The sequence below is a fragment of the Panthera tigris genome, chromosome C2 (genome assembly GCF_018350195.1).
Source record: "Panthera tigris isolate Pti1 chromosome C2, P.tigris_Pti1_mat1.1, whole genome shotgun sequence".
Lineage (NCBI taxonomy): Eukaryota > Metazoa > Chordata > Mammalia > Carnivora > Felidae > Panthera > Panthera tigris.
The window spans coordinates 45812166-45884254 of NC_056668.1; the positions used below are offsets into that span (position 1 = coordinate 45812166).

Consider the following 72089-nt stretch of genomic DNA (forward strand, 5'->3'; position numbering starts at 1 on the left):
GCAGAATTTTTTTCTCTTTTATTTGAATATGGTAGTTTCATTCTTGTAAGATATATCATAGGTATTGATGCTGTGTAACAACTGTAACTAGCATGTGGTCCAGAATACACATTTTTTAAAATATCTAAACTGCTATTTTATATTTATAATTTAAAACTTCCAAAAAGTTTACAAAGAATTTCACAAATTAGCTTTCAGTGAACTGCTCTTTTTACTATGGTAGGTTCTTAAAAACAGTATTTACTCTTATAAATGAAAATTTCTGATCATCTGAAACACTGACAATTATATCAATTTGAGATGTCTCTCTCTCTCTCTCTCTCTCCTTTTTGACTGACTATTAACATTCCTCTGAAGGGTATTGATTAATGGTTCAGAAAAGAAATTTAATGAAGTAAAAGAGTAATACTTATTCATGGTGATCAATTAAATTATTTGCCTAACTTAAGCAAACTACTGTCTGTAACTATCAATTTCACATGAGGTGACAGAAAAGAGTCTGAGAATACCTGTGAAATATGTTTGTTTCCTTTTATTTCTTGAAGATATATTTAAAGATAACTGGTTTAGGAAGATGCTAAATAATAAGTTTTAAGTTAACTGCATTCTATAAGTGTGTTTTATGTTTAAACAAAAAGGAACAATTTTTTGAAATGTTAAAAAAAGTCAACACATTTGGGAGTTATGTAAAAACAAACACCAATCAAATATAGAACAATATTTCCTACTCTGGGTTATAGACTACATAGGGTAGAATATTAGTAAATATATTAGGTAGGTGTGAACACCTCTCTAGTCTAGGATTTCTTTTTGTTGCTGTTGTTTTTCTTTTAAAATCATGGTTCTCAGACTTCAGTGAGCCTCAGATCACTTGGAGGGTTTGTGGAACAAAGACTGATGGGCTTCATCACCAGTTTCGACTTCAGCAAGTTTATGCTGTTGGATTGGGACCACATTAGATAGCTAACTACTCTTTTAAATAATCAGTGAAGTAAAAATTTTAAAAGTGGGTGGTGGCCATCGAGGAGGGCAGCACTGGGTGTTGTATGGAAACCAATTTGACACTAAATTATATATATATATATATATATATATATATATATATATATATATATAAATTTTAAATCAAGATATGTCAAAATGCAGTTTTTTTACATCCCCCATTTCCTGCTTAAACAGCACTATGCAAGTATTCTAAAAATCTTCATATTTTTAGCACTGTCAGTTTTGTACTTTCCTTCCTGTCTCGGCAGATGGATGCAGATTTCAATGGAGCATCTGCTCCAAAAGATGAAGTATTGTGGGTGTTTTTATTTCTTTTTTTTGAAAACACGCTTACCAATAATGATAGCCAATCAGCATCAGAAACAGTAAGATGTATTTATCTATACTGATATCATATATCTGAAGATATTTATTATAAGACATTGGCTCACATAATTATGGAGGATAACACATCCCACGATTTGTAGTCTGCAAGGTAGAGACCCAGGAAAGACAATGGTATATTTCTAAGTTAATGGAATTCTCTACCTGAGACAAGGAGAGCTGATGGAAGGTTATAAATTCAATCCATCAAGTCTGAAGGTCTCAGAACCAAAAGCACCAAGTGCATCAATTTCACAAATCAACTAGTCAGGCACAGTGAATTCAACCTTATTCTGCTGTTTTCTTTTATTCAGCCCCACCAGCATCAGGGAGGGACATCTACTTTATTCAGTTCACTGATGTAATCTCTACTGGACACACCCTCACAGATACAACCAGAAATAATATTTAACCAGACATCCGGACATCCTATGGACGAGTCAAGGTGACACATACAATGAACCATCATACATCCACCCACTGTCAACTTAACACTCATCCACAATTCCTTAACCATACTTAACTCCAAGTAAAGATGATATCAAGGTCACAATTCCACCTAGCATGATACAACTGTGCTGTATAAAACTGAAAATGCACTAACCCTTTCCCCAGAAAAGAGGGTGAAGTCTCTGCATGATGTTTACTCTTCTCCTTGATATCTGGTAACTTAAACACTATGATGTCCAATTAATTATAATTAATTACTATTCAATAAATTGAATACATTTTATATTACATAATAAGAGAATATGAGCAGAAAGAAAATGAAGATATTTGCTATTTATATACACATACGTATATACATACAGAAATATATGGGTCTGTATAAATAAACACACACAAATATATTCTTACCAAACTGAGGAGTAAATACTTATGGCAATTACAGTCCTCATTTCTGTAAAAAGTCATGTGGGAATAGCTGGTATTTATAATTACTTCCTCCACTACCTATTCTATAATCCCTTTTTCTATAGCAAGCACCTCAGCTGGTCAGTTTTTTTTTTTACCTGGTCATCCTTCTTTACCTTCATTCCTTAAGTGTCTGGCCAACAGAAATCCTGTTTGGATTGGTTTGTTGGCAGTTTTCCATTGACCTTAATTATAAGGAATAGCACTACTAAGAGATGCCCTAAGTAATGTGAATTTCAGATATACTTGTCCTCATTTCCATTGTGGAGAAGTAGTCCAATTTCTCCTTGGTAGTCTCATCACCTAGCAGAGTAACTCCCTTCATTGCATGATGGTTTAACGGAAGGAAGAGCATAAAGTAGCCTAATTCCAGTCTTAACTTCCTGCTCAGCAGAATCATTGTGTGCTGGTGAAAGCATTCCTTCCTTTGGCTGTAAGGCAATTAGAACAGACGAGAAAAAAAGCATGGGTACAAGAAGTAAAAAGCATGCTAGTTTATCATTAGAGGTAATAGTGAGTGGTGCCACTTCCATTTCTACTACCTGATTTGTAGATTCATGACTTCTAGCTAGAGGAGAAACAGTACTGAATATTGGACACTGATTCAGAAAATATACAGCCTTCTGGAGAACAACGCCAAGCCCCGCTGGTCATGCCGTCTAGGTGGTGCAGTAACTGAGTTTCAAAAGATAATTCCATTGTTCTAGCAAACTACCTGTATCAGGTTGGCTGGGAAATGGCAAGAAAAGTGAATACTATTATCAAGGGGCCACACTTTATTTACAGTGAAATGAAGTGCTCGATTAGAAGCAGTGTTGGTGAATTACCATGACAGTAGATTAGGAATTCTATAAATTCACAGAGTGTTGGTAGAAGCATCGCATGCAAGACAGAAAATCTGCATCCAGAATAAGTATCTATTCTACTAAAAACAAACACTTCCCAATCCATTATTGTAATTAGGCCAATGTAATCAACCTGCCATGAGGTAGGTGCCTGATTACCCCAATAAAGAGACTCAGTGTTAATCTATGCTGCTGGCAGACTGAGCACTCAACAATGTCCATAGCTGGGTCAGCCATGATAAATAAAATTACCTATTGTGGAGCCCACATATAACCTCCATTTGTGCCACCATAGCCCCATTTTTCATGAGCTCATTTGGTAATTACAGAGTTGGCAGGAGAAATATGTTGACTGGTATCTATTGAATGGGTCATCCTACCCACCTGATTAAAATCTTCCACTGTAGAGCTCTCTCTTTGTTGAGCATTTTTACGGAACACAAATATATTCATGTGTTTTGTTCATTTAGAGGGATCTATCCAAATACCCTTTCCACAAATTTCCTTGTCATTTTCCAGTCATAATCGTTCAATGTCCCTGACCATTCACCCAAACCATTTCTCAAAGCCCTTGCATCATTACATAGCCAAATACATGGCTAAGATTCCTAGCAGGTAAATGAACAATCAGGTAAATGCTCAAACTTCTGCCCATTGAGAGGATTTTCCTTAATTACTGTCCTTCAGGGATGTCCCAGAGACTATCAGTAGTGCTACAATTGTCTACTTTCAAATGGTGTCTGTATATCCTGCAGAACTAGCAGTAAACCAGATCCAGGTCATCCCTCTGTCTACTGTGAGAACCCTCTGTAAGGCCAAAAGTATGGCTAGAATAGAGAAGCTAGCCTGTAAGGTGTGGGAAACATGGGCATTTGGACCACCTCTTCATGTAACTTACTGGGAGGCCTGGGAAGGCTACATCATGTATATACCATGTCATGTGTGGCATGTACTCTCATATTAATGGCTTGGTGTGTCAGACAACACCCAATTCAGGAAGGGCAGCTCTGGTCTCATGGGAATTTGGTGGCCCATGGTTAAGCGTTCAATCTCTACTAAGGCCTAGTAGCAGACCAATAGCTGTTTCTCAAATGGGGAAGAGTTGTCTGTAGTGATGGCATGGCTTAGCTCCAAACCTAAAGGCCTGTGCTGCAATTTACATATACAGACCTGCCTAAGGCTCCAAAGAGCATCCTTATCTGCCACTGGAACTTCAACCACCATTGGTTTTGCTGGATCATATGACCCAAGTGGCAGAGGAGCTTGCATAGCCTCTCACACCTTTGCAAATTCTTCTATTCAGAGTCACACTTAAAAGTAACAGCTTTTTGGGGGCACCAAAAAGCCAGTTAAGTGTCTGACTTCGGCTCAGGTCATGATCTCGCAGTTTGTGAGTTTAAGCCCTGTGTCGGGCTCTGTGCTAACGGCTAAGAGCCTAGAGCCTGCTTAAGATTCTGTGTCTTCCCCTCTCTCTGACCCTCCCATGCTCATGCTGTCTCTCTCTGTCTCTCATTAATAAATAAAAGTTAAAAAAAAAAAAAACAACTAACAGCTTTTCTAGACACTTGGTAAATGGGTTGAAATAATATACCCAAATGAAGAAGACATTGCCTCCAAAATACACAGGGTCCCACTAGCTCTTGTACTTTATTTTTGGTTGCAGGAGGGAGAGATGCAACAATTTATCTTTTACCTTAGAAGATATATCCCCACATGACCCACCAATTGGACCTCTAGAAATTTCACTCAGATAAATGAGCCCTGAATTTTGTTGAATTTATTTCTGAACTCCTGGTATGCAAATGCCTACCAATAAGTCTACAGTAGTTGCTGACTTTGCTCACTAGGTCCAATCAGTATAAGAAACATGTGTGATATCTTATGGAAGGGAAAGAAGATCAAGATCCTTGAGTGAATATTTGCAAATCGTACATCTGATAAGAGCTATGTATCCAGAATATACAAAGAATCTCAGAACTGAATAAGAAATATACACCTCAATTTAAAAAAAGAGAAAATACTTGGACACTTCAATAAATGTCATATAGAGACACAAAAATACATTTAATATAATTCATCACTGGGGAAATGAAAATGACCATAGTGAGGTATCATGACCCACCATTGAAAATAACTAAAATCGAGACTACTCATAATGGAAAAACAGCCATGCAGACTTTTGTACTCATAGATCTGGCACAAAATGAGGTGAGAGATAAATATACAGAGTTGAAGGGGGAATTAAATTTAACTCAAGTTTGGGTTGTGTGAAGTGTAACATGTTCCTATTGCTTACCCACCCTCCTGGTGAGGCTCTTCTTTTCATCTATGTAGTTTATTTCTCCTCTTTGTTGGCTTTCACAAATTCTAAGGACAAAGGATAACTGATTAATGACTCTACCAAAATATAGACCCTTTGCTTTCCCCCTAGCTGCCAATCAAGTCCCATGTGGAGGTTAAGCATTTTTTTCTACTCTTCACACATCAAATCAAAATATTGTTATTTCTTCATTGTCATATTTTGACATGTATAATGTCATTATTTTCTGAATGAACATTCATTTTCATTTCCCTCCTAATGCTGAAAGGCAAACATGAACATCTTATCACCTTGCTCAAAATATCTAACTAGATGTCCTTAAAAGTGAGATAAAGAACAGGGGCGCCTGGGTGGCTCAGTTGGTTAAGCGTCCGACTCTGGCTCAGGTCATGATCTCACAGTCCGTGAGTTCGAGCCCCGTGTCGGGCTCTGTGCTGACAGATTGGAGCCTGGAGCCTGCTTCAGACTCTGTGTCTCCCTCTCTCTCTGACCCTCCCCCCATTCATGCTCTGTCTCTCTCTGTCTCAAAAATAAATAAATGTTAAAAAAATAAAAAAAATAAAAGTGAGTTAAAGAACAATTGCCTGACTAACCTCCAGACCCTGTGTGAGCCAAACCATGCTGGCCTTTTTTGTCCCATCTGGCTCCATCCAGCTACATTTGCCACTTTTGGTTTTTTTGTTCATCCAAAGATCTAGCTCTGAGGTCATCTAGACCCTCTAATGAAGGAAGACCATAAAAATGCAAATGTCCAGGTCATCAGCTTGTTAGACATGAAGACTCTCAGGCATCTTTCCTGACCTATTGAAGGAGAATCTGCAATTTAATAAAATCTCCAGGAGCTTCACAGACATTAATGTTTGAGAAACACTGATATATACCACCTCCCAATGTAGTCCTTTGTTTTGTTTTCCCTTTGTTATTCCCTTGCCCTTTGCCAAGTAGCGTTTCTCATCTGCTTACAAATTACAGTGGGAAGTTAGGTGCAGGTCTAGAATGTCAGTTGTGGTTGGCATGGGAAAGACAACTGTATTTGGGGTTGGCTCCTGAAGGGACTCCAGAACTTTGGCCTCATTAAAATCATGTATGATCAGCTAAGATCAGATGAATAAAAGCACTCAGAACATCAAAATTTGTAGAAAAACTGAAGTTTCAATAATTATGTCAGAGTGTCATTAATGGTGGAAAATAGGGCCATAAACTGCAATATCTGTGATGACTTGATGTATGATGTCAAAGTGTGAATCCCCTACAGGGCAGCAGGACTTCATACTACATGTTCAAAACTACAATACCCAGAAGAACAGCTTAGTTTTGTCCTAAAGGGAATCCTTGGGTGTTATTAGGGGAATTCATGTTCTTCACTCCTTCTTCTGGCAAAAGCACATAGTCATACCATTGGTTGACTCTTGTATTTGAAACAACTTCATATAAGCTTGCTAAATGATGTCTTCAAAGTGAATCAATGTTGCTACTTATGTTTTGTCATTCCAGTGCTAGTGTATTTTTTTTTCTATTTTAGAAAGCCTAACACTTTGAAGAGATTTCCTCAATTTCTTACAAGATATGGGTAAGAAATAATTTATGTCATATTCATTATTATTTGTATATAAAATTGAAATACTGTTAGATTTATAACAATTGTACATTGGGTTTATAAGAGGTCATAAAGTCAATAAGAAAGAGAAAACAAATAGTGAATAAGTTATATATTTTATGTTGGTGGTAATAATCTAGATAAGCAAAATAGCTATGTGACTGAATTGCTCCCTTTAACAACGCTTTACTACCTCTTAACACACCTATGATGACTTTGTAAGTATTGGTGAACTAAAATTTTAAACAGCTTAAAATGATTTCATAATGATTCCTACCCACATAAGCAATCTTTCTGGTTATTCTGATTTAAAACTCTATCATGTTTAACTGACTACATGTTCTGATTAAAACTTTTAGGTAAATCTTTTGCATATTATCTCCATCCTTTCTCCCACTTCTGACAAGAATTTCATTGACTATTTATATACATGTAGCAGGAAATAGGCAATAAGTGTTCCATCACCGCTCTTTAAAGCATTTATATATAGCTTAGTAAGTACCCACAGACAAAGAGAATTTGAGAATTTTCAATTATTTAGTATTTGGAATTGTCTGGAAGTATTTTCTGAATAAAACACATTTAACAGGTGCAATTATTGCCTTTGGTTATTTCTATCACCTGCATTCCACTCCACTCTTTGGGTCAATTTCATTCTGCTAAAAAAACTGGTAGAGAAAAGCTGCTCTCAAGTAAAACCAGCGGGATCTCTAAAGAGTCATCTCAAATCACTTTAATAACAAATCTAAAGCAACTTTTAAATATTTAAAAAAATTCATGCAGTGCTAATATATTTATGAACAGCACAAAGTGTGTGAAGTAAAATTTTAAATGAAAAATTCTGGCCCACACACATTCTACAGAAAAGTAAATTGTGGAAATTTGAACAAAAAAAGAAAGAAAAGATTCCCAATGCTGACATTACATGAAAACCAGGTTTAACATAAACATTTACCTCCAAACTCTAAGCCTTTCCCTTTGTGTTGTCCATAAACTTTCTCTGATATATTCTTAATCTTTCTTTGCTTGTCTTTCCCACACTTTTCCATTGTTGTGTCTGTTATTCTCAGCCAATTGCTCTTTGTGCATCTTGTGATCCACCCACCCAAATTTCTCCTTCTGCTTCTGCTTTTTTCTCTTCTTAATGCCTCCCTCTCTGTTTCTCTCTTCTGAACACTTTTATTAAATGATATATAGGAAACATATTTTGTATTTGTCTACCACAGCAGACAAACAATAACTGTCCTCCACATTCCTGGAGGGCTCAACTTTGTTTTCCGGTTCACTGTTGTGTAACTTGTTTCCCATTCATTTCTCATTATTCTCTGGCCTCTACTGCATCACATAACAGAAATGGCTCTCACTAAAGCCACTGAAAATCTCTTAGCTTCCATGCTGCATCACATGTGTTCACTCCTTGTCCTACTAGAGCATTTATTTTAGTGACTGGCACCATAACTTTCTTTGTCCTTCTTGAATATCTTCCTTTCCTTATGTTCATGACACTCATCTGCCCTGTTTCCCTTCTCTTCTTCATCATTCTGCTCAGTATCGTTTCCCAGTTTCTGCCCATCTTTCATTGCTGTCAGTCAGAACTATTAGCTTCAACAAGAAATGGTGTTTTTGAATGGATTTTCTCTAACATAGAAATGTGAGGGAGATTGAAGGAACCAGCTTGAAAAAAATAGATAGCAAAGAAGGAAGGAAGGCAATCTGTGAACAGCCAAAATCATGTCCCAACACTGTATCCACGAGGGTTGTTTTCACACCGGCTGTATGGGAATGCCACTGTTCACACTGACAGGGTGGGTCATTGTTGTGGGTGCAGGATGCATTTGCTGGAACCTTCATATTATAGCTTGGTTGCCTTAGCAACCCAAATTCTCTTTTGTCCATGTCCTTTTTTTTTTTTTTTTTTGTCCTTGTCCCTTTTAATGCCTCACTTCAAATTCCAAATCCAGTGTGGGGAAGTTAGATTTGCCACACTTGCATCAGGTGCCCTCACTCTAGTTGTTAGAGGGATAGGAAAGTCAGTTTGCAGCTCTTTTGGCTCCTAGAGTGGGTGATAGACTTTGCAGGCCACCAATATCTAGTGGGAGAAAAGAGGATCAGATTGGCTATCTGAAAATGGCATACATCTTCACTGCCACTTTAATATACTCTGTCAGTTTAGTTTCTCACCATCTCTTCATACTTGACGTTTTCTCCAAGGGATAGATCATAGATAAGTATGCCTTCAACTACCCCAAGGACTTCCAAGTCATTATTTGTAGTAGATTCATACTACAAAGAATATATCAATGGGATGTCCACAGATGGGCCACCGCCTCTGAGTTCTCAATCAATTTTTGATGGGAATCTACACAGTCATCAAGTGACTCCTCTATTCTTCATTGACTACCCATTCACCTTCAATGTATCAGAGAAGTACTGCATCTACATTCTGAACTCTTTTCTATCTGTCTCTTCATCTTCCCATCAATCTCAATGTCACTGCACACATGTACTAGGCATGCCACATGTATTTGAATCACTCATGGAGTAAACAGAATACAGATTATTAGCTTTAATTATTGACCCACTAAATCAATGTCTACAGTAATATCTCAGATCTATATTTTGAACAAAACATTCCTCTGACAATTCCAATGTGTAATCTGGTTTAAGAACACTAAATAGTAGTAACCTCTACTGACTAGTACTCCTGACCCCAATTACCCCACTCTGCAGTCTATTTTCTACACTACCATATATTCAATTAAAAAATAATATTTCAGTGCCACTCCCTCCTCTTAAGTTTTAGTGTATTCTTATTCCGTGATGGATAACATTCAAGATCCTTCATATGCAATTCAATTCATTTCATTACCAAGGCTCTTCAATCTTCTTTTCCCTTCACCATACATCCACATCCCAAACATAGAATTTCCATATCATACCCTTTCTATCCCATAAATTTAGGACATATTACAATTCTTTCATTTTTCAAATCTGTTCTTTGCTGCACATTTAAAAATATGAAATAATTCCATTTATTTCCATGCCCCTGAAATAGATCCTATCTATTACCTAGGTAACACATAAAATTGAGAGGACATTCTGATGTGCATAACTGTATCTCAAATCTCCTTCCTATATTTTCACATATAAATTCTTATTGACATTTAAAAAACTTATTCCATTTCATTTCAGGTAACACCCAGTGAGGACATGGAAAAAGATAATGCAACACTACTGACAGAGTTAATTCTCACAGGACTCACATATGAACCACAGTGGCAAATCTCCCTATTCCTGGTGTTCTTGGTTATCTATCTTCTCACCATTGTGGGGAACCTTGGTCTGATTGCTCTCATATGGAATGACCCTCAGCTTCACATCCCCATGTACTTTTTCCTTGGAAGTTTGGCATTTGTGGATGCTTGGATATCATCCACAGTGACCCCCAAGATGCTGGTCAACTTCTTTGCCAAGAGCAAAATGATATCTCTTTCTGAATGCATGATACAGTTTTTTTCCTTGGCAATCAGTATAACCACAGAATGTTTTCTGCTGGCAACAATGGCTTATGATCGCTATGTGGCCATATGCAAACCATTACTTTACCCAGTGATTATGTCCAATACACTATGCATCCGGCTGTTAGTTTTGTCATTTTCAGGTGGCCTTCTTCATGCCATAATTCACAATGCTTTGTTATTCAGATTAACCTTCTGTGATTCCATCATAGTACATCACTTTTACTGTGACATTATGCCATTGTTTAAGATTTCTTGTACTGACCCTTCTATTAATTTTCTGATAGTATTTATTTTTGCTGGGTCAATACAGATGTTCACCATTCTGATAGTTCTTGTCTCCTATACACTAGTTCTCTTTTCAATCTTAAAAAAGAAGTCACTACAAGGGATAAGAAAAGCCTTCTCCACCTGTGGAGCCCATCTCTTATCTGTCTCTTTGTACTATGGCCCTCTTGTCTTAATGTATATGCGCCCTGTATCTGCACAATCAGATGGTCAAGATATGATGGACTCTCTATTTTATACTATCATAATTCCTTTATTAAATCCAATTATCTATAGCTTGAGAAATAAGAAAGTCATAGATTCATTGAGAAAAATATTAAAGAGAAATTCTTAGGACACACATTAATATCTGTTCTCTTCTCATTAAAATGACACAAACTTATACAGATTACATATTGCTATGTGTTGATTAGTGTTTACCTTTTGCAGTTATAATTGCCCTAATGTTTAAATGACTTATGGTGAGAGTAAAAATAAATGTGTATATGTAAAAACATAGAAGGAATTTTAATCAAGTGTTCATGACATAAGAATAATTGAAAAGGAAAACAAAAATTTTTACATGTTTGCATGTTTCAATGCGGCTTCATAAATGCATTAAGTGCTGCAAAATATGGTAACTGCTCTAAAAAGAATTTGAATATGATATATTTGACAGCCATACAGCTATGCAGCCTGAAGACTCATATCCCGTTACTCCACAGTGGAGTCAGGGTTGTGTTTGAGTGAACAGAGACAGAAAAGCATAATGAGTGATCAGATTTAGGTTCACTTCTGCCTTTCATCTCTCACCATTGATAATATACACAGTTCTACTTATATAAATAAGGTCCTCAGAGTAAAACTACTCACTTCCATCATTTGCTATAAAATTGTTATTTTTCCTATATCCTGCTGATACTCTTACTTCTCAAACAATGCTGTTAGATTATTTTTAAGAAACAGATGTCTGACTAAGTAATATCCCACTTCAATAACTTTTCATGGATTTTGCTATCTACCAGATTATTATAAATGGTACACATTTCTAGAGCTGTATATAACACATATGCATAAGTCTATTCATATATGCATATGTATGAAATGAATGATATAGAAGGATATCTATATACATATCATATAGATTGTATATTTGCTCTTCAGATTATTTATTTGCTATGTGTTGATTAGTATTAAACATTTTTTTTCAGTTATAATTGCCCTAGTGTTAATGACTTTAGGTGGGAGTACAAATAAACAATTTTTTTACAAATAAACATCTTAAATATGTATGTGTGTACACACATACATTTGTTCTGCATTTGTTCTCCCTGCATTATTTGAGGTTTATCTCTAAAAAAATCTTGATTTAACTCTGAAGTCTTGTCCTCCAAATTCTTCTAATAGATTCAGTGTTATCACCACAATGAGTTACTGAAAGCCTTCTGGACACCTTCTTAGGTACATACTTTTGTTTATACAGGTCTCTCCACAGAGGATGCTTCCCCAAGTGCACCCATCTTCACTTACAATTGAAATAGTGTCACTTCTTTAAGATCTATCTTAAATGTTACAGCTTCCTTGATGCATTCCTAGATTACCAAAAGAAGACAGGAATGTTCATTTGTTTGATGTATTACATATTTTATTTATTCTTTTAGGTCACAAATGGCCTTGTGTAATACTTGGTTTTAGCTTACAAGCTCTTTTAGATTATAATTTAGAAGTCTTAGTACTTTTCCAATCGTTTGCAGTGTCAGTACAGTGGCTTACACACATGAGGTCCTATGTAAGTACTTAGGAAATATATATATATACATTTGAAATGAATCTGGCAGCACAAATACTTCAAATGAAGTGAGAGTGCATCACTCATTTTCAATCCTGTAATGAGCCCCAAGAGATTGCTGGGTCTGGGGTGTCTGCTGCAGGCCAGCTCACCTTCCTGTTTCTTTCAAGACAATCACAAGTATCATACACCTAAAGTAAATTATTCTTATTCTTCTTACCATTAAGATTAGCTCCTGGGGACCAGGAGGAGCCCTTTATTAAACGCTTGTTTAAAAATACAAAACATGTAAGCATTTGAAACAAATATTACTATGTATTTCTGGAGGTGCAGATCACAAAATTAGACCAGGTCATCTGCCCTCCTTTTGTTTCTCTGAGGGTAACTCTAAGGCCCAGGAAAGGAAGTGAATACATCAGAGTCCAGATATTGTTATTACTTTCCACTAGAGAATCCATGTTATTGCATTAATCTGTAGTTTGTTACTGTATAACATTCCCACTGTTCTGATTTTTTTCTGTAAATTATCTACACTTGTGTTCATTCACATGATGTTATGACCCAAAGACTGTATTACAATAAAAGCAATTGGTGAGTATTTCTTCTGCTATCATAAAGATTTATTTCACAAATTGGTTCTTTTTTAATGAAAAGGTTGGCATCAATCCATGAGTATATGAGTGTGGTGTATACACTGTCTGGTTCTACCCTAGATTGGGTAGGTGTGGACAGGCTTTGGGGGTCTCAGAAACTCAGACTTTCTAGCAACATTCTCTTGTACATGTCTCATCTACAGATTCCATTGATCTGATGTGTCTTTCATTAAAATGTCAACTAATTTATGCCTTTCAGAAAATGACCAAAATGTCCTGACAAAACATTTCTCCAAAGAAGACATATAGATGAAAAACAGACACATAAAAAGATGCTCAACATCACAAACATCAGGGAAATGTAAATCAAAACCACAATGAGATATCACCTCACACCTGTCAAAATGGTTAAAATAACAATAATAGTTAAAAAAAAACATAACAAACAGCAAGTGTTGGCAAGGATGTGAACAAAAAGGAACCCTGTGTATTGTTGGTGGGATGCAAATTCTTGCCGTCGCTGTGGAAAACAGTATGGAAGTTCCTCAAATGATTAAAAACAGAAATACTCTACAATGTAGTAATTGCACTACTGGGTATTTATCCAAAGAATACAAAATGATTAATTTGAAAAGATACATGAACATCTATGTTTATTGCAGCATTATTTTACAACAGGCAAATTATGGAAGCAGTCAAGTGTGCATAGATAAATGAATGGATAAAGAAGATGTGGCTATATATATACATATATGTATATATAAAATGAATATTATAGCCATAAAAAGAATGAAATTTTGCCATTTACAAAATATGAATGGGTCTAGAAAGTATAATGCTAAGCAAAATAAGTCAATCAGGGAAAGACAAATAAATACCATATGATTTCACTCATATGTGGAATTTAAGAAACAAAGGGGAGAAAAAGAGACAAACCAAAAAACAGACTCTTACTTTAGTGAGCAGAGGGTTACCAGAGGGGAGGTAGGTAGGGGGATCCATGAAATAGGTGAAGAGTATTAAGAGTACACTCATCTTGATGAAGACTGAGTAATACATAGAATTGGTGAATCATTATATTGTACACCTGAGAGAATTATAACACTGTATGTTAGCTACACTGGAATTAAAATTAAAATTTAAATTTAAAAAGTCTCCTGTCCACTGATGTGTCCCTATTCTCACTTCTGTTACAAAATTTTTTCATTTTTGTACATAACTTTCGTCATTTCAGTGTCATGTAGGGAAAGACCTAAAACATACATCTCTGCAAATTCCACATTTTAGACAAAATGTTCTGCAAAGTTTTAAAAAGTAAACTATGAAGTTACATAGTATTATTTGTAGAATATTTAGATGTAAAGGATGAGATCACAATGCTAAGTTCATCCAGTTGTCTGGAACATGGCTAAATGTGATTATCTTTAAAATAATAATAATTAATATTAATAATAATAATATAAATACCCTTTACTATAAACATATTGATTTTCTTACTTTAAAATAATTCATAGTTCCTCCTTCAATGTACATGTATATACGTTTTTTCCTCATCACTTTGTAATACCTATTGAGAAGTTGCTGACATTATCCTAGACTGTATTCAGGGAATCAACACACTTAGGAGTTAGTTAAAAACAAACACCAACTGTGGGGACTAAGATAGTGGAGTAGTAGGAGAACCCTAAAATTGCCTTGACCCTCAAACACAGCTAGATAAAAATCAAATCACTCTGACTACACGAGAAATTGATCTGAGGACCGACAGAACAAACTGCACAACTAGAGGGAGAGAAGAGGCCATATCATCAAAGGTAGGAAGTCCAGAGACATGGGTTAGGGGAGAGACAGATCATGAGTGCTGCAGAGGAGAGGGAAGCCTGGTCATGGACAGAGGAGAGAGAGGGAAAGAGAGAGAGGGAGAGAGATTGAGGAGTTCACAGGGAAACACAAGGAAAATACTTCCCCAAAGCCAATGACTGGGAAAATGAGAGGAGATGATTTGCATGGGTTTTATAACCAGCAGGGCTCAAAGACTGAAGTTTTAGACGTCCTCAGTGTGGCTAGTGTGGAGCCCTGAGGGCTCCACAGCAGTCCTATGGAGAAGGTGGGCATACAGTTTGAGGGTGGGTGGTGCAATCTGAGGATCCCCTAGGATAAGCTGGGAGAGGTATTCCCCCTTGTTATAGTGCATCTGGGATAGGTGGCACTGTCTCTCCAGAGACAAAAGACCTGGCGGGGGTGCTGTTTCCCTCTTCCACCTCTCTGCACAGAGACACTTACTGAGGGTGGTTAACCTGGACACAGACTATTTGCTGTGCTTTCCCCCAAAACCTAGACTCCTGTGCTTTGGTGTGACTGCCCTCCTGGGTCAAACCTGCATCAGTCCCAGCATGGCAAGACCCTCCCCCAGAGAACCAGAGTGGGTCCACACCATGCCAGGCACATAAAGTTTGGGGGTTTAATACAGTGAGCCTGCCTACGATAGAGCCCAAGGTGCACTGTGCTGCTAGGCGAGCAGAAGACCCTAACACAGTGTGAAAGCAGTGATCCGGAACACAGGAGAGGAGATTGTTTGCTCTTCTGGGAGGGCTCACTGGACAGCAGCAAGCATGAACTTCCCTCTCTGGGTACGAGGGAGTTGGCTGACACCATTTCTCTTCCCCACCCCTCAGTATAAACTAATTCAGTAAACAGCACAGTGCTAACATTGGTAGCCTAAACCACTTACACAAAGGCTCAACCCCTGTGCTCTGCCAGTATTGCTTTTCTCGGGCAAGTGTCCCTGGCACACAGAGCAGTGGTGCCCTCCCCCAGAGGACCAGCACAAATGCCCAAACACACCATGTCTACTGACCATAGAGTTCTGCAAAACTTCAGCACCAGTAGAAATAAAATCAGGTCTATTTTAAAGAGGAAACCAGAGCACACCTAGCTAAAACTCACCACACTCTGGCCAAAATCTGGACACTCCCCACTATAGGCAAGGAAAAATTCTGCATAAGAGTGACCTGAGGGAAAGAGCATCCAAAACACAGCCGCAGAATACACAAAGCATACACCAGAAACACTATAGTATATGACTTCTTCTTCATAAAGCCATTACTCTCAGGAGCAGGAAATATATAACAGTCTTTCCTAACACACAAAGACCTAGACAAAATGCCAAGATAGAATTCATCCCAAAAGAAAGAATAAGAAAAGGTCATGGCCAGGTATCTAATGGAAAAAGATATAAGTAATATGCCTGATCCAGAATTTAAAGCCACAATCATAAGGATACTAACTGTACTTGAGAAAAGCATAGAAGACAGCTGGGAGTCTCTTACCACAAAGACAGAAGAGCTAAAAACTAACCAGGCCAAAGTGAAAAATGGAATAATGAAATCTTGAAACCTACTGGAAGTTATGGCCACAGCATGGAAGAAGCAGAAGAATAAATAAGTGATATAGAAGATAAAATCATGGAAAATAATGAAACTGCACAAAAGAGGGAAAAGAAAATCCTGGATCACAAAAACAGATTTAGGGAATTCAGTAATAACATTCATATCATAGGAATCCCAGAAAAAGAGGGAAAGGGGGCAGAAGGTTTATTTGAGCAAATTATACCAAAACAACCCTAATCTGGGGGAGAAAACAGATACTCAAACCCAGGAGGACAGAGAACTCCATTCAAAATCAGCTAAAGCAGGCCAACATCAAGAAATATCAAATTTGCAAATATTAAATTTGCAAAATAAAGAGATAAAGAAAAAATCCAAAAAGCAGCAAGACAAAAGAAGTCCCAAACTTATAAAGTAAGACAAATAAGGTTGGCAGCAGATCTCCACAGAAATTTGGCAGGCCAGAAGGGAGTGGTATAATATATTCAACATGTTGAATGGGAAAAATATGCAGCCAAGAATACTCTATCCAACAAGGCTATCACTCAAAATAGAATGAGAGATAAAGAATTTCCCAAACAAAAACTAAAGGGTTTCATGACCACTAAACCAACCCTGCAATAAATATTAGATACTCTTTGAGTGGGACAGAAATATCAAAAGTGACAAAGACTAGAGGGGTGCCTGGGTGGCTCAGTTGGTTAAGCAGCCAACTTCAGCTCAGATCATGATCTTGCTGTCTGTGAGTTCAAGCCCTGTGTCGGGCTCTGTGCTGACAGCTCAGAGCCTGGAGCCTGCTTCCAATTCTGTGTCTCCCTCTCTCTCTGCCCCTTCCCTGCTTGCTCTCTGGATCTCTCTCTCTCTCTCTCTCTCTCTCTCTCTCTCTCTCAAAAATAATAAACATTAAGAAAAAAAATTTATTTATTTATTTATTTTTTATTTTTTAATATATGAAATTTACTGTCAAATTGGTTTCCATACAACACCCAGTGCTCATCCCAAAAGGTGCCCTCCTCAATACCCATCACCCACCCTGCCCTCCCTCCCACCCCCCATCAACCCTCAGTTTGTTCTCAGTTTTTAACAGTCTCTTATGCTTTGGCTCTCTCCCACTCTAACCTCTTTTTTTTTTTTTTTTCCCTCCCCCATGGGTTTCTGTTATGTTTCTCAGGATCCACATAAGAGTGAATGAGAAAAAATGAAATATGGCCTTTTGTAGCAACATGGATGGAACTGGAGAGTGTGATGCTAAGTGAAATAAGCCATACAGAGAAAGACAGATAAGAAAAAAAATTTTTTTAAAGTGACAAAGACTAGAAAAGAAATAAGAAAATCTTCCAAAACCATGACAAACAAGTAATAAAATGGCACTGAATTCATATCTATCAATAATCACTCTGAAAGTAAACAGACTAAATTCTCCAATCAAAAGACATAGAATGTAAGAATGAATAAAAAAACAAGACTTATGTATATGCTGCCTATAAGAGACTCATTTTAGACAAAAAAAAAGTGAGGGAATGGAGAAATATTTACCATACAAATACAAAAGAAAGCCAGAGTAGCATACTTATATCAGACAAACTAGATTTTAAACCAAAAACTGTAACAAGAGATGAAGAAGGGCACTACATCATAATAAAAGGATCTATCCAACAAGAAAATCTAACAATTGTAATTATTTATGTCCCCAACTTGAGAGCACCCAAATATATAAAACAATTAATAACAAACATAAAGGAGCTCATTGATAATAATACAATAATAGTAAGGGACTTTAATACCCCCACTTATAGCAATGGACAGATCATCTAGGCACAAATTCAACAAGGAAACAATGGTTTTGAATGACACACTAGACCAGATGGACTTAACAGATATATTCAGAACATTTCATTCTAAATTTAGCAGCAGAAAACACATTCTTTTCAAATGTACATGGAATATACTCCAGAATAGATCACATACTGGGTTTTAAATCAGGCTTCAACAAGTACAAAAAAATTGAGATCCTACCATGCATCTTTTCAGACCACAAAACTATAAAACTTGAAGTCAATCAGAAGTGAAAATTTGGAAAGAACACAAATTCATGGAGGCTAAAGAACATCCCACTAAAGAGTGAATGGGTCAACAAGGAAATTAAATAATAAATTTAAAAAGTACATGGAAACAAATGAAAATGAAAAGACTATGGTCCAAAATCTTTGGGATGCAGCAAAAGTGGCCCTAAGAGGGAAGTATATAGATATAACAATACAGGTCTACCTCAAAAAGCAAGAAAATCTCAAATAAACAACCTAACTTTATACCTAACAGAGCTAGAAAAAGAACAAATGGAAGCCTAAAGTCAGCCTTCTTCCCAGAAGAAAGGAAGTAATAAAGATTAGAGCAGAAATAAATGATATAGAAACAACAAAAAACCCCAGTAGAACAGATCAATGAAACCAGGAGTCAATTCTCTGAAAGAACTAATAAAATTGATAACCTCCTAGCCAGATTTATCAAAAAGAGAAAGGACCCAAATAAGTAAAATCGCTAATGAGAGAGGGGAAATCGCAACCAATACCACAGAAATACAAACAATTATAAGAGAATATCATGAAAAATTATATGCCAACAAATTGGGAAATCTGGAAGAAATGGATAAATTCTTGGAAACATATAAACACCAAAACTAAAACAGGAAGAAATAGAAAACTTGAACAGACCAATAATCAGCAAAGGAACCAAATCAGTAATAAAAAATCTCCCAACAAACAAAAGTCCAGGGCCAGATAGCTTCACGGGGGCATTCTACCAAACATTTAAAGAAGAGTTAATACCTATTCTTATCAAACTATTCTAGAAAGTAGAAATGGAAGGAAAACTTCCAAACTCATTCTATGATGCCAGCATTATCCTGATTCCAAAGTGAGACAAAGACTTCACTAAAAAAGAGAGTTACAGGCCAATATCCCTGATGAACATAGATGCAAAAATTCTCAGCAAAAATACTAGCAAACTGAGTCCAACAGATCATTAGAAGAATCACTCCCTACCATCAGGTGGGATTTATTCCTGGGTTAAAGGGGTGGTTCATTATCATGATCAATCAATATGATATACCACATTAATAAAAGAAAGGATAAGAATCTATGATCATTTCAATAGCTGCAGAAAAAGCATTTGGCAAAGTACAGCATACAATCTTGATAAAAAAAAAAAACCCTCAACAAAGTAACAATAGAAGGAACATACATCAACATCACAAAGTCCATAAATGAAAAACCCAAGCTAATATCATCCTTAATGGGGAAAAAACAGAGAGCTTTTCTTCTAAGGTCAGGAACACCCACTGTCACCACTGTTATTTAACATAGAAGTCCTAACCTCAGCAATCAAAAACAGAGACAAAGACAATAAGAAAACAAAAGAAAAAGAAATAAAAGGCATCTAAATCAGCAAGGAGTAAGTCAAACTTTCACTCTTTTCAGAAGACATGATCCTCTATGTAGAAAACCCAAAATATTCCACCAAAAATTGCTAGAACTGACACACAAATTCAGTAAGGTCACAGGATACAAAATCAACATACAATAATACAAGATACAAAAATACAATAATACAAGAAATCAATAATCAAGGTCACAGGATACAAAATCAACATACAGAAATCTGTTGAATTTCTATGCACCAATAATGAAGGAGCAGAAAGAGAAATCAAGGAATCAATCCCATTTACAATTGCACCAAAAACCGTAAGATACCTAGGAATAAGCCTAACTAAAGAGGTAAAAGATCTGTACTTTAGTAAACTATGGAACACTTATGAAAGAAACTGAAGACGACACAAAGAAATGGAAAAATATTCCATCCTCCTGGATAGGAAGAACAAATATTGTTAAAATGTTTATGGCACCCAAAGTAATATACATATTTAATGCACTCCCTATCAAAATACCACTAGCATTTTTCACAGAGGTAGAACAAACAATCCTAAAATTTGTATGGAACCACAAACAACCCTGAATAGCCAAGGAAATCTTGAAAAAGAAAAGCAAAGCTGGAGACATCACAATTCCAGACTTCAAATTTAATGTCATGCTGGCTCGCCTTTGAACCATCTTTCTCAAATTAATTGTATATACAAGATAATACTCATGATGTAATATATAAATAAACCTCTTCTTACTAGTTACCTTTTAAAACAGAGTTATTTGAGGTCCATAGCTGACAAATGAGTTCTATTTCCCTCTTTCTCATATGAAGAAGTCACAAAATGTTCATCTAGTGGTTCTAACAGCCATAGTTTTTCAGAGTACAGAGCCAATAAGATATATCAATCTATAAGTGAAATATGTATATGTGAAGACATTTCTTATAAAATGTTGGCTCGTGTGAATATGAAGGCTGAGAAGTCCCATGATCTGCTATCTATAAGGTTTGAGACCCAGGAAATATGATGCTCTAGTTCTAAAGCATGAGAACAGAAGAGTTGATGAAAGGTATAAATTCCATCAACTGTAGTTTGCATGAAGGTTGACAACTGTATTTGAGATTGGCTCCCAAAAGGAATCCAAACTTTGGCCTCAATAAAATCATATATGGTTGATTAGCTCAGAGAAGATCACAGTAATTAAAGCAGTGAGCACATCAAAATTTATAGAGCAACTGAAGTTTGCATAAACCTGTTAGAAGTGTCACCTGTGGTAGAAACCTGTGGGTTTACAAGATGCCAAAAAATCCAGGTGAGTAATAGAAAACTGCTAGTGAATAATTTATATATTTAATTTTAATGATTATAATCTAGATAAGCAAAATAGCTGTGAGACTTAATTATTCACTTTAACAATGTTTTATTTCTCTCAACATATCTATAATAACTTATAGGTATTGGTGAACTAAAATGTTAAACAATTTAAACTGCACTTAGATATCACTTCATAACAGGGGCACCTGGATGGCTCAGCAGGTTGAGTGTCTGACTCTTGATTTTGGCTCAGGTCATGATTCCAGGGCTGTGTGATCAAGTCCCACATTGGGCTCCATGCTGAGCATGGAGCCTACCTAGGATTCTCTCTTTCTCCCCCTGCCCCTCACCTCTGCTCACGCACTCTCCCTTAAAAAAAATCATTTCAGGGACACCTGGGTGGCTCAATCAGTTAAGTGTCTGACTCTTGGTTTTGGCTCAGGTCATGATCTCACCATTCATGTGTTTCAGCCAGACATCAGGTGCCTTACTGACAGTGCAGAGCCCACTTGAGATTCTCTCCTTCCTTCGCTGTATGTCCCTCCCTCAGTCTCTCTCTCTTTCTCAAATAAATAAATAATCTTAAAAAAATAATTTCATAACAATTCCTACATAAGAAATCTTCTGGTTACTCTGATTAAAACCTCCCTTATGTTTAATTGATCACACTTTCTGATAAAACTTTTAAAGTAAGTCACTTGCATATTACCTCTATCCTTTATCCAACTTCTGACAAGAATTTCATTGACTATTTATATACATGTAGGAGGAAATAGGCAGTAAGTGCTCCTTCATGCTCTTTATTGTATTTATAGCTTAATAAGTACCCACACATAAACTGAATTTGAGTATCTTCAGTTCGTTAGTGATTTGGGATTGCATGGAAGAAGTTCTTTCAAATAAATGTACATTTAAAAACTGCAATTATTGGCTTTGGTTACTTACCTCACTTGTATTCCACTCCACTCTTTGGCTCAGTTTTATTCTGCTAAATAACTGGTGGCAAAAAAAAAATACTCTCAAGTAAAACCAGAAGGATTTCTAGAAAAAGTCAGTTCTAATCATTGTAATAACAAATGTAAAGGCACTTTTAAATATGAAAAGAACTTTCAGGCAGTGCTAGTGTATTTGTGAACAGCACAAAATTTGCGAAGTAAAATTTAAAATGAAAATCTTGCTTACACATATTCCATAGAAAATTAAACAAGGAAATTTGAATAAAACAAGTTTCCCCAAATTGACAACTTTATTATTATTTTTTAAGTTTATTTATTTATTTTGAGAGAGAGAGGTAGAGAGAGAATCTCAAGCAGGCTCTGCACTGTCAGCATACAGTCCAATGTTGGGCTTGATCTCACAAACCATGAGATCATGACCTGAGCTGAAATCAAGAGTCAGACGTTTAACTGACAGCCATGCAGGAGCCTGAAAGTTGACAACTTTAAGTAAAACAAAGGTTAAGATAAATATGTATTCCCTAATTCTGAGCTTTTCCCTTTTGTCGTCCATTAACTTTATCTGATATATTCTGAATCCTTCTTTATCTTTCCCACACTTATTCATCAACATGTCTATTATTCTCTGTGAGAATAAAATTCATCAACATGTCTATTATTCTCTTTGTGCATCTTGTGATCTCCACCCACCCAAATTTCTCCTTCTACTGTCTTCTTCCTCTTTGTGATGACATCCTCTCTGCTTCTCTCTTCTGAACACTTTTATTAAATGATATATAGGAAAAATATTTTGTATTTGTCTACCACAGCAGACAAACAATAACTGTCGTCCACATTCCTGGAGGGCTCAACTTTGTTTCCCGGTTCACTGTTGTGTAACTTGTTTCCCATTTACTTCTCATTATTCTCTGGCCTCCACTGCATCACATAACAGAAATGGTCCTCATTAAAGCCACTGAAAATCTCTTAGCTTCCATGCTCCATCACATCTGTTCACTCCTTGTCCTACTAGAGCGTTTATTTTAGTGACTGGTGCCATAACTTTCTTTGTCCTTCTTGAATATCTTCCTTTCCTTATGTTCATGACACTCATCTGCCCTGTTTCCCTTCTCTTCTTCATCATTCTGCTCAGTATCATTTCCCAGTCTCTCTCCATCTTTCATTGCTGTCAGTCAGAACTATTAGCTTCAACAAGAAATGGTGTTTTTGAATGGATTTTCTCTAACATAGAAATGTGAGGGAGATTGAAGGAACCAGCTTGAAAAAAATAGATAGCAAAGAAGGAAGGAAGGCAATCTGTGAACAGCCAAAATCATGTCCCAACACTGTATCCACGAGGGTTGTTTTCACACCGGCTGTATGGGAATGCCACTGTTCACACTGACAGGGTGGGTCATTGTTGTGGGTGCAGGATGCATTTGCTGGAATCTTCATTTTATTTTTTTTTGTTAAATTTTTTAAATGTTTATTTACTCTTGAGAGAGAGACAGAGCACGAGAGGGGGAGGGGCAGAGAGAAAGGGAGACAGAATCTGAAGCAGGCTGCAGGCTCTGAGCTGTCAGCACAGAGGTGGACACAGGGCTCAAACTCACGAACCACAAGATCATGACCTGGGATGAAGTCAGATACTTAACCAACTGAGCCACACAGGCACCTCTGGAACCTTCATTTTATAGCTTGGCTGCCTTAGCAACCCAAATTCTCTTTTGTCCTTGTCCCTTTTACTCCCGCACTCCAAATTTTAAACCAGTGTGGGGAAGTTAGATTTGCCAAACTTACATCAGGTGCCCTCACTCTAGTTGTTAGTGGCACAACTTTTGGCTCCTAGAGTGGGTGGTAGACTTTGCCTGTCACCAAGATTATGTGGGAGAAAAGAGGATTGGACTGGCTTCTGAAAATGGCACACATCTTCGGTGCCACTTTACCATACTTTTGTCAGTTTAGTCTCTTGCCCTTCTCTTGACACTTGGTGTATTCTCTAATAGATAGATCATACGTAAGTGTGCCTCCACCTACTCCAATGATTTCCAAGTCATTATTTCCATTAAGCTCTTGTAACTCATACTACAAAGTATATATCACCTAGACGTCCACAAACTGGCCACTGCCTTCTAGTTCTTAATCAGTTTTGAGGAAAATCTACCCAGTTACCCAGGTACTTCTTTATTCCTCACTGAAGACCCCTTCAGCTCCAATATATCACAGAGGTACTAACTGCCTCTACATCCTGAATTCTTCGGCATCCATGTCTTAATCTTCTTGTTAATTTCAATGTCAATTTGCTAGTGGACTAGCCAAGTCACATGTATGTAGATCACCATGGAGCAAGTTTAAAATACAGATTATTAGCTTTAGTTCTTGACACACTAAATTAATTTCTACAGTAAAGTTTCAAATCTATATTTTACACAAAAGTTTCCCCAGACATTTCTGATGTGTACTCTGATTTGAGAACAGCTAGACAGTAGTAACTTCTTGTTGCCTGGTATTCCTGAGCCCAGTTTCTACTCCCTTCAGCCTATTTTTTATACTACCATATATTCACTTTAAAAGAGAGTCTTAGAGTGCTATTCCTTCCTCTTGTTTTCAGTGCATGTTTATCCCCTGATAAATAATATTCAAGATCTTTCATAAGCTATTTAATTAACTTTACTAACCTGGCCCTTCAAGCTTCTTTCCCTTTCAAGACATTCAAGACACAGAATTTCTGTTTCATAATGAATCCTGTACCATAAATTTAGCACATATGTATAATGTCTTCCATTTTCCAAAATCTGTTTATTGCTGCATTTTAATATTTAAATAATTGTACTATTTTCCTTAGCTCCAAAATAGATTCCACTAAATATGTAATAAAATTAAGAGGGGATTCTGATGTGCACAACTGTATCTCAAATCTCCTCCCCATATTTTCACATATAAATTCTTATTGACATTTAAAAAACTTACTCCATTTCATTTCAGGCAATACCCAGTGAGGACATGGGAAAGGAAAATGCAACATTGCTGACAGAGTTAATTCTCTGGACTCACATATGAACCACAGTGGCAAATCCCCCTATTCCTGGTGTTCTTGGTTATCTATCTTCTCACCATTGTGGGGAACCTTGGTCTGATTGCTCTCATATGGAATGACCCTCAGCTTCACATCCCCATGTACTTTTTCCTTGGAAGTTTGGCATTTGTGGATGCTTAGATATTATCCACAGTGACACCCAAGATGCTGGTCAACTTCTTTGCCAAGAGCAAAATGATATCTCTTTCTGAATGCATGATACAGTTTTTTCCCTTGGCAATCAGTATAACCACAGAATGTTTTCTGCTGGAAACAATGGTTTATGATCACTATGTGGCCATATGCAAACCATTACTTTACCCAGTGATTACGTCCAATACACTATGCATCCGGCTGTTAGTTTTGTCATTTTCAGGTAGCCTTCTTCATGCCATAATTCATAATGCTTTGTTATTCAGATTAACCTTCTGTGATTCCATCATAGTACATCACTTTTACTGTGACATTATACCATTGTTTAAGATTTCTTGTACTGACCCTTCTATTAATTTTCTGATGGTATTCATTTTTGCTGGGTCAATACAGATGTTCACCATTCTGATAGTTCTTGTCTCCTATACACTAGTACTCTTTACAATCTTAAAAAAGAAGTCACTACAAGGCATAAGAAAAGCGTTCTCCACCTGTGGATCCCATCTCTTATCTGTCTCTTTGTACCATGGCTCTCTTGTCTTAATGTATGTGCACCCTGTATGTGCACAATCAGATGATCAGGGTATGATGGACTCTGTATTTTATACTATCATAATTCCTTTCTTAAATCCAATTATCTATAGCTTGAGAAATAAGAAAGTCATAGATTCACTGAGAAAAATGTTAAAGAGAAATACTTAGAAGTCATAATAATATCTACTCTCCTTTCATTAAAATGACACAAAATTACAGATTAGGTGTTATTAAGTGTTGATTAGCTATCAAAGTCTTTTGTAGGTATAATTGCATTAGCATTTTAATGACTAAGGTAGGCATACAATTCGCTTTCTTAAATATGTATGTCTATTATTCAAAAATAGAAAGAATTCTAACCAAGTGTTCATGTCATACTAAAGAGGAAAACAAATTATTTTACACGTTTTTATATTTTCAATGTGGCTTCATAAATTCATTAAGCCCTGTAATAATTTAACACTTCTGAAAGGAATTTGAATATCATGTCTTTGACAGCCATTACAGTCATGCAGACGGAAGACTCATATCACATTTAATCCACAGTAGAGTCACAGTTGCGTATGAGTGAACAAAGCCCAAAACGTATGAGTCATCCCATTTCAGGACACCCATGCCCTTCCTCCCTCACCAGTGATTCTATACAGAGTCTACTGATACCACTGAGGTTCTCACGCTAAAACTACTCATATCTGTCATTTGCTACAGTCTTGTTTCTTTTCTCACATCCTGTTGATATTCTCTTACTTCCAAAACATTGCTGTCAGAGTATTCTTTATACACAGAAGTCTGATTAAATAATATCCTTCTTCAATAACTTCTAATGGATTGCCATTGCTACCAGATTATGTGTATATATGGCGAGCATGACTAGAACTTTCTATACACAGATGGACAGAGGGAAAGATGGCAGTGTAAGAGGATGCTGGGCCACCTTGTTCTGCTGATCTCTTAGATTCCACCCACGTCTGCCTAAATAACCCAGAAAACTGCCAGAAGACTAGCAGAACGGACTCTCCAGAGCCAAGCGTAGACAAGAGGCCCATGGAAGAGGGTAGGAAGGGCGGAGAGGAGGTGCACACTACACGGACTGGCAGGAGGGAACCAGGGTGGTGGAGGGGCAGCCTGCTTGGCAAGGCAGAGCCCCCAAGTCTGGCTTGCAAAAGCAGAGGGGCCGGACTGTGTGAGTTCTGACAGCCAGCAGGACTTAATATCTGGAATATTAAAAGTCAACAGCCCTGCTCTCAGAGAGAGGGGAGGGTGAGAGGACACCGGGAGGGAGAGTTGCTGAGCCCCAGAAGACAGAGCTCAGCTCAGCAGGGAAACAAAGGCCCTGGAAAGTACTATTCTCCCCCAGCCGAAATTCTAAAGGGAACCAGTTCTCCATCACCAAACTTGCTTGCACTGCAAAAAGGCCCAGTGTTGTGTTTCTGTGGATCCATCCCTCTGATGGGCCTGCCTCCCTCCTGGTGCTGCAGGGCCCCTCTCCCAGGGGACCACCAACTGCAAAATGAGCTAAGCCTGCCCCTCCTGCCCCTGTGCAACTTGTGGATCCACCCCGGCTAATACACCCTTGGCAAGAGCCCATCGAAGCAGCACCACAAGCCTGGCAGTGTGCAAGTAGCCCAGCCAGGGGCCACCCCACTCCAGAGTGAGTACTGCCCCTGGAAGAGGGGAAGATAAGGTACACACCAGTCTGACTGTGGCCCCAGCAGTGGGCTGGGGACAGACATTGGGTCTGACTGCAGCCCCACCCACCAACACAAGTTACTCCGGACAGCACAGGGGAAGTGCCCTGCAGTTTGGAGCCACTGAAGGGACTACCCAAAATGACGAAACGGAAGAACTCTCCTCAAAAAAAACTCCAGGAAGTAGCAACAGCTAACGAATTGATCAAAAACGATTTAAGCAATATAACGGAACAAGAATTTAGAATAATAGTCATAAAATTAATCGCTGGGCTTGAAAAAAGCATAGAGGACAGCAGAGAATCTATTGCTACAGAGATCAAGAGACTAAGAAATAGTCATAAGGAGCTAAAAAATGCTATAAATGAGGTGCAAAATAAAATGGAGGTGGCCATAGCACAGATTGAAGAGGCAGAAGAGAGAAGAGGTAAAGTAGAAGATAAAGTTATGGAAAAAGAGGAAGCTGAAAAAAGAGAGATAAAAAAATCCAGGGGTATGAGGGGAGAATTAGAGAACTAAGTGATGCAATCAAACAGAACAATATCCATATCATAGGAATTCCAGAAGAGGAAGAGAGAGAGAAAGTGGCTGAAGGTGTCCTTGAACAAATCATAGCTGAGAACTTCCCTGATCTGGGGAAGGAAAAAGGCATTGAAATCCAAGAGGCACAGAGAACTCCCTTCAGACATAACTTGAATCGATCTTCTGCACGACATATCATAGTGAAATGAGCAAAATACAAGGATAAAGAGAAAATTCTGAAAGCAGCTAGGGATAAACAGGCTCTAACTTACAAAGGGAGACCAATAAGACCAATGGCAGACCTATCTACTGAAACTTGGCAGGCCAGAAAGGAATGGCAGGAAATCTTCAATGTGATGAACAGAAAAAAAAATGCAGCGAAGAATCCTTTATCCAGAAAGTCTGTTATTCAGAACAGGAGAGATAAAGGTTTTCCCAAACAAACAAAAACTGAAGGAATTCATCACCACTAAACCAGCCCTACAAGAGAGCCTAAGGGGGATCCTGTGAGTGAAATGTTGCAAGGACCACAGTCTCAGAGACATCACTACAAGCATGAAACCTACAGACATCACAATGAATCTCAACTCATATCTTTCAATAATAACACTGAATGTAAATAGACTAAATGCTCCAACCAGAAGACATAGGGTATCAGAATGGACAAAAACACAAGACCCATCTATTTGCTGTCTATAAGGGACTCATTTTAGACCTGAGGACACGTTCAGATTGAAAGTCAGGGGATGGAGAACTATCTATCATGCTGCTGGAAGTCAAAAGAAAGTTGGAGTAGCCATACTTATATCAGACAAACTAGACTTTATATCAAAGGCTGTAACAAGAGACGAGGATGGGCATTATATAATAATTACAGGGTCAATCCATCAGGAAGAGCTAACAATTATAAATGTCTATGCACTGAATACGGAAGCCCCCAAATACATAAAGCAATTAATCACAAACATAAGCAACCTTATTGAGAAGAATGTGGTCATTGCAGGGGACTTTAATACTCCACTTACAGAAATGCACAGATCATCTAGACACATTATCAATAAAGAAACAAGGGCCCTGAATGATACATTGGATCAGATGGACTTGACAGATATATTTAGAAATCCACATCCCAAAGCCACAGAATATACTTTTTTCTCGAATGCACATGGAACATTCTCCAAGATAGATCACATACTGGGTCACAAAACAGCCCTTCATAAGTATACAAGAATTGAGATCATACCATGCATACTTTCAGACCACATTGATAGGAAACTTGAAATTAACCACAGAGAAAAGTCTGGAAAACCTCCAAAAGCATGGAGGTTAAAGAACACCCTACTAAGGAATGAATGGGTCAACCAGGCAATTAGAGAAGAAATTAAAAAATATATGGAAACAAATGAAAATGAAAATACAATCCAAATGCTTTGGGATGCAGTGAAGGCAGTCCTGAGAGGAAAATTCATTGCAATCCAGACCTATCTCAAGAAACAAGAAAGATCCCAAATACAAAATCTAATAGCACACCTAAAGGAACTAGAAGCAGAACAGCAAAGACACCCCAAACCCAGCAGAAGAAGAGAAATAATAAATATCAGAGCAGAAATAAACAATATAGAATCTAAAAAAAAACTGTAGAGCATATCAATGAAACCAAGAGTTGGTTTTTTGAAAAAATAAACAAAATTGATAAACCTTTAGCCATGCTTCTCAAAAAGAAAAGGGAGATGACCCAAATAGATAAAATCATGAGTGAAAATGAAATTATTACAACCAATCCCTCAGACATACAAACAATTATCAGGAAATACTATAAAAAATTATTGCCAACAAATTGGGCAACCTGAAGAAATGGACAAATTCCTAAGCGCCCACACACTTCCAAAACTGAAACAGAAAGAAATAGAAAACTTGAACAGACCCATAACCAGTGAAGAAATTGAATCAGTTATCAAAAATCTCCTAACAAATAAGAGTCCAGGACCAGATGGCTTCCCTGGGGAATTCTACCAGACATTTACAGCAGAGATAATACCTAGCCTTCTCAAGCTGTTCCAAAAAAATAGAAAGGGAAGGAAAACTTCCAGACTCATTCTATGAAGCCAGCATTACTTTGATTCCTAAACCAGACAGAGACCCAGCAAAAAAAAAAAAAAAAAAAAAAAAAAAAAAAGAGAGAGAGAGAGAGAGAGAGAGAGAACTACAGGCCAATATCCCTGATGAATATGGATGCAAAAATTCTCAATAAGAGACTAGCAAAGTGAATTCAACAGCATATAAAAAGTATTATTCACCATAATCCAGTGGGATTCATTCCTGGGATGCAGGGTTGGTTCTACATTCACAAATCAATGTGATACATCACATTAATAAAATAAAACAAAAGAACCATATGATCCTGTCAATCAATGAAGAAAAATCATTTGACAAAATTCAACATCCTTCCTTAATAAAAACCCTCAAGGAAGTCGCGATAGAAGGAACATACTTAAACATCATAAAAGCCATTTATGAAAAGCCCACAGCTAATATCATCCTCAATGGGGAAAAACTGAGAGCTTTCCCCCTGAGATCAGGAACATGACAGGGATGTCCACTCTCACTGCTGTTGTTTAACATAGTCTTTGAAATTCTAGCATCAGCAATCAGACAACAAAAGGAAATCAAAGGCATCAAAATTGGCAAAGATGAAGTTAAGCTTTCACTTTTTACAGATGACATGATATTATACATGGAAAATCTGACAGACCCCACCAAAGAGTCTAGAACTGATACATGAATTCTACTAGAATTCTACTAGAACTGATACATGAATTCAGCAAAGTCGTGGGATACAAAATCAATGTACAGAAATCAGTTGCATTCTTGTACACTAATAGTGAAGCAACAAAAAGACAAGAAACTGATAACATTCACAATTGCACCAAGAAGCATAAAATACCTAGGAATAAATCTAATCAAAGATGTACAAGATCTGTATGCTGAAAACTATAGAAAGCTTATGAAGGAAACTGAAGAAGATATAAAGAAATGGAAAAACATTCCATGCTCATTGATTGGAAGAATAAATATTGTTAAAATGTTAATACTACCCAAAGCTATCTACACATTCAATGCAATTCCAATCAAAATTGCACCAGCATTCTTCTTGAAGCTAGAATAAGCAATCCTAAAATTTGTATGGAACCACAAAAGATCTCTAATAGCCAAAGTAATATTGAAGAAGAAGACCAAAGTGGGAGGCATCATAATCCCAGACTTTAGCCTCTACTACAAAGCTGTAATCAGTAAGACAGCATGGTATTGGCACAAAACAGATGCATAGACCAATGGAATAGAATTGAGACTCCAGAACTGGACCCACAAAACTATGACTAACTAATCTTTGACAAAGCAGGAAAGAGTATCCAATGGAAAAAAGACAGTCTCTTTAACAAATGGTGCTGGGAGAACTGGACAGCAACATGCAGAAGATTGAAACTAGACCACTTTCTCACACCATTCACAAAAATAAACTCAAAATGGATAAAGGACCTGAATGTGAGACAGGAAACCATCAAAACCCTAGAGGAGAAAGCAGGAAAAAACCTCTCTGACCTCAGCCACAGCAATTTCTTACTTGACACATCTCCAAAGGCAAGGGAATTAAAAGCAAAGATTATTGGGACCTCATGAAGATAAAAAGCTTCTGCACTGCAAAGGAAACAATCAACAAAACAGGCAACCCATGGAATGGGAAAAGATATTTGCAAATGACATATCGGACAAAGGGCTAGTATTCAAAATCTATAAAGAATTCACCAAACTCCACACCCGAAAAACAAATAATCCAGCGAAGAAATGGACAGAAAACAGGAATAGACACTTCTCTAAAGAAGACATCCAGATGGCCAACAGGCACATGAAAAGATGCTCAATGTCACTCCTCATCAGGGAAATACAAATCAAAACCACACTCAGATACCACCTCATGCCAGTCACTGTAGCTAAAATGAACAAATCAGGAGACTATAGATGCTGGAGAGGATGTGGAGAAACGGGAACCCTCTTGCACTGTTGGTGGGAATCCAAACTGGTGCAGCCACTCTGGAAAACAGTGTGGAGGTTCCTCAAAAAATTAAAAATAGACCTATCCTATGACCCAGCAATAGCACTGCTAGGAATTTACCCAAGGGATAATGCTGATGCATAAGGGCACTTTTACCCCAATGTTTACAGCCGCACTTTCAACAATAGCCAAATTATGGAAAGAGCCTGAATGTCCATCAACTGATGAATGAATAAAGAAATTGTGGTTTATATACACAATGGAATACTACGTGGCAATGAGAAAGAATGAAATACGGCCTTTTGTAGTAACGTGGATGGAACTGGAGAGTGTTATGCTAAGTGAAATAAGTCATACAGAGAAAGACAGATACCGTATATTTTCACTCTTATGTGGATTCTGAGAAACTTAACAGAAGACCATGGGGGAGGGGAAGGGAAAAAAAACAAGGTTAGAGAGGGAGGGAGCCAAAAGATAAGAGACTCTTAAAAACTGAGAACAAACTGAGGGTTGATGGGGGGTGGGAGGGAGGGGAGGGTGTGTGATGGGTATTGAGGAGGGCACCTGTTGGGATAAGCATTGGGTGTTGTATGGAAACCAATTTGAAAATAAATTTCATATTAAAAAATAAATAAACATTAAATAAATAAATACACAATATGAATTTCAAAAGAAGCGAACTCTCTATACACATATCCATGTTTATTTCTTCTTATATGTATATATTACATGATATATAAACACATGTAAATCTATCTTTATTGTTCAGATTACATATTTGCTATGTGTTGATCAGCATTCAACAATTTTAGCAGTTATATATGACCTAACATTAATGACCTCAGGTGGGAATAAAAATAAACATCTTAAATGTGTGTGTGTGTGTATGTTTATGTGTGTGTGTGTGTGTGTGTGTGTGTGTGTGTGTGTGTGTGTGTATCCCTGCAGTATCTCACCATGGCATTAAGGTCCATCCCAAGAAAATCTTGATTTATCTCTGCATTCTCTTCCTGCACAATTCTAATAGACTCAGTGTTATCACCAAAATGAGTTACTGAAAGCCTGTGAACACCTTCTCAGGTACACGGTTTTGTTTATATGGTCTCTCCACAAAGAATGCTTCCCCAAGTGCACCCATCTTCATTACAATTGAAATGGTGCCCTTTCTTCAAAGATTTTTATGATGCATTTCCTAATTACCTTGAAAAGGGTAGAAATGCTCACTCATTTGAAACACTGTATTTTATTTATTTGGGGGGTCACAAATGGCCTTTATTAGTACTTATTTTGACCCATAAATTTTTTTAGATCATAATTCAATAGTCCTAGTACTCTTCCAATCTTTTGCAGTGTTAGCACAGTGGCTTACCCACATGAGGTCCTAAATAAGTACTTAGGAAATATATATACATTTGAAATGAATCTGTCAGCACAAACACTTCAAATGAAGTGAGAGTGCATCACTCATTTTCAATCCTGTAATGAGCCCCAAGAGATTGCTGGGTCTGGGGTGTCTGCTGCAGGCCAGCTCACCTTCCTGTTTCTTTCAAGACAATCACAAGTATCATACACCTAAAGCAAATTATTCTTATATGGCACAATACCAGAAAAAAGCCCTTTAATTAGATGTTTGTTTAAAGATACAAAACACATAAGTATTTAAAACAAATATTACTATGTATTTCTGGAGGTGCAGGTCACAAGATTAGACCAAGTCATCTGTCCTCTATTTTCCCCCCTTAGGGATACCCTCAAGGGCCAGGAAAGGGACTGAATACATTAGAGTCTAGACACTTACTGATTTTCTCTGAAAATCCATGTTATTGCATAGGTCTGTAGAATGTTAATTTTTTTTTTTACTTTTTATTTAAATTTTAGTTAACATAGAGTGCAATATTGGTTTCAGGAGTAGAATTCAGTGATTCATCACTTACATGCAACACCCACCGCTCATCACAAAAAGTGTCCTCTTTAATACTCATCACCCATCTAGCCCATTCACCCCCCCCACCATCCTCCATAAACCCTCAGTTTGTTCTCTATCATTAAGTCTCTTGTTTGTTTACCTCTCTTCTCTTTTACACCCTTTCCATATGTTCATCTGTTTTGTTCATTAAAATCCACATATGAGTGAAGTCATATGGTATTTGTCTTTCTGTCATTGGCTTACTTCCTTTAGCATAATACATTCTAGCTCATACACATCATTGCAAATGGCAAGATTTCATTCTACTTGATGGCCAAGTAATATTCCATTGTGTGTGTAAGTGTGTGTGTGTGTGTGTGTGTGTGCGTGTGTGTGTATATATATATATGTATATGTATATATATATATGTATATATATATATATATATACATATATATATATACACATATATATATACTTCTTTATCCATTCATCAGTTAATGGACATTTGGACTCTCCATAGTTTGGTTATTGTTGATAATGCTGCACATCATGGTGCATGTACCCTTTTGAACCTGTATTTTTGTATCCTTTGGGTAAATACCTACTAGTACAATTCCTGAGTCATCGGATACTTCTATTTTTAACTTTTTGAGGAGTCTCCATACTGTTCTCCAGACTGGCTGCACCACTTTGCATTCCCATCAACATTGCAAGAGAGTCCCCCTTTCTCTGCATCCTCACCAACACCTGTTGTTTTTTGCATTGTTAATTTTAACCATTCTGACAGATGTGAGGTGGTATCTCATTATGGTTTTGGTTTGTATTTCCCTAATGATAAGTGATGTTCAGGATCTTTTCATGTGTCTCTTAGCCATCTGGATGTCTTCAGGGAAAAAATGACTATTCATGTCTTCCATCCATTTTTTAATTTGGTCATTTGTTTTTGGGGTGTTGAGTTTGATAAGTTCTTTACAGATTTTGGATACTAACCCTTTATCAGATAAGTTATTTGGAAATATCTTTTCCCATTCCATACCCTGTCTTTTAGTTTTGTTAATTGTTTCTTTTGCTCTGCTAAAGGTTTTTATCTTAGTCCCAATAGTTCATTTATGCTTTTGTTTCCCTTGCCTTCAGCAACGAGTCTAGTAAGTTGCTATAGACAAAGTCAAAGGGGTTGCTGCCTATGTCCTCCTCTAGGATTTGGTGGTTTCCTGTTTCACAGTTAGGTCTTTCTTCCATTTGGAATTTATTTTTGTGTATGGTGTAAGAAAATGGTCCAGTTTCATACTTCTGCATGTTGCTGTCCAGTTTTCCCAACAGCATTTGTTTAAGAGACTGTCTTTTGTCCATTGGCTATTCTTTCCTATTTTGTCAAAGATTAGTTCACTATATAGTAGTGGGTCCATTTCTAGGTTTTGTTTTCTGTTCCATTGATCTATCTGTTTCTGTGTCAGTGCCATATTGTCATGATGACGATAGCTTTGTAATATAGCTTGAAATCTGGAATCATGATGCCTCCAATTCTGTTGTTCTTTTTCAGAATTGCTTTGGCTATGTGGGGTCTTTTGTGGTTTCATACAAATTTTTGGATTGTTTTTTCTAGTTCTGTGAAAAATGCTGGTGGTATTTTGATAAGGAATGCATTACATGTGTAGATGCTTTGGATAGTATAGACATATTAACAATATTTGTTCTTCCAATCCATGAGTATGGAATGTTTTTCGACTTCTTTGTGTCCTCTTCAATTCCTTTCATAAGTTTTCTATAGTTTTCAGAGTATATATCTTTTATCGCTTTAGTTTTATTCCTAGGGGTTTTACTATTTTTGGTACAATCGCCAAATGGGACTGATTCTTTGATTCTTTTTCTGCCGCTTCATTACTGGTGTATAGAAATACAACAGATTTCTGCATGTTTATTTTACATTCTGTGACTTTGATGAATTCATGTAATAGTTCTAGAAATTGTTTGGTGGAGTCTTCTGGATTTTTTACATAGAATATCATGTCATTTGCAAACAGTGAAAGTCTGAATTCTTCCTTGCTGATTTGGATGTTTTTTCTTTCTTTTTGTTCTCTGATAGCTGAGGCTAGGACTTCCAATACTATGTTAAATAGTAATGGTGAGAGTGGACATCCTTGCCTTTTTCCTGACCGTAATGGGAAAGGCTCTCAGTTTTTCCCCATTGAGGATATTAGCTGTGGATCTTTCTTAAATGACCTTTGCGATGCTGAGGTATGTTCCCTCTAAACCTACTTTGTTGAGGGCTTTTATTAAGGATTGATGCTGTATTTTGCCAAATACTTTTTCAGCATCTATTGAGAGAATCGTCCACTGCTCCTTCCACCCTGACTCCCTTATGACACCGGTGTTCCTGGCTCCAGCATCTCTCCCTCCCTCCCTCCATCTCTCTCTCCCCCCATCCAGACCTTCACCCAGATCTGGTCCCTCCCATCTCGCCAGGGTACAGGGAAGGAGAGATAGTTGACTTGGGTGATCAGAACACCCACAGTGCTTCTTCCTTTAGCTGCAGTAAGGTTGTTTTTCAGATCCTTTTATTTCGTCCTCTAATTTGTGAACTCACCAGGTAAACAGCTCATGGTGAAACTCGATGTTCTAGTCGATGGCTGTTTGGCCCAGGTGCTGTATCACTGGATCAGGCTCATTAAATCAGTTTTTTTGCCTCCACTCTACAAAGTCAGGCTAAGACAGTTCATCACCTCCAACAGCCAGCTTTGGTCCTCCCCCGAATGGGTGGTATAGATTGCTCACCTGATGTTGCATGGAAGAAGCCGAACACACAGGATTATCTGCCAAATGATTCCACATGGGACATAGAGTCCCAAAGCAGGCAAAATGAACCTATGATGCCAGAAATCAGGAAAGGGTTTTTCCTCTTTATTAATAAAGAATTAATAAATTCTTTTATTAACAAATCACATAAAACAATTTCTGAAACACCTGGTTTGTTTCTCTCTCTCGTGCTCTGGAAGTGGGTTTCCCGGGGCCAGCCCCAGGGAGAGAGTGTCCTGGCCCTAATATGCTGTCCTCCTATGAGCACCCTCCACTTTCCAGTCTTCATGCCTTCGCTCATGTCGTGTTCTCCATTTTCTCATGTGAACAAAGGAATTCTATCTTCCTGTTGATTTTTGTATCCTAAAAGTCTTTAATTCAGACACAAAGCACGGGCCAGAGTACGGGGCGCAAAGACCGTCATGCACGTGCACTTCGTGCAGGGCACGGCGAGAAATCTGCAGAGACATCATAATTAAATTGCTCAAATCCACTGAAAAAGATTAAATCTCCAAAGCAGCCAGAGGAAAAAGACATGGTCCATACCCTCGTCTGCTGTCTCAGCTTCAATCTCCTCTCAGCAGAATCCGTTCTCCATCTGGGAAACCTCGCACGGGTCCCAGAATTGTCCGAGGACCGAGCTGCGGCGTGATACCCCAACAATATTTACTTCACTGTACCAGTCAGGGTCCCAGCAGGAGACAGAAATGACACACAGTATCTGAACAGAAAGAATTAACACTTGCCACACATTATCTCATTTTATTGTCTTCCCCACAGCCCTGTGAGGAAGGAGTTATTTCCCATTTCACAAGGCTCCGAGCACCTAGGGATAACATGTGAGGAAAGCCTGCCCCAGAGCAAAGCCAACAGAAAGAAAAGCAGTGTTAAGATGAAGAGAAAGCCCTTGAATTCCTTGTCTGGCTAACATGCCAGGTTGGTTCCTTTAATCTTTCTGAGAAATTATTGTTTCCACACGATACAAACTACACCAGATCGCTGAAAAACTGGGGAAGACTTTCTCTATCTTTAGAGTTTTTGGAGCCTCCTTCTCTCATGAGATTAGAGATTGTAACCTCTAAGACTTTCTCTCAGAGCTGAAAGTGTACATGCCCCACTCTTCTAGGAACCTCAAAGAAGAGCAATCAATCATCCCTCTTGTGTCCTTGGTTTTCATCAGAACCCTGTGTTCACTCTGCCTGTGTCTGAGCTTTTTTTCTCATGCACTTGACTGAGCTTCAAAACTCCAAATTTAAGGGACTCCTGAAGTGCAGACCTGTGCTATTCCTCTTGAGTAGAGTCTCACCACACTTTTACCATTTCCCAGCCTGTGCAAAGTAATTGGTCACACAACCCCACAGCAGCTGGAAGTTTACAGTGCAACAGAGAAGAATGCCAGCACCCCAGCTTGCTTCCTCAGTAGGAGTCCCTGCTCCTATGCCTGGGAACAGTGTAGCATGTTGGCGCCATCCATTCTTCTTGTGACCTAGGGGATCCTCAGACCATGCTGTCAGTCCTGGGACTCCACCCTACTTTGCCACCTAAGCATGTTTAAGCCAGGCACATCCCCCTTCTAAAAATTCAGATTTTGTACTCTGCCGTTTATACTACTTTGCAGTAGCCCTCAATAAGCAGCCTCCCTCCCTGCGGCTGTATCCATAGTCCTATCTCCCTCAAGTCAACTCTCTGAACTTCCAAAAGTGGTCACTCTTCTAATTCTAGACTTACAATTTTTGTTCTCTCAGATCTACAATTGATTTCTTGGGTGTTCAGAATGATTTGATACCTATCTAACTGTGTTCAAGGGAGGAGACAAGCTTAGGATCCACCTTATCCTCTGTCAAATAACTCCTCTGTAGTTTGTTATTTTTTGCTGCTTTATAATATTCTCATCATTCTGATATTTCTATAAATTATATAAGTTTTTGCTTACTCATACAATGTTACAATTCAAAGACTGGTATATTGGTAATATCAACAACTGGTGTGTGTTTCTTCCGTAATCAGAAGGATTTGTTTCCATTCCGGAGCTTTTCTTTGAATGAAAAGGTTGGCATCAATCCGTGAGTATATGAGTGTGGAATATACACTGTCTGGTCCTACTTTAGGTTGGGTATGTGCAGACAAGCTTTGGGGGTCTCAGAAACAGACTTCCTGTGCAGCCTTCTCTTATACATGTTTCATCTACACAGACCCCTGCTCTGATGTGTCTTTCATTAAACTTCCAACTACTTTATCCCCTCCAGAAATTCCCTAAAATCTCCTGTTCCCATTCTGAAACCATTATGTGTTCCCATTCTCATTTCTGTTACACACTTTTTTTATTTTTGTACATCGTTTTTCTCATTTCGGTGTCATGTTGGGAAAGACCTAAAATACACATCTCTGCAAAGCTCACATTTTAGACCAGATGTTCTGCAAAGTTTTAAAAAGTAAACTATGAAGTTACATTATGTATTATTTAATGAATATTTATAGGTAAAAGATGATAGCACAATATTAAGTTCATCCAGTTGTCTGGACCACTCCTGAATATGGATTAAACTACACTTCGAAAATAATAATAATAAAATAATAATAATAATAATAATATAATAATATAATGATTAATATAATATAATATGATATAATAATATAAATACCCTTTATTAGGAACATATTAATTTTCTTACTTAGAGATTTAAAGAATTCATAGATTCTCATTCTTCTATGTGTTTATAAATTTTTTCTCATCATTTTATAATACCTAGCTAATAAAGTCACTGACAATATTATCCTAGACTGTGCTCAAAGAATCAATGTTTACTTAGGTAAAAACAAACACCAATCAAATCTAGAACAGTATTTCTCAATCTGAGTTGTGGACTAGTTAGGGTAGAATCTTGGTAAGAAATATATTATGTATGTGTGAACAACGCTCTAGTCTAGACTTTCTTTTTATTGTTTCTCTGTCAAAATAGTGTTTGCAGTCTTTAGTGGCTTCAGAATAAGTTGAGGGCTTATGGGAACAAAGTTTGATGGGTTCCATTAATAGAGTTTCTTCTTCAGGAAGTTTATGCTGTTGAGTTGGGACCACACTAGATAAGCATTCTTTCAAATAATTAAGTGAAGTAAATTTTTAAAAATAAAGATGTTGGAGCTGGAAAATAGAGACACATCCTCTGTTCCTTACTTAAACAGCACTTTGCAAACATGTACAGATTTCCATTCTCAGTTTTGTACCTTCCTCCCATATTTAGGCAGCTGGATACAGGTTTCAATGGGGCATTTGTTCCAAAGGATGAAGTATTGTGGATAACTTTATAACTTTTTCTTGAAAACATAATTGACAGTGATGACAGGAAATTAAAAGCCCATTGCCTCATGTCAATGAGGTTAATTCCAGGGATACCGGTTTAATAGAGAATGTAATTGTCAAGCTGGTTAAGTTTTGAACCATCCTTCTCAATGACATTTTATATACAAAATAATAGTCATTATGTAATAATGCAATATCTCTTCTGAGAAGGTACCTTCTAAGTCAGACTTATTTGAGGACAACGGTTAACAGTTGCATCATATTTACCTCTATTTTGCAAAATAAAGAAAAAAGTTCATGAAATGTATAGTTATTATTGGTATTACTCAGGGTTGTCCAGAGTACAGAACCAATAAGGTACGTATATCTTATCTATATCTGAAGACTTTATTATAAGATAGTGGATCACATGAATATGAAACCTGAGAAGTCCCATGATTTTCTGTCTGCAAGGCTGAGAGCCAGGAAATACAATGCTCTAGTTCTAAAATGTGAGAATAGGAGAACCTATGGATAATATAGATTCCATCAAGTCTGAAGTACTGAGAATGGAGGTAAATATCACAGATCAACCAGTTGGGCAGAGTGAATTCAACTTTCCTCTGCCTTTTTGTTCCATTCAGCCCCACGATGGATTACATGATGCCCACCAGCATCAGGGAGTGCCATCAACTTTACTCAGTCCACTGATGTGATACCAATCTCTTCTGGACACACCCTCATGCATACAACTAGAAATAATATTTAATCAGTTATCTAGACATCCTGTGGACTGGTCATATTGGCACATACAACAAACTGTGTCACAAGTCCACCCACTATCAACCTGGCACCCACACACAATTTCTTAAACCATACTTAAACTCCAAGTAAGGACAATAGCAAAGTCATAATTCCACCTAACATGATGTAACTATGCTGTGTAAAACTGAAAATGCACTAACCCCTTCTCCAGAAAATGAGTTAAAATCCTTGAGTGATGCTTACTCTTTTCTTTGATATCTGGTAACTTAAACACTATGATGTCAAATTAACAATAATTAATTACCATGATATAAATTCAATACATTTTATTTTACAGGATAAGAGAATATGAGTGAAAAGAAAGCAAAAATGTTTGTTATATATACATGTACACAGATATAAATAGACAAAGATGTTGGTATGTAAACATGCACAGACACACATACACAAATATATTCTGAGAAGTAAATATTTACGGCAATTACACTTCTCATTTCTGTAACTAGTCATGTGGTCATAGCTGGTGTTCACAATTATCTCTTCCACTATCCATTCCACAATCCCTTATTCTATAGCAAACAACTCATTGATTAAACTTCTTTATCTTTACTCCTTAAGTGTCTGGCTATTAGAAATGCCACCTGGATTGGTTTGTTGGAGTTTTCCATTGGCCTTAATTACAGGTAATGGCACTACTAAAGAACAACCTCCTTGTCCTCATCTTCACTGTGGAAAAGTAGTCCAATTTCTCAGTGGTCTCACCAGCCAGCAGAGTAACTCCCTTCTTTACATGATGATTCAGAAGAAGGGGGAACACAAAGTGGCCCAGTGCCAGTCTTAACTTCTTGCTGAACAGAATCATTGTTGTCTGTGTTAGTGGAAGCATTCCTTCCTCTGGCTCTAAGACCTTTATGTTAGCAGAGCATAAAGGCATAAGAAGACTTGCAAAAATTATGCTAGTGTGTTGTTAGTGGTAATAGCGAGTGGTACCATTCCAATTTTCACTATGTGATTCCTGGACTCATGAATTTTAGCTATGGGACTGTACTATGTATTTGACATTGATTCAGAAAATATACAGGCTTCTGGAGAGTCTTGCTGAACTATGCATGTAATGCCTCCTAGGTGGTGCAGTAACTGACTTTCAAAAGATGATTCCATCATTCTAGCAAGCTACCTGTATCAGGATGGTGAGGAAAATAGTAAGATGAGGTAATTTATTATCAGGGGGACATTGCCACACTGCATTTGCTATGAAGTCAGTTGCTTAATTAGAAGCAATGGGCATGGAATATCACGACAGTCAATAAGGAATTCTGTAAGTCCACAGATAAGGCTTTGATAGAACCATTTTACTCAGCACTGCAAACCTATTTTTTTTTGTTTCTTCAATTTTCTACCTCTGAGATCATCTAGACCCTCCAATGATGGAAAGCCATGTCCAGAGGCATCACATTTTCAGACATGAAGACTCTTGGCCTCACTTCTGACCTATTGAGGCAAAATCTGCATTTTCAGAACACACACACACACACACACACACACACACGATTCAACTGTATTACAGTCTGAAAAGTACTGATATATGCCACATCCCACTGTGGTCCTTTGTTTCATTCTCCTTTTGCTCTTTGACCTTTCCCTAGTAAAATTTCTCATGTATTTTCACATTAAAGTGGGAAGTTATATGTAGGTCTGGAATCTCAGCTGTATTTTACATGAGGACAATTTTGTTTGGAGTTAGCTCTTGAAGGGAATCCAGAACTTTAGCCTTATTAAAATCATGTATGAAGACTATACTAATCAAAGCCTCTTAACATCCAAATTTATAGAGAAATTGAAGTTTGCATAAACCTGTCATAAGTGTCATCTGTGGTAGAAAACAGTAGCATAAAGTGTAATTTCAACTGTTAAAATTAGAACTGTATACAATGACTTGATATTTATGATTTTGGAGTCTGTAATGCCCTATGGGACACCTGGACTTCTCATCCAAATTCAAATCTACAATGCCCCCAGAAGAATAGTTTAACTTCGTCCTAAAGGGAATCCTTGGTTGCTATTAAGGGAATTTTAGTTCTTCACTCCTTTCTCTTCTGGCAAAAGCACACAGCCCTACAATTGGTTGACTCTTGTATTCAAGGCAAATTAATATAAACAACATTTTCCTGAACTTGGTAATTGAAGTCTCTTAAATGAATCAGTGTTCCTACCTATGTTTTGTCATTCCAGTGCTACCATATTTTTTTCTACTTTACAAAGCATCTGCCATTTCTTAAAGGATGTGGGTAAGAGAGAAATGAATTCTGTAACATTCATTATTCTTTATATAAAAATTCAAAATACTGAATAATTTTAAAAAAATTTTTACATTTATTTATTTTTGAGAGACAGAGAGAGACAGAGCACAAGTGGGGGAGGGGCAGAGAGAGAGGGATACACAGATTCCGAAGCAGACTCCAGGTTCTGAGCTGTCAGCACAGAGCCCCATACGGGGCTCAAACCCATAGACTGTGAGATCATGACCTGAGCTGAAGTTGGACGCCCAACTGACCGAGCCACCCAGGCACCCCAATATATAATAATTTTACATTAATTTACCAGATGCCAAAATGGCAGACAAAAAAATGTAAAACTCTTAACTATCTGTATATTTATTTTTGTGACTAAATCTGGATAAGCAAAATACTTGTAAAACTGGAATTTTTATCTTAACATAATTTATTGACTTTCTAATGTAAATATAATGACTTTAAAAATTTTGGTGAACTAGAATGTTAAATAATTTCAACTGAATTTCAATATCAGGTCATGTTTACTACATAAGAAAATGTTTCTGTTTATCCTGATTAAATGATCTATTCTTTGGATCACATTCTGTGATTTAAGTTTTAAGGTAAGTCATACACATATTAACTCCTCTAAACCTTCTCCCACTCCTGACAATTTCATTGAGTATTTAAAAAATATATATATAGCAGGAGATTTATAGAAAATGCTCTTCCACTGCTCTTCCTACTTTATGCTTAAAAGGTACACAACACAAATTAAATTTGAGAATGTTCACTTATCTAATGATTTTAGATTTCACTTAAGGGAATCCATTCTATATAAAAATATACTTAACAACTGGAATTTTGGCATTGGTTATTGGTTATTTATGTCTTCTATACTAGGTTCCAGAGTTTGGCTCAATTTTATTCTGCTGAAAAAAACTTATAGAAAAAAGTACTCCAAGTAAAACCAGCAGAATTTCTAGAGAAAGTCAGTGGGTGAGTCTAACTATTCACACTTAGATCAAGTCCTAGGCTAGGTATTATGAGGATGGGAAACTAAGTTTCTGGCTCTTTTGACTTCTATAGTGGTAGTGTTTGACTGATACCAAGACTCATGTGGTAAAGAGCCTCAGTTTTTAGCTATCTGAAAGTGATGTGTATCTACTTTATAACCTCTTTAATATATTTCTCAAGTTTCTTTCCATGTCCTTCTTCTTTTTACCTTATCCACTCTTCAGTGGATAGGTCATCTGTAAGTATGCCTTCAGCTACCCAAATGACACCCAAACAATTGTTTCTATTAAGCTTTAGTAGACTCATACTACTAAGTATGGATATTCAGAGGGCTCTTTCTCCACAAATAGGCCAACTGAATTGTTCAAACTCAAGGTTAATGACCATCTACCTGGTCATCACGTGTCTACTCTCTCCTTCACATCTAGTATGTCACTGAGTCCTAGGGACTACATTCTAATTTATTTTTATCTCTTTGTCCTCCTCATCATTGCCAGTATTACATTACACATAAACTAAGAACTTTACATACACTTGAATCAACTAGAAGGGATTTTTTTACATGCAGATTATCAGACTTCATTCTTTACCCACCAAGTCAATACAATGAGTAATACCTCACAATCTGTATTTTGTACAAGAAGTTCCTCAGAAAATTCTGATGTGTAATCTGGTTTGAGAGTCACTGAATAACAACAGTAAGAGCTTCCTAATTAGTATTCCTGACTCTAGTTTCCCCTCCCTGCAGCATATTTTTTACATTACAGAATATTTAATTTAAAAATTAAAAATATCCCTATTGTCTGAGGAATAAAGTTTGACAAGGACTTCCACATGGAATTTAATTAATTTCATCATAATTCAAACTTCTTTTCCCTACACCCTCAACCATGTTTCAGACACAGAAACTCAGGTATCCCCATGAATTTAGTAATCATGTTTAGAATGTTTTTCCTTGGGGTCCCTGGTTGGCTCAGTCAATTGAGTATCCGACTTCAGCTCAGGTCATGATCTTATGGTTCGTGGGTTCAAGCCCCATGTCGGGCTCTGTGCTTACAGCTCAGAGCCTGGAGCTCCTTGTTTCTAAATCTGTTAGTTCCTGTACATTTTTTTGAACTGAAATAATTTCATTTTCCATTACCTCAATTCCCCAAATTACTTTTCATATATTATAGTAATAGTAGTAAATAAAATTAAATGCGTTCTGGTTAGTGTATGGCTTTATTTCAACTACTTTCTTCCAGTTTTCTTTTAATACAATCTTAGTGAATGTTCTTTTTACATTTATGGCATTTCATTTCAGGGGTCATCCAGTAACAATATGGATACTAAGAATGCAACAATGTTGACAAAATTTGTTCTCACAGGAATCACGTATCAACCAGAGTGGCAAATCCCTCTGTTTCTGATGTTCTTGGTGATATACATAATCACTATTGTGGGAAACCTTGGACTAACTGCTCTCATCTACAATGACCCCCACCTTCACATTCCCATGTACTTTCTCCTTGGGAGTTTAGCCTTTGTGGATGCTTGGATATCATCTACAGTGACCCCAAAGATGCTAGTCAACTTCCTAGCCAAGAGTAAGATGATAACTCTCTCTGAATGTGTGACACAATTGTTTTCCTTTGCATTTGGTGCCACCACAGAATGTTTTCTCTTGGCAACAATGGCATATGATCGCTATGTAGCCATATGCAAACCATTACTTTATCCGGTAATTATGACCTATAGACTTTGCATCTGGCTGTTAGTTTCATCATTTGTAAGTGGATTTATTCATTCTATAGTTCATATAGGTTTTTTATTTAGATTAACCTTTTGTAATTCTAACATAATATATCATTTTTACTGTGACATCATGCCATTGTTTAAGATTTCCTGTACTGATCCTTCAATTAATATTCTGATGATTTTTATTTTCTCTGGGTCAATACAGGTATTTACCATTCTGATTGTTCTGGTTTCTTATACACTTATTCTTTTTATGATCTTAAAAAAGAAGTCTCTGCAAGGCATAAAAAAAGCCTTCTCCACCTGTGGAGCCCATCTCTTATCTGTTTCTTTATACTATGGCCCTCTTCTATTCATGTATGTGCACCCAGGATCCGCACAATCACATGATCAGGATATGATGGACTCTCTATTTTACACTGTCATAATTCCTTTGTTAAATCCAATTATCTACAGTCTAAGAAATAAAAAAGTCATAGATTCACTAAGAAAAATGTTAAACAGAAATGTTTAGATCTCATACTATTATCTATTTTTTATTAAAACCATCACAAAATTATGCAGATTGGAGTGGCTCTGTATGGGTTAGTATGCAAAGACTTTGCAATTGTAATTGCCTAGTGTTTAATGGTTTATTAAACGTGTTCATTTCATGCTAGAATAACTGAAACATAGACAAAAATATTTTATTCTGTATTGTATACTATACTCTTTATTATAGTTTCATAAAATCATTAAGTACTATAATCATATAGTTTTTCTGAACAGGTCTTCATTATGATGATTTGATACTTATACAGCCATATAGCCTGGAGGCTCATCTAAATTTAACTCTAGAGTGGAGGCATGTTTGTGTTTGAACAGAGACAAATCCCAGAAATTCTGCTAGCCATCAAAAGATCTTTCATTCCACTTTATTTGGGGCATGATGAATTTCACTTCATGTGGGGATTCAACTCTCATATCACTGAGGGATCAAAAGAAACAGGGGAGCAATGAGGAAAATATGAGAAGGGAGTTAAAACAGGGAAGGTCGAGCCAAGTTGTAAGAGATGCTCTTAGCCTAGGTTGCACCTATGAGAAACTGGATGGGGGAATTTGCCTCTCACTGTCTAGGATGCTTTCTATAGGCCCTTTCTAGCTGTGTTTGTATGTTGCAGGGTAATCTGAAAAGTTTCACTAATTCATAAAGCTAAGAGAGGAGACTGTAGAATTTAAGTGGGATGGTCATGGAGAAGAAAAGGAAATGGTCAATCTTCCTAGAATTTTTTTTAAAGAATGAAGGTATAAGATAAATAAATCAGTAACATGTATTTTTTTTAATGCATTGTTGACACGTGGGCTTCAAATGCATGTTTCCAAAATTCAGATAACGTTAAGATAATATGATGTCAGAGCACCAACTTGGTGGCTGGGAAAGACAAGAAAATGAACTAGATTTTGGATGTTTTCTGTCTTAAGAGTTTTTAAATATTAGGTTCCTTCTACTCCATACTGAAAGTGTAATAAGTGTCCTATCTTCAAGTCCACTCCTGCTCTTCCTTTCTCAACACTGAAGTTCCATAAACATTCTTACTGATACCACTAATGCCCTGACCCTGCTTCTGTGTTTTGCAATACTCTGCTTATCTTTTACATCCCATTGATAATATTACTTCTAGAACATAGCCACCAGGTTATTCTTCATAAAAAACTCTGATTAAATCATATCCCTTTTCAATAACTTTTAATGGGTTGTCATTATTACCAAATTATATGTAAATACAGTATATATGTAGATCTGTATATATACACATGTGTAAGTTTATCTGTTCATGTGTATGTCTAGATTATATATATATTTTTTCCATATATTTACATCCATTTACTCCTTCTCTCTCTCTCTCTCTCTCTCTCTCTGTCTCTCTAGGTTCCTCACCCTGGTTTACTCACCATGGCATTATTTGAGGTCCTTACAAATAAAACCTTAGTTAACTCTGAAGTCTCTCCCTCTACAATTCTCCCTATTCTCCTGTGTTATACCCAAAAAATGAGTTGCAGAAAGCTTTCTAACGACTCTTTAAAGTACATGCTTTTGCTAATACAGGTCTCTCAACAGAGAAAGGACACAGAGAAATGGTACCTTTTCTTCAAGATCTATGGCAAATGTTACAGCTTTTATGATGCATTTCCAGATTATCCTGAAGAGACTAGTAATACTTGAAACATTTAGTTTACACATTTGAATCATTTAGCAGTGTATTCTTCTTAGGTCATACTTGGCCTTGTATGATATTTATTTGGGGGCTACAAGCTTTTTAAAATTATTATTATAAATTAGATGTCCTAGTCTCTTTATCTTACACACAAGGTCCTAAATAAGTATTTGTAGACTATATGTAAAAGTGAATTAAATTTGAGAGCACAAACACAAAGAATGCAGTAAGAGAGCATCACTCATTTTCAGTCTTGCAATGAGTCCTGACTTATCACTGGCTGATTACCAGGCCTGGGGCAGCTGCTGCAGCCAGCTCACCTTCCTGTTTCTTTAATGACGATCTCAAATATGACACACCTAAAGTGAATTATTCTTGTTCTTGTTGCTAGGTAGGATTGGCTCCTGGGATAGACTTTGACAAAATATCAGGGAGAAGCTATTTAATTTGATGTTCGGTTTGAACATTTGTTTAGCTTAAAAGATATTTTAAAATACAGAAGCATTCAAAAAATATAATTATTCTATAATCTGGGGGTCCGTATCATAAGATTAGACCAGGTCATCCACTCCTGAGGGATATCCCCAAGCCATAGGAAGGAGAGTAGTGGATAACAGTCAAGCTGTTTTTATGCTTTTCCCTGAGAAAAATCCATGTTATTGCATATTTCTGTAGTTGTAAAATTTTTTTGTTGTTGTATAATTGTCTCAGTGTACTGATAGCTTCCTTTAATTGTCATGAGCTTTACTTGTTCATTCACTATCACGACCCAATGACTAGCCTGATAATATAATAATTAGCATCTACTGCCATCATAACAGTCCAGTTCCCTAAGTATTTTCCTTGAGTGAGAAGGTTCACATCAAGCTGAGTATATAAGTGCAGGACGCTGTCAAGTCTTGCTTTAGGTTTTATGAGTATGGGACAAAAAGTTGGGGGCTTCTCAAAGCTCAAACTTTCTCTGCAGCCTCCTCTTGTGCATGTCTGGCCTATGGATTCTTCTGTTCTAGTCTGACCTTTGGTGCAATATGAATTACTCTATGCCTTCCAGAAATTCACCAAAATACCTAGACCATTGATGTGACCCCATTCTCTGTTACAGATATTTCTATTTTCCTACTTCATTTTTGTCATTTCAGTGCCATGTTGGGAAAGAGGTAAAATATACACCTGTGCAAAAACAAACAAACAAAAACAAAAAACAAACCCACAGTTTGAACAAGATATGCTGCTTATTTCTTTTAAAAGAAACTATAGAAGGAGGAGTTAAGATGGTGGAATATAAGAGGGATCCCAGGCTTGTCTCACTTCTCCAGCATAAGTAGATCAACATCAAATCATTTTTTAAAATTTATTTATTTTGAGAGAGAGAGCACATGTGAGCAGGGGAGGGGCAGAGAGAAAGGGGGAGAGAGAATCCCAAGCAGGCTCTATGCTGTCAGGCAGAGCCCAATGCAGGGCTCAATCCCTTGAATCTGTGAGACCAAGACTTGAGCCAAAATCAAGTGTCCAACACTCAGCTGAATGAGCCACCCAGACACCCCAGCATTAAATCATTTTGTAAGATTTTTTTTTATTTGAGAGAGAAAGAGAGAGAGCAGGGGAGAGGGGCACAGGGAGAGAGAGAGAGAGAGAGAATCTTCATCAGGCTCCCAATGTAGGGCTCGATCCCATGACCATGCAACTGTGACCTGAGCCAAAATCCAAAGTCAGACATTCAACTGACTGAGTCACCCAGGAGCCCCAACATCAAATCATTGAACACCTAGGGAATCAATGTGAGGGTTAAGAGAACAATCTGTATAATCTGAGGGAGAGAACATGGTAGGTATGCGGTGTGGAGAGGGGAAATAGGGGAAAGAAAAGCTTTGGTGCTGCAGAGGGATGGGAGCCCTTTTCACAGAGAGGAGAGAGAGAAGGGGAGAGAGAGCAGTGTGTTGAGTTAGTGCAAGAAAAGCATTCCCCCTGAAAGTAGCTAGAGAGAAAGAAATTTACCATACACTCCAAGCTGCAGCTGCTCTGCAGATGTATGACTGTTTTCTGGGACAAACTGGCACCGGCCACAGTGCAGCGAGACCCTTCCCCAGAGGATCAGCATGGGCCCAAGCAGTGGGGGATCTCTGAGGGTGGAGGTTTTGAAATACAGCTGTGAGTGAAATAAAACACAGGAGGGTGGTGCTACCTTACAGGTGCACAGCTCAGGCACAGACCAGGGTAAAGGCAGAGATTTAACAGAAGCCAGGAAAATAAGAGGGGTGCCTGCACTCTATGAGGGTGTAAACATTCCACTCCAGAGACCAGAGAGTGGGGTGAAGACATTTTCACCACTAGCCCAACAGTACTGATCTACCTCAGTGAGCTAAACAGCGCCACCTTTACACCAAACCCCTGTCCCCCTGCACCCTCCAAGCCATTCTCCACTAGAGCAAGTCGGCATGAGAATCAAATCTGCAGGTTCCTCCAGAAGAAGACCCCCACAAACCCCTTCCATGTGCTACCATCTACTGATCATAGATTGCTGCAAAGTTTCAGCTCTAGGGGAAACTGGATCTAGCTTCCTTTGGATTTTTGTTTGTTTGTTTACTTTTGTTTTTTTTTTTTTGCTTCTGTTTTTGTTTTTGTTTTTTGTGGATACAGAAAGAGTAAATTTTTTTCTTTTATCTTATTTTTTTTAATTTTTTCTCTTTTTTTTCTTTTTTTTTCTATTTTCCTATGAAGCTTCTCTTAAAAGCAGACCAAAACACATCTAGGACTTAGCTTCCTTCACTTACTTTTTGTTTAAATTTCTGTTTTATTATTTTTTCTGCAAAATAGCAAGACAGAGAAATTCATGACAAAAGAACGAACAGGAAGAAATGAAAGCCAGGGATTTAATCAATACAGATATAAGAAAGATGTCAGACTAAAATTTAAAACAATTGTAATGATTCTAGCTGGGCTTGAAAAAAGCATAGAAGACACTAGAGAATCTTTTACTGCAGGGATAAAAGAGCTAAAATCTAGTCAAGCCAAAACTAAAAATGTTATAACCGATATGCAAACCCAAATGAATGCCATTACAGTGAGAATGCCATGACTCATAGGAATGAGTTAGTGATATAGAAGACACAATTATGGAAAATAATGCAGCTGAAAAGAAGAAGGAAACAAGATAATGGATCATGAAGGTAGACTTAGGGAACTCAGCAACTTTTAAAACGGAATAACATTTGCATAATAGGAGTACTGAATGAAGTGAGAAACAATGGGGTAGAAGGTTTATGTGAGAAAATTAGAGCTTAAAACTTCCCTAATCTGGAGAAGGACACAGACATAAATCCAAGAAGCACAGAGAACTCCCACTAAATTCAACAAAAGCCAACCATTGCCAAGGCATATCATAGTCAAATTTACAAAATAGACATGGAAAGAATCCTGAAAGTAGCAAGGGAGAAAAATCCTTAACCAACAAGGGAAGATAGATCAGATTAACAGATCTTTCATAGAAACTTGGTAGGCCAAGAAAAGAGGTAGGATATATTAAATGTGTTCAATGGGGGAAATATGCAGCCAAGAATACTCTATCCAGCAAAGCTGCCATTCAAAATAAAAAGAAAGATAAAGAGTTTCCCAAACAAAAACTAAAGGAGTTCGCGACCACTAACCCAGCCCAGCAAGAAATATTAAAGGGGACTCTTTGAGTGGGGGAAAAAAAGACCAAAAGCGACAAAGACTAGAAAGGAACAGAGAACATCATCAGAAACACAAAAGTTTACAGGTAACACATGGCATAAAACTCCTATCTTTCAATGATCACCCTGAATGTAAGTGGACTAAATGCTCCCATCAAACAACATAGGGTATAAGAATTATTAAAAAACAAAACAAAAAACAAAAAAAACCCCAAGACCCATCTATATGCTACCTACAGGAAACTCATTTTAGACCTTAAGATATTGGCAGATTGAAAGTGAGAGGATGGAGAAAAATCTATCATGCTAATGGAGGCCAAGAAACCCAGAGTGCTTACACTTATATCAGACAAACTAGATTTTATCCAAAGACTATAACAGAAGATGAAGAAGGGCATTATGTCATAATTAAGGAGTCTACATATATATTAACAAATCTAATAATTGAAAATACACCCCCAACTTTAGAGCACCCAAATATAGAAATCAATTAATAACAAACATAAATAAACTCATTGACAATAATACAATAATAGTAGGAGACTTTAATATCCCACTTACAACAATGGACAGATCATCTAAGCAGAAAGTCAACAAGGAAACAATGGCTTGGAATGACACACTGGACAGATGAACTTCATGGATATATTCAGAACATTCCATACTAAAGCAGCAGAATACACATTCTTTTTGAGTGCACACAGAACATTCTCCAGAATAGATCACATACTGAGGCCACAAATCAGACCTCAAGAGTACAAAAAGATTGAGATGATACCATGCATATTTTCAGACCAGAATGCTATGAAACTTGAAGTCAACCACCAAAAAAAAAAAAAAAAAATTCCAAAAGACCACAAATATGTGGAGGTCAAAAACATCCTACTAAAGAATGAAAGGGTTAACCAGAAAATTAAAGAGGAAATTAAAAAGTACATAGAAGCAAATGAAACTGAAAACACGATAGTCCAAAATATTTGGGATGCAGCAAAGACAGTCCTAAGAGGGAAGTATATTGTACTGCAGGCCTATCTCAAGAAGCAAGAAGGTCTCCAGTACACAACCTAATCTGCCACCTAAAGGAGCTGGAAAAGGAAAGCAAATAAAGCCTAATGCCAGCAGAAGAAGGGAAATAATAAATATTAGAGAAGAAACAAATGAAATAGAAACAAAAAAACCCAATAGAACAGATCAACAAAACTAAGAGCTGATTCTTTGAAAGAATTAATAAAATTGATAAACCCCTAGCCAGATGTATCAAAAAGAAAGGAAAAAGGACCAGAATAAATAAAACCACAAATTAAAGAGGAGAGAGCACAACGAACACCACAGAAATACAAATAATTTTAAGAGAATACCATGAAAACTTACATGTGAACAAACTGGGCAATAAGGAAGAAATGGATAAATTCCTAGAACATACAAACTACCAAAGCTGAAACAGGAAGAAATAGAAAATTTGGAACAGACCCATAACCAGCAAAGAAATTGAAACAGTAATCAAAAATATCCCAACAAACAAAAGAGGCCAAGGCCAGATGGCCCACCAGGGGAATCCAACCAGACCTTTAAAGAAGAGTTAATACCTATTTTCTCAAACTGGTCCAAAACATAGAACTAGAAGGAAAATTCCCAAACTCATTCTAAGAGGCCAGCGTTACCTTGATTCCAAAACCACACAAAGACCTCAATGAAAACGAAAATAACAGGCCAATATCCCTGATGAACATGGATGCAAAAATTCTCAAGAAGATACTAGCAAACTGAATATAATAGCACATTAAAAGAATTATTTATTACAATCAAGTGGGATTTATTCCTGGAGTGCAGGGGTGTTTCAGAATTCACAAATCAATCAATGATATACACCACATTAACAAAAGAAAAGATAAGAACCATATGATCCTCTTAATAGATGCAGAAAAAGCATCTGACAAAGTACAGCATCCATTCTTGATACAACCCTCAACAAAGTAGGTTTAGAGGAAACACACCTCAACATCATAAAGGCCATTAAAGGAAAACCCACAGCCAATATCATCCTCAATGGGGAAAAACTGAGACCTTTTCCCCTAAGGTCAGGAATATGAAGGGATGTCCACTCTTACCACTGTTGTTCAACATAGTGTTGAGAGTCCTAGCCTCAGCAATCAGACAACAAAAAGAAAGAAAAGGCAATTTGGATACTTGTCAAGGAAGAATTCAAACCTTCACTATTTTCAGACAACATGATACTCTACGTAGAAAACCCAAAAGACTCCACCAAAAAATTGCCAGAACCAATACATGAATTCAGCAAAGTCGCAGGATATAAAATCAATGCAGGAATCTATTGCATTCCTGTACGCCAATAATTAAACAGCTAAAAAAAATAAAGGAATTGACTCCATTTGGAATTGCACCATGAACAACTAGATACCTAGGAATAAACCTACGAAAGAGGTAAAAGATCAAGAACACTTATGAAAAAAATTGAAGAGAACGTAAAGAAATGGAAAAGCAGTCCATGCTCATGGACTGGAAGAACAAACATTGTCAAAATGTCCACACTACCCAAAGCATCTACACATCTAATGAAATCCCCATCAGCATTTTTCACAGAGCTAGAACAAACAATCCTAATATTTGTATGAAACCACAAAAGACCCCAAATAGCCAAAGCAACTCTGAAAAAGAGAAACATAGCTGGAGGCATCTGTATTCTGGACTTCAAGCTATATTACAAACCTTTAGTCATCAAGACAGTATGGTACTGGCATGACAACAGACACATAGATCAATGGAACAGAACTGAAAACCCAGAAATGAATCCACAACTATATTTTCAACTAATTTTTGACAAAGTAGGAAAGAATATCGAATGGAAAAAGAGTCTCTTCAACAGACGGTGTTGGGAAAACTGGACAGTGACATGCAGAACAATGAAAGTAGAACACTTTCATAATGGATTTAAAAAAATTAAATGTGGCATAGGAAGCCATCAAATTCCTAGAGGAGAACACAGGCAGCAACCTCTTTGACATCAGCTGGAGCAACTTCTTACTAGACGTGTCTCTGGAAGCAAGGGAAACAAAAGCAAAAATAAACTGTTGGGACTTCATCAAAATAAAAAGCTTCTGCACGGTGAAAGAAACTATGGATAAAACTAAAAGTGAGCCTACAGAAGGGGAGAGGATATTTGCAAATGACATATCTGATGAAGGGTTAGTATCCAAAAATCTATAAATAACTTATCAAACTCAATACCCAAAATACAAATAATCCAGTTAAGAAATGGGCAGAAGTCATGAATAGACACTTTTCCAAAGAAGATATCATGATGGCTGAGACACATGAAAAGATGTTCAATATCACTCATCATCAGGGAAATACAAATCAAAACTAGAGTGAGATACCACCTCACACCTGTCAGAATGGCTAAAATTAACAACACAAGAAACAACAGGTGTTGGCAAGGATATAGAGAAAGGGGAACCTTCTTGTACTGATGGTGGAAATATAAACTGGTGCAGCCACTCAGGAGAAAGGTTTGAAGTTCCTCAGAAAATTAAAATAGAAGTAGCCTATGATTCAGCAATTGCGCTACTGGGTATTTACTCAAAGGATAAAAAAAAATACAGAATCAGATGGGGACAAGCACCCTGATGTTTATAGCAGCATTATCAATAATAACCAAACTATGGAGAGAGCCTCTAATGTCCACCAATTGATGAATGGAAAAAGAAGAATGGTATGTGTATGTGTATACATATGTGTGTATGTGTGTGTGTGTTTATATATGTAGAGGTAATTAAATTATGTCATCATAAGGGTGGGACCTTCATGATGTGATTAGTGTCCTTATAAAAAGAGAAAGAAAGAAGAGAGGTCTATCTCTACATGAGTACTCACCCAGGAAATGACATGTAAGCATACTGAGAAGGCAACTGTATAAGCCAAGAAGCAGGATCTCATCATGTACCATATTGCTTGCACCTTAATCTTGAATTTCCCATCCTCTAGAACTGTAAGAAATGTCTGTTGTTTAAGTTACCCAGTGTTCGATATTTTTATAGCAAACAAACTAAAACAACTGCTGTTTTAACATAATCAGAGAAACAAAATTGTTATATCAAGATATTTAGAGGCCAATCAAAATGGAGCTTTCCACATACCTTCTATTTCCTATTTAAATAGCCCTATGTAAATATTTTACAAGTTTCCACTCTCTGTATTCTACTTTCTTTGTTTTAGACAGGTAGTTATAGATTTCAATAGAACATCTATTGTCAAGGTGAAGAACTGGGAATATATTTTTTTAAGTTTATTTATTTTGAGAGAGAGAGAGAGAGAAAGAGAGAGAGAGAGAGAGAGAGAGAGAGAGAGAGAGAGAGAGAGAGAACAAGTGAAGGAGGGGCAGAGAGAGAGAGAATCCCAAGCAGGCTCCATGCTGTCAGTGTGGAACCTGATGTGGGGCTCAAACCCACGAACCATCAAAGATCACGACCTGAGCTGAAGCTAAGAGTTGGATGCTTAACTGACTGAGCTGCACAGGTGTCCTGAACTGTGGATATTTTTATAACTTTTTCTTGGGAACCATGACGGACAGTGATGGTAGACAATTAAAACCCCACTGCTTCATTTCAATAAGGTTAATAGGAGGGAAATCTGTCCATTAGAAAAATTTGTCAAGTTGAATCGACTTTTGTACAATCATTCTCAAATAATTTCATCTTTAAGATATTCCACTTACTGTAATAATGTGATGTTTATCTCTTCTGAGGAGATACCCTTTAAGTGAGACTTATTTGACAGCAATAATTAATGATTTTATATTTCCTGTATTTTGAAATAGGAAGGAATTTACTAAAGGTACAATGAGTGTTAAAAGAGATTTCAAGATGTCTGAGGTTGTAAATCGAAACAAAAACCAATACCCAAAACAAACAAAAAAACTGATACCCAACTATACAATTTTTACCTACCTACTTGAAATGTAAATACCCAAATAAGTTATAAAAAGGTGGGAAGAAAACATATCATGCAAATATTAGAAAAAAATATCAGTATCAACCAACTTGATATTATTGACGTTATTGAACACTTCACCAAACAGCAGCAGAATACATAACATTTTAAAAAGTACACAATTAATATCTATCAAGACATAATAAATTACTGAATTGGATATGTTACTTATGTGTACTTTTTTTTTGCTTGAAATATTCCATTGCATTCCACTCTCCCTTGAAATAAATTACATTGGAGAGATATTTTAAAGCATGGAAGGACATTTTTAATTTGTTATGCCAATTTTTTCTTAAGAAAGAATCTCAAACTCACTATCCTCACTGGAGAAAAAATTACTGACTAAAGCCAGACAATTTATGCCTCCCCAAAGAATTTACTTTTACCAGAGATCAATGCCCTAAAACAAAGGAGTAAAGTTCTAACATCTACTTATTTTTGAGAGACAGAGAGAGAGAGAGCATGAGGAGGGGAGGGGCAGAAAGAGAGAGGGAGACACAGAATCCGAAGCAGGTTCCAGGCTCCGAGCTGTCAGCACAGAGCCTGATGAGGGGCTCAAAACCACAAACCGTGAGATCATGACTGGAGCCAAAGTTGGACGTTTAACTGACTGAGTCACCCAGGCGCCCCAGGAGTAAAGTTCTTATACTCTTTTTTTTGGTTTCTTTCTTTCTTTTCTTATCCTTTTCTTCCCTTTATTTCCTTTTCTTTATTTTCTCCCTTCCCTTCTTCTTTGCTTTCGTCTAGTTTCCTCCCTATAGTGAGCTATTAAAAAACTGACAAATTTTTTAAAAATTGAAGTCTTTTGAAGCATAATTAAAATACAAAACCTATTGGTTTCCAATGATTTTCTTTATGTAGATTTACTGATAACTAGCATTTTATATATGGATTAGATCTTCCAATTTGACAAACTCATGTAACATTTAAAAAAATTTCTTTAACGTTTACTCATTTTTGAGAGACAGGGACAGTGCATGAGCAGGGGAGGGGCAGAGAGGGAGGGAGACCCAGAATCCAAAGCAGGCTCCAGGCTCTGAGCTGTCAGCACAGAGCCCTACATGGAGCTAGAACTCATGAACTGTGAGATCATGACCTGAGCTGAAGTCAGACACTTAATAGACTGAGCCACTCAGGTGCCCCAACTCATGTAACATTTGTAAAGCAAAATAGGGCAGATGCCCCCTTTGTCTCACTGCGCAAGTGAATAAGCAGGCTCAGTATGACACGAATGGGGCAGCAGATACCCTCCATGTTCCACTGTCTAGTAATCAGCTTTGTGGGAGTGGGAGGGTGCAGTTGCAGTCACTGTGGAAGTGGTGCCAGTAGCAGTTTCCTGACCTGTAGATGCAGCAGTAGAGCTGTGACCTTGAAAATAAAGCCCAATGGTCAAATCCTGGCTTCTGTTCCTCTAGTCTTGCCAGTGTTGTTCTTAAGGCACCTAATTCCCTACATTTCTTTTTGACATTTAAATAGTGGTTTCCGTTTCCTGCATCAAAATGTTACAGAGTCTCTTAGAACTCCTTTCTATAACTTTCTAATACTAGAAGACTTTACAAGAGTCTTCTATTATTGAAACTATTTTAATATCTAATGAGTTTTTGTTAGAATACATATAAATATACAGATATACATGTATTTGTACATATATATAATTGGTAAAAATCATATATATAAATATATAAAATTACAAATTTAGTTATCTAAGTGACTATCCTGATTCAAAAAAATAGAGAGATATCTGAAAAATACAGAGTACCTCATAGTAAAGAAAACTTACTGTAGAAAATCAAGTTTCTACAAGCAAAAATTAGAGCACAAATGGAGTTTAAGACACCGCACTGGATTAGTCTATAATTAATACTATTGGAAAAGTGTCGTCTTCAGGAGCCCCCAGTGAATTGCAACTAACACCATCATGTAAGTACCACAGGCTCTGGAAAGCAGACAGCTGATCAACAAATTACAGCTGCTTAAAATCGATTTTTATCTTAGAAATTTCTTAAAAGTTTGTGAAGTGATAGAAAGATAACTATATTTAGAGTCTGAATACCTAGAAATAATTAGTTGTATGATTTGGGGAAAGTCTAAACAATTTACCCCATCTGCTAAATGGGGAAAATAACTATATCCTTCAAGAACTACTGTGCAGTTAAAGGAGGTAATATACGACAAAATGTTTTATAAACAAAAATACTCCACACTTTACATTTTATCTCTAGTCATTCTTCAACAAAACATTTTAAACCCACAAATTTCACAATTCCCATGTAGTGATGTGTTTTGGTCTCTTGAGTCCATGGCTCTTCTCTCTTAATTGATTCTGAGTTTGGCATAGCCAATCAGTGGAAGATGAAACTTGTTTTATATAAGCACAATCATTCTTATGAGATACTAAACTTGGATAAATTCTTCCCTCTTATGTTTTGCATCAAAGAATATTGTATAATAATATATACCAAAATAAGGGGGAAAAACCACTCTGTATGTTTAATTATACCCAACTAAATTTCATAATAATAAAGACACGTTTTTTAATGTTTATTTTTGAGACAGAGAGAGACACAGACACAGACAAAGTGTGAGTGGGGTAGGGGCAGAGAGGGAGACATAGACTCCGAAGCAAGTCCAAGTTCTGAGCTGTCAACACAGAGCCCTACGCAGGGCTCAAACTCACGAACTGCAAGATTATGACCTGAGCCCAATTCCGATGCTTAACCAACTGAGCTACTAAGTGCCCCAATAAAGACACATTTAACAGAAACTTCTTTTATTTTAATTATACACATAAAGAATTTGTATAAACAAATGTTTCTTCACCTTGAAGACATTGATGGCTTACATTATTTCTTCTGAGGTATTTACATTTAGGTAAGTTTTATTATAATATTAGACATCTTAATGAAAAGTTAAGAAAATTTACACATGAAATATATAATTAAAATATTTAGGGACACCTGGGTGGTCAGTTGGTTAGGCATCAGCTCTTGGTTTTGGCTCAGGTCATGGTTCATGGGATCAAGCCCCACATCAGCTCCACACTGACAGCATGGAGCTTGCTTGGGATTCTCTCTCCCTCTCTTTCTGTCTCTCCCCTGCTTGCATGCAAGTTCTCTCTCTCAAAACAAATAAATAAACTTAAGAAAATTTAAGTATGTTGATTGTGGAAGATGCAGTCAACTTTGAATTGTATTCTATGACAGTGGCACCTATGAGGGAACCAAGACAGAAAGTATCACTAACAACAACAACAACAACAACAACAACAGATCATTGACTTCTCATCAGAAATAGAGCCCCAAAGACAGTAGGAACAACAGCTTTAAAATGATGAAGGAAAATAATATATGTCAACTAAGAATTCTATATCTGGTGAAAATATATTTCAAGAATAAAACCAGAGTACCGGTATTTTTAGACAATAAAAACTAAGGAAATCTACCTTAGTTTCACTGTGATAAAGGAATTTCTTAAGAATGAGAGGAAATGTGCCTGTATGGAAACTCAGGTCTTTAGGAAGAAATGAACTGTGAAGATAATAACTTGTAGATAAATACAAATGAGTATTTTTTCTATTAATTTCTTTAAAATATATATGAGTATTAAAAGCAAAAATTATGATTTATTTTGGGGCCATATATATGTAGATATAATACACATGACAATTATGCCGTAAAGGACAGGAGCTATACAAATAGATTTATATGAATTGTACATTGTTCAGTTTCGTGTGAAATGGTAAATTATTAACTTTAAGCAAATTTTGACAAAAGCTAAGAATATATATTATAATCCTGAAAGCAACCATACATGCATAAATACAAAGCAGAGAGGTATAAAACAAATGTCAGCAACATAAAACAAATAGTAAAATGTTTGACCTAAGTCCCACTTTATCAATACATATACAATATTACTCAGCCATAAAAAAAGAATGAAAACTTTCCATTTGCAACAACATGTATCGAGCTAGAAAGTATTATGCTAAGCGAAATTAAGTCATAAAAAAGACAAATACCATATGATTTTATTCATATATAGAAATTTCAGAAACAAATCAAGCAAAGAAAAAATAGAGGAATGGAAACAAAGAAACTGACTCATAATTATGGGGAACAAACTGATGGTTACCAGAGGGGAGAGGGGTGGGGAGATGGGTAAAATAGGTGATTGGGATTAAGGAGTGCATTTGCTGTGATGAGCACTGGGTGTTGTATGGAAATGTTGAATCACTAAATTATATACCTGAAACAAATATTACACTATATGTTCATGAACTGGAATTTAAATACAAATTAAAAAATATATTACCTTAAAGAAAAATGGGAACTAAGCACACCCATTAAATTATAGATTCTTTGAACAGATTTTTAAAAAGCAGGAGAGATTTCTGGGAAAACAAGAGTAGAGAGCACTGAAAATCTTTGTCTCTACCAAAAAAAAAAAAAAAAAAAACTTCACTGGTAGAATCTAATAGAACATTTTGGAACTCTAGAGTCTATGAAGATTTGCAACTCCCAGGGAAGGCTTGGACAGTACACTATGGTTAATTACAGTCAATTTCAGCTCTTAGCACTGTGGTAGTTACTTATCACCCAATCCATGACCCCAAGGCAGGAAGCTCACATGTTCCTGGAGCTGCTTGCACACATGCCACAGAAGCCAGAGTAGGCAAAATGGATCCAGTCATCCAAATATTAGGAATTTGTGCACTGATTCCTGATTTTGTTCACAGAGATGCAGACAAAGCAGAGTTGGCCAGTGTTGCAACTCCTATCATTGTTGCAAGCTCATCTTCCTCCAGTTGAGGACTTCCAGGTAATTTAAAAGGGTGGTACCATTTATTCTCTCTTCATTTTTCTCTTTCCCCCCTTTTTTGAGCCAACCTACTAAAGACTGGCATATCCCAAAGCAACCACATAAATGGGAAAAATTAGAAAGTCACCATGTGTGCCACCAAAAATGTGCAGGCTCAGAAGGAAAAACCTGAAAACACAGAAAAAATACCTGAAAATTCACACCTAGGTTGATCCTCAGCACAGACACAGCCTACAGCAATTTAAAGAAAAACAAACACTCAAACCCAAAAGGGAATTTCGTTTCCAGAGTTACTATGTTATTAGATTCAAATGTCCAGTTTTCAACAACAACAAAAAACTTAAGGCATACAAATAAACAGGAAACTACGACCTATTGAAAGAAAAAAGAAATCAACAGAAAGTGTCCCTAGAGCTGGGGGTGGGGGGGAGGGGAGGCCTGGTGGAAAGACATGATGGTAGATTTACTAGACAAAGACAACGGCCTTAACGAGCCCCAAAGAACTAAAGAATGATGTGGAGAAAGTCAAGAAAATAATTTATAAGCAATATGGAAATATTACTAAAAATACAGATAGCTAAAAAAAAATGAAAAAGAAGCTCTAGAGGGGTGCCTTGGTGGCTCAGTTGGTTGAGTGTCCAACTTCTGATTTTAGCTCAGGTCATGATCCCAGGGTCATGGGATAAGTTCTGTGTCAGGCTCTGTGTAGAGTGTGGAGCCTGCTTAAGATTCTCTCTCTCTCTCTCTCTCTCTCTCTCTCCCTCTCCCTCCCTCCCTCCCTCCCTCCTTCCCTCCACTTCTGTCTCTCTCTCTCTCTCTCCATCTCGCTCTTAAAAAATTAAAAAAAAAGGAATTCTGGAAATGAAAAGAACAAAAATTGAAATAAAAAATTCACTAGAGGGATTCAAAGGCAGATCTGAATAGCCAGAAGAATCAGTGCACTTGAAAATAAGACAATGGAAATTAACTAAGTCTGAAGAAGAGAAAGAAAAAAAGATTTTAAAAATGTGAATACAGCTTTAGAGATCTGTGGAACACCATCAAGCAGACCAACATACACATGTGAGAATTCCAGAAGAACAGAGAAAGGGGCACAGAGAATATGTGAAGAAAAAAAAATGGCTGAAAACTTCTGATAATTGATAAAAGACATGAATATAAACATCCAAGACTCACAGAACTCCTAGTAAAATGAGGTTAAAGAGTTCACTTTGAGATACATAATTAAACTGTCAAAAGAAAAAGAAAAGACCTGAAATCATTGTTGCAACATATGCTAACTTGGATGTAAGTTAAAAAATTAATTAATTAAAATTTTAAAAAAAGAAAGCAAAATTTTTTTAAAAAAAATTTTTAAAAAGAAGAAGAAAAGAGAATTTTGAAAGTGGCAAGAGAGTACTGACTCATCACACTGAAGGGATTTTCTCTCAGATAATCAGTAGATTTCTCATCAGAAACTGTGGAGACCAGAACACAATGGGCCAATATATTCCAAGTATGACAACATTAAAATAAAAAAACAAACAAAACAAAACAATCCTGTCAACCAAAAACTCTATATCTGGCAAAACTGTCTTTTAAAAGTGAGGGAGAAATTAAGACATTCTTAGATAAACCAAAATTGAGGGAGTTCATTAACACTAGATCTGCAGTACCAAAAATGTTAGAGGGAGTCCTGCAGTTTGAAGTAAAAGAACAATTGACAATAACTTGAAGCCATATGAAAAAATAAAGATTTCAGTAAAGGTAAATACATGAACAATTATGAAGGCTATTATTATTGTAACAATCACGTGTAACCTACTTTTTTTTCTACATGATTTAAGATACTACCACATTTAAAAAAAATTGTCTAAAAACAAGTATTGTTTTCACTAACTTGTTTGTAACTCCACATTTTGTTCTCTACATAACTGAAGGGACTAATGCATTAAAAAAGTTATGTTTTTGGACACAATGTGTAAAAATTAATTTTGTGATATAACCAACTGAAAAGGGTAGGGATGGAACTGTTAAAGAAGTAGTTTTGTGTTATTAAAGTTAAACTTGTATAAATTAAAATCAGAGAGCTATAACTTTAGGATATTAAACGTAGTCTCCATGGAAAACACAAAGAAAATAGCTAAAGAATATACAAAGAAGGAAATTACTAAGAAACAAGTATTTCACTACAAAAAAAAAATCAACAAACTACAAAAGAAAACAGTAATGCAGGAAATGAGAGACAAAAAAAAGCTATAAGGCATATATAAATCAAGTGGAAAAGGATAGAAGTGAGTCTTTCCCTATATAATTATTTTAAATGTAAATGAATTAATTTCTCTAATCACAAGGTCAGCTTGATGGAATGTATATAAACACAGGGTCTAATTATATGCTGTCTGCAAGAAACTCACTTTAGATCTAAAGACACACATCAGTGGAAAGTGAAAGGATTGTATCTTAATCAGCTTAGGCCACTATAGTGAAATGCCATAAACTGGGTGGTTTCTCTACAACGGAAGTTTATTTCTTATGGTTCTTGAGGTTAAAAGTCAGAGATCATAGTGTCAGCATGATAGGGCTCTGGTGAGTTTCTGCTTCCTGGTTTACAGGTGGCTGCTCGTATCCTTGATTCCATTGTATCCTTCCTCATAGAGAGCAGAGACAGGGAGAAATCTCTCTCCTGTATCTTCTTATAAAAGCATTAACACCATTTATGAAAACACCACTCTCATGACCTAATTACCTCCCAGAGGCCCTACCTCCTAATACACACTAGAAGTTATGAATTCAATATATGAGTTGGAGAGGAGACCACAAACACTGAGTTCATAACATTGGGGAACATGTGTACAATTATTATTGAACACCAGTTCATAACAAGGGGAGTCCCTGGCCCCCCAAATTCATGTTCTTCTTACATACAAAATACATTCATTAAATCACAACAACCCCCCAAAGTCTTAACTCATTCCAGCATAATTTCTAAAATGTAAAGCCCAAAATCTCAAAGAAATATCATCTAAATCAGATATGGGTGACAAAGTATGATTCAAAATACGATTCATACTCAGGTACATATACGGACTCAAGGTATGGGTCATCCTGAGTCAAAACTCCTTTCCAGTTGGGATCCTATAAAACAAAATAAGTTATGTTTTTCCAAAACACAATGATGGGACGGGTGTAGGATAGACATTCCTGTTCAGAATGGGAGAAATAAGAAAGAAATAAGAGATGACATGTTTCAAATAAGGCCTAAAACTAGCAAGGCAACATTCATGAGTTATTAAAGCTTAAGAATAATCCTCTTTGGCTCTATGTTCTTCCTTCATATAAGAACAATGAACCTCAACTCTTATTTTACACCACACATAAAAATTAACTAAAATGTATCATAGACCAAAACATAAAAGCTGAGCTGTAAAAATCCTAATATAAAATAAAATATTATGACTTTGGGGGTAGTCACTACTTTTTGTTAAGAGGACACAAAACATAATAACCATAAAAGAAAATTTGATAAATGAACCTCATCAAAATATAAAACACCTGCTCCTAAAAAGCATATGTTAGAAATCAAAAAGCCAAGCCACAGAGTTGGAGAAAATAATCAATATATGTGTCTAAGTACTTATATCCAGAATATATAAATGACTTCTTTGTTTGTTTTCCTCTGCCATCAGAATTTCATTAAATTTTTTTTTTATTGAAGTATAGTTAACACAGAATGCAACAACAGTTTCAGGTGCACAACACAGTGATTTGACAAGTCTATATGTTATTATATTAAGGACTTTCCAACTCAGTAATAAGAATTCAAATAATCCAATTTTTTTAATGAGGAAAAGATTTGAACAGATATTTCACATAAGAAGATATATGAGTGGCCAAAAAAACATGAAAAGAATCTCAATATCATGAATCATCAGAGAAATGCAAACTACATGCACACCTGTCATAATGGCTAAATGTGAAAAGACTAACAACACCAATTGTTTCCAGAATGTGAAGCAACTGAAATTCTCATATATTGCTCGTGGGAATGTAAAATGGTACAACTATTCAAAAAGCTTGGTATTTTCTTAATAAGTTAAACATATGCTTACCATTATGACCCAACAATTTTAGATATTTACCCCAAGAAATGAAAACATATGTCCTTCTAAAGATTTGTACACTATTGTTCATGGTAGCTTTATTATGAGTAACCTTAAACTGGAGACAATGTAAATACCCATCAACAAGTATATAGGCCAACAAATTGTGGCAAAGACATACAATGGAATACTACTCAGTAATAAAAAGAAATGAATTATGATACATACAAAACCATGAATGATTCTCCAAACAGTTATGGTGAGTGAAGAAGCCAGACAAAAAAAATTATGTACTGTATCATTTTATTTATGTGAAATCCTAGAAAAGACAAATTTACATATAGTGGTAGGAAAGCCAGAATGACTGGGAAGGGGTAAGAGGAAATTTCAAGGTGATGCGAATTTTCTGTGTCTTGATTTTGCTGACAGTTACAGGGGTCAAAATTTGTCAAAATTAGTTGAACTGTATGTATACTTAAAATGGGTGCATTTTGTTGTATATAAATTATATTTCAATAAAAGTGATTTTTAAAAGGAAAAAAAAAGAAGATCCAACCATGTTTTCTACAAGAAATGTACTATAAATATATAAATAGATATAGGTTAAATGTAAAAAAGGGGAAAAAAACCCATACCATATACTAAGTAACCACAAGAAAACTGGAGTGACTACATTACTATCAGTAGAATAGATGATAAGACAAAAAATATTACCAGAAACAAAAAAGGACATTTCATAGTAATATAGGGGTCAATTGTCAAAAAGACGTAATAGTCCTTAGTGTGTTTGACCTTAATAATAGAGATTCAGAATAATGGAGTAAAACTGACATAATGAAAGAGAAATAAATAAACCAATCCTCTTTGTTGAAGATTTTAGCACCCTTCTTTCAACAAGTGATAGAACGGCTAGATAAAACTTTAGTTGAGATAAAATCTGAAAAACATTATCAACATTTCTGATGTTGCTGATACTCAGAGAACAATACAACCAATATCTACAGAAAATATATTCAAGTGTATGTATCCTGTATCACTGGGATAATCATATGCTGGACCATTATAATGTCTTCTTAAGTTCAAGAGAAGTAAAATTATACAGGATATTTTCCTTAACCACAGTGAAATTAAATTAGAAATCAATAATAAGAGTAGCACCTCGATGGCTCAGTCGGTCATGCATCTGACTTCGGCTCAGGTCATGGTCTCGCAGCCCCTGCGTGGGGCTCTGTGCTGACAACTCAGAGCCTGGAGCCTGCTTCAGATTCTGTGTCTCCCTCTCTCACTGCCCCTCCCCCTCTCACACTGTTTCTCTCTCTCTCTCTCAAAAATAAATATTTTTAAAAAAGAAATCAATAATATATGTAGACATATTGTGAATACTTGTAAATCAAAAAAGGCACTTCTAAATAATCCATCAATGTGAGGAGGAAAATGTATAGCTTTAAATGCTTATATCAGGAAAGAAGATATGTCTAAAATCAAGTATCTTAACTTTCACCTTAAAAACTTAAAGAGAGGTAAAATAAACCCAAAGTAAATGGAAGGAAAAAATAATAAAGAGAGGAAATTAAAAAAAAAATTTTTTTTAAATATAATAGTCATACAATAGAGAAAATGGACAGAACTAAAAATTAGATAATTGAAAATACCAATAATATTGATACAGCTTTTTCTGGACATAGCTCTAGTGAGAATTAAATAGATGTGGTGAGTAAACACAAATCATCAACATAAGAAATGGAAGGGACTATTACTATAGGTTTTATAGTATTAAAATACAGTAGAACTTTGGTTTGCAAGTGTAATTCATTCCAGAAACATGTTTGTAATCCAAAGGACTTGTATATGAAAGCAAATTTCTCCATAAGAGATAATGGAAACTCAGATGATTCGTTTCACAACCCAAAAATATTCATACAAAAATGTCTACAATACTGTAATTTATGGGGCACCTGCATGGATCAGTTGGTTAAGCATACAACTTCGGCTCAGGTCATGATCGCGCAGTTCGGGAGTTTGAGCCCCATGTCAGGCTCTGTGCTGACAGATCAGAGCCTGGAGCCTGCTTCAGATTGTGTGTCTCCCACTCTCTATTCCCTTCCCCCATTCACGCTCTGTCTCTCTGTGTCTCAAAAATAAACGTTAAAAAAATTAAAATAAATAAAAATAATAAAATACTATAATACAAAATATTAAAGAAAATACAAAATAGAAAGAAAAATAAACAGGGGCGCCTGGATGGCTCAGTTGGTTAAGCATCCGACTTCAGCACTGGTCATAATCTCATGGATCGTGGGTTCAAGCCCTGCGTCGGGCTCTGTGCTGACAGCTCAGAGCCTAGAGCCTGCTTCGAAATCTGTGTGTCCCTCTCTCTCTCTGCCCTCCCCCACTCGTGTTCTGTCTGTCTCTCAAAAATAAACTTTAAAAAAAAGAAAGAGAAATAAACAAATTAACCTGTACTTATCTTGGAAAATCTTTGTAGCTGGTGTGAGAGAGACAAGGGAGAGGAGAGTTATTGTATAGAATGACTTTCACTGTCACTAATGGAATCACTATCTACTGGCTCAATGGAATCTTTTTCTTTTCATGCAACTTTAATAAGGAACCTATCCAATGACACTTGGTTTTGCCTCCTTTTGAGGATTTCATGGAAATGTGACATGCATTGTTGGAAACATTCATTGCTCACACTGCTACAGCCTTATTTTGGTGGTGCTTTTCTACAAAATTTTGAGCTTCCCACATTTTTCCCATATCTCCCTAATTTCATTTGAAGTTAGGGATTCTTCCACCTTTTTCTCCTCCTCTGCATATGAGATGCAGACATAGACTTCTCATAAAATCTTGCAATTTCAGGCACTCATGTATCTCATTCATACTTCTCAATGATTGTCTTCTTGACTTCGACTGCAATCATCTCCATTTTACCACCTTCCTTTTCAACCTTTTTCTACATAGGGGCCACTGTATATCTCACACGGATGTTGACTACAGTACAGTACTAATAAACTATTGTCATATACTGTATTTAATGTAACTGACAATAAGGCAGCAGAGGAAATAGTCTCTATCTGCAGGCAGTCTGACCTAGAATGAAGCAAAGCATTCCTAAGCTTACTCTTGTATAGAAAGCAAATATCCACAGGGGCTTTGAAGTGACAAAAAAAAAACCCCAAAATCACTAGTGGCAGGTGTGGGCACCTTCCAACATTCTGAAAAATCACTGATTTCTGCCAAATACTGCAGCCTGAGACTGAGCAATCAAGCATGGAAGATGATCACTCACAATCCCACAGTGAGAGAGAGAGAGAGAGAGAGAGAGAGAGAGAGAGAGAGAGAAAGAAGAACCATTGGCTTACTTGTGATCATGTGATGTCTGCCATCACATACTACTCATATTACAAGATATTACTCACTTATCAAGTTAAAATTTATTAGAAATCTTTGCTTGTCTTGTGGAATGCTCACAGAACAAGTTATTCGCAATCCAAGATTTTACTGTAATAGGAAAAATATAAACAATATTATGTCAAAATATTAGAATACTTAGATAAATGGATAAATTCTTTGAAAAACACAACTTCTTCAAACTGTCACAAGGTAAAAAAACTAAAGCTCAAAAAGTTGAAAATAAAACTACCTTACAATCCATCAATTGCACTTCTAGGTATTTACCCAAAGAATGAAAAAATACTAATTCAGAGGGATACATGCACCCTGGTGTCTATAGCAGAATTATCTACAATAGCCAAATTATGGAAACAGCCCGTGTCCATCGATTGATGAATGGATAAAGAAAATGTGATACACATACACACACACAAAATGGATTATTATTCAGCCACTAAAAAAATGAAATCTTGCCATTTGCAATGACATGCTTGGAGTCTCAGAATATTAGAAGAATGTTTACTCTACCACTCCTATTCAATATTTTATGGGAGGTCCTAGTCATCATAATAATGGAGATAAAGAAACAAAAGGCATAAAGGAAAAAAAAAGGAGCAAAATTCTCTCTATTTAAAGAGGATATGATTGGTATTTGGAAGATGGCAGGGTTGGAGGACCCCTGGGCTCACAGCGCGTCCTGCTGATTACTTAGATTCCACCTACACCTGCCTAAATAACCCAGAAAACCACCAGAAGACTAGCAGAATGGAGTCTCTGGAGCCAAGCGCAGACAAGAGGCCCACGGAAGAGGGTAGGAAGGGCGGCGAGGCAGTGCGCGCTCCACGGACTGGCGGGAGGGAGCCGGGGCTGAGGGGCGCCCGCCGGCCAAGCAGAGCCCCCGAGTCTGGCTGGCAAAAGCGGAGGGGCTGGATGGACTGTGTTCCAACAGCAAGCGGGACTTCACATCTGGAAGGTTATAAGCTAACAGCTCTGCTCTGAGAGCAGGAAGGCTGAAGGACAACAGGAGGGAGAGTTGTTGAGCCCCCGGACGACAGAGCTCAGATTGGCGGGGAACAAAGGCGCTCGCCAGCGCCATCTCCCTTGCCCATCCCCCAGCCAAAATCCCAAAGGGAAGCAGTTCCTGCCAGGGAACTTGCTCGCTCCACGCAAACACCCAACGCTGTGCTTCTGTGGAGCCAAACCTCCGGCAGCGGGTCTGACTACCTCCCGCTGCCACAGGGCCCCTCCTGAAGTTGATCACCTAAGGAGAAGCAAGCTAAGCCTGCCCCCCCCTTCCCCCCTGCACCTTGTCTACCCACCCCAGCTAATATGCCAGATCCCCAGCACCACAAGCCTGGCAGTGTGCAAGTAGCCCAGACGGGCCACACCACCCCACAGTGAATCCCGCCCCTAGGAGAGGGGAAGAGAAGGCACACACCAGTCTGACTGTGGCCCCAGCGGTGGGCTGGGGGCAGACATCAGGGCTGACTGCGGCCCCGCCCACCAACGCAAGTTATTCAAGACAGCACAGGGGACGTGCCCCGCAGTCCCACACTACTCCAGGGACTATCCAAAATGACGAAACGGAAGAATTCCCCTCAGAAAAACATCCAGGAAATAACAACAGCTAACGAACTGATCAAAAATGATTTAAACAATGTAACAGAAAGTGAATTTAGAATAATAGTCATAAAATTAATCACTGGGCTTGAAAAAAGCATAGAGGACAGCAGAGAATCTATTGCTACAGAGATCAAGGGACTAAGGAACAGCCAGGAAGAGCTAAAAAATGCTATCAATGAGCTGCAAAATAAAATGGACACAACCACGGCTCGGATTGAAGAGGCAGAGGAGAGAATAGGTGAACTAGAAGATAAAGTTATGGAAAAAGAAGAAGCTGAGAAAAAGAGAGATAAAAAAAATCCAGGAGTATGAGGGGAAAATTAGAGAACTAAGTGATGCACTAAAGAGAAATAATATACGCATAATTGGTATTCCAGAGGAGGAAGAGAGAGGGAAAGGTGCTGAAGGGGTACTTGAAGAAATAATAGCTGAGAACTTCCCGGATCTGGGGAAGGAAAAAGGCACTGAAATCCAAGAGGCACAGAGAACTCCCTTCAGACGTAACTTGAATCGATCTTCTGCACGACATATCATAGTGAAACTGGCAAAATAAAAGGATAAAGAGAAAATTCTGAAAGCAGCTAGAGATAAACGTGCTCTAACATATACAGGGAGACCTATAAGACTCCTGACTGATCTCTCTACTAAAACTTGGCAGGCCAGAAAGGATTGGCAGGAGATCTTCAATGTGATGAACAGAAAAAAATATGCAGCCGAGAATCCTTTATCCAGCAAGTCTGTCATTTAGAATAGAAGGAGAGATAAAGGTCTTCCCAAACAAACAAAAACTGAAGGAATTCGTCACCACTAAACCAGCCCTACAAGTGATCCTATGGGGGATCCTGTGAGACAAAGTACCAGAGATATCGCTACAAGCATGAAACCTACGGACATCACAATGACTCTAAACCCATATCTTTCTATAACACTGAATGTAAATGGACTAAATGTGCCAACCAAAAGACATAGGGTATCAGAATGGATAAAAAAACAAGACCCATCTATTTTCTGTCTACAAGAGACTCATTTTAGACCTGAGGACACGTTCAGATTGAGAGTGAGGGGATGGGAACTATTTATCATGCCACTGGAAGTCAAAAGAAAGCTGGAGTAGCCATACTTATATCAGACAAACTAGACTTTAAATTAAAGGCTGTAACAAGAGATGAAGAAGGGCATTATGTAATAATCACAGGGTCTATGCATCAGGAAGACCTAACAATTATAAATGTCTATGCG

At 37.0% G+C, this 72089-nt stretch overlaps 2 protein-coding genes, 1 non-coding gene and 1 pseudogene across 3 annotated transcripts; 3 read left to right on the forward strand and 1 right to left on the reverse strand.

Annotated features, from left to right (window-relative positions):
- Nucleotides 1-10252: 10252 nt before the first annotated feature.
- LOC102949373 (olfactory receptor 5H2-like) lies at nt 10253-11185 on the forward strand. Its single transcript, XM_007095938.1, has one exon. It carries the CDS (start codon nt 10256-10258, stop codon nt 11183-11185), a length of 930 nt encoding a protein of 309 aa, XP_007096000.1. The 5' UTR covers nt 10253-10255.
- A 14074-nt stretch (nt 11186-25259) lies between these two features.
- On the forward strand, nt 25260-26196 carry LOC102949670 (annotated as a pseudogene).
- Nucleotides 26197-36852: 10656 nt separating this feature from the next.
- On the reverse strand, nt 36853-36924 carry LOC122230866. The gene has a single exon (XR_006207936.1). It is a non-coding gene; the product is annotated as a small nucleolar RNA SNORD57 (small nucleolar RNA).
- Nucleotides 36925-45645: 8721 nt separating this feature from the next.
- On the forward strand, nt 45646-46575 carry LOC102949968 (olfactory receptor 5H2-like). Its single transcript, XM_007095939.2, has one exon. The coding sequence runs from the start codon at nt 45646-45648 to the stop codon at nt 46573-46575; it is 930 nt and encodes a 309-aa protein (XP_007096001.2).
- Nucleotides 46576-72089: the final 25514 nt, after the last annotated feature.

Excerpts from the sequence above, each read along its gene's own strand:
- LOC102949968 (XM_007095939.2), top strand. The coding sequence starts at position 45,646 with ATGGATACTAAGAATGCAACAATGTTGACAAAATTTGTTCTCACAGGA.
- LOC102949373 (XM_007095938.1), top strand. The coding sequence starts at position 10,256 with ATGGAAAAAGATAATGCAACACTACTGACAGAGTTAATTCTCACAGGA.